Consider the following 72,089-nt stretch of genomic DNA (forward strand, 5'->3'; position numbering starts at 1 on the left):
GAAATACATACTTATGATTTCAGGAATTTCTCTCGGGTGGACCACGGTTATTGGTCATAATTATTTTCATATGAGGAATAGTTTTCGAATGTACTACTTTGATTTAAGCACAATGTCGTCGAAGGATTGGCGAATAACACATGCAATGAGTCACCACATGTACCCTAATACCCTTTGGGACTTTGAAATATACTCGATTGAGCCTTATCTGTTTTGGTTACCAGATCCTAAAAAATCATTACTGAAAGGTATCATTAGTCAACTGATAAGTCCTATCATTTGGGCTTTAGCTCTTTACACACAAGCAATCAAAAGGTTCGTTATTATTTCTTTATATCAGGGTTAAAGATTTATCAAAATCCAACGATGCATATTACGCACAGATAATATTTCTTAATATTAAATTGTTTATTCCGTGGCTAAATATTTCATAAATAGATGCAATATATCATATAGTATTTATTATTCGAAACTCTTTTGCTAGTAATTGCTAGCGGTTTGAAGATGACCTTCCGTTACTTCTACAATCAGTACCCAATTTAATTATTATCAACAGCAAAAATCTCTTCTTTGGTTATCTTTCTCACTCCTTTTTTTATTCCTTCATTTCCTTCTTATTATCCTCCTCCATGAACTTTCTTATTACCTTCAGCTCGTTCCCACATCTAAATTTTGCAATTAGATATCTCCATCAACACACCAATGCTCTCTCCTTCTGCTGTATGATTTTTTGCACCTTTCTTTCCAACTCGGACATACTCCCTCTTTGGTACACCGTCTTTCCTTCTCCTTTTCGTAAACTGGTAATGCCATATAAAGCCTTTAGGTAGTCCGTATGTGATCTTCTCCTATTTATTATCATTATTTATCATCTATCCACGTTCCTATTAAATCTACGTCGTTTTGCCTTTCTATATACTCGCAGAAATCCTTTTCTTTCCTAATAAACCTGATATATCCCAAAACACTATACTTCCCTCTTCTTTCTTCTCCCGTCTTTCTTTGCATTGCTTATTGTTCCGCGAGATCTTTTTAAAAATGTCCTTTCTCGCTTCTTCCTTTCCCCTCTCTTGTCATCTTACTACACTCTCCATCAACTCTTAACTTCTGGTAAACCCTTCATCACCTTCCCATTACATCTTCCGTCTTTGCCATCTGCACCAATTCACCTTGTATTTTTGTTTTTTTTTTCAAGTGGTCGGATTATGGTGTTATAAATGAAATATTGTTACGTTAAATGCGAAAAGTCAAAATTAATAAATACGTATTCGTTTCAGATATTACTCTGTGTTCTTCGAATATAGAAAATTCGAATTTCGAGATGCTGTACCTCTCTTTTTGCCCATATCGATGTCCTTTCTCGCGCCAAGTATTTTTGTGGCTGTGAAACTTTGGTTATTAATTATATTAACAGGCAGTTTTATATTTTTTATGATCGGTTTCAATGCAGCTCATCATCATCCCGATATCTTTCATGATGGCGACATATACAGGTTCGTTTGTATACGTATCGGTAATACGTGCTATATACATTCTTATATTCATATATTCTTATATTCATATATTCTTATATATTTTATATTTTAATCGTACTACATATAAGTTGCGCAAGTTGTATTTGAAATTACTCGTCAAGATTAAATTCTTAGAGATTTTTAAAGAAAGATAGGAGGTATATATCAATTCAATGCAACTTATAGATCTTGAAAATTTATCAACACAATAATTCTATTTATATGTATGTATATGTGTGCATATTTATCGTTAATAGGTTCATTCAAAATTATAGTTTCTAATCGAAAGAAATGTGAACGTATAAAAAAAATATTCTCAATTGAAACAGTTAATAATAGAGACGAATAATATTTTCTAGAAACGATTTCGACTGGGGTTTGCTAGAATTGGATGCCGTAAGAGAGCGAACAGTGATCGATGACTCTGACTTTCTGGTGTTGACTAACTTCGGATTACACGGTCTTCATCATCTTCTGCCAACAGTGGATCACTGTTACTTGCCACTTTGTGAAGAAGCTTTTCAACAAACTTGCAAGGAATTTGGAGTTAGTACTAAGAAGTTTACCCAATGGGAGCTTGTAAAGGGACAATTTAAACAAATCCTACGTAAAGAACGGAAAAAGAATATTAGATAGAATAACGGATAGGCTATGATTAAAGCGACGATTAAAAATAATTTGTTTCTTGAGAGGGTCAGCGTCCACTTAACTTAAGAAATAAGCACTAATCACGTATATTATTAGCAATCAGTGAATTCGTATAACAAATACGTGATTTTGGAAATACATTTTTGATAGAACACAAGCAATGCATAAAGAAGTTGAGTTTGATTCGAGTCGTCTTGCGCTATGTTGTTCTCGTAATTTTAAATAATTTTAACGTTGAAACTGTTTTGTAACTCCTACCTTTTCATCCTCTCAAATATAACATGACGAAGCTTTCTACATTTTAAATCTTACATATACGATTAGTCGCGAAGGTCTACAAACATCTGGCTAACCAAAGAAATTGAAAATGCACTTTGTCACAATATCATTTATACCTACATAGCGATGCAATTGTCATTAATGTTTTCCTAAAAGGAATTAAAAACTCAAAACATCTGACTAACAAAAATCTTGGGATAGAGTTGCATCAGAAATGACAGAACCTTACATTTTTTCGACGTCAAAGAATTATTGATGTTCACGTAGGCGCCCCAGAAAATATTATTATAATTATTAAGCACGTTATTTTTATGATTTCATATAGGTATAACAGGTGCATGCAATTTTTGTAACACATTGTATTTTATACACTTTTACTTCTTTCCTCCTACTAAGGGTGAAAGTGAATAAGTTTTGTTACATTCTGACAACGTGTGTCTTAATGTGCCAAAAGGATTCGTAGAGCTAATGTTTTTACTATGATATTTTATACGCATATAAGGAGTGTATGTGGACTTTTATGACGAATGTAAAGGAAATGAATGAAAAATTACAGTTAGGTACATATGTACCTGAAAGCGAATGAAAATCAACGGTATAAAATAAAAGAAAGTTGTTAGTATTTACTGCAACGGAGACGATATGGCAAGAAACGAATTATGAGGCGATGATTAAAAGATTCTAAAAATTCTAAAAATTATAAACGATTAGAAGGCTAGAGTATATGAAATGATAAATATTGCGATTGGTTCTTAATTTTATTTATTGCTTATTTATTTTAATAAATACATACTTCGGCTCTCTTTATAAATTACAATTAACTTTATAGGATAGGGTTATCATTTCGATGACGTATATAATAATGCGCGCTGACGTTCAAATCCGTGACTAGCGTTATATTTTTATTCATTGTTTATTTTTTTATAACATGTAATCTTGTTCTTTTTTTTATCGTTCCGTTTCTGTAATGTGTATATCGTATCTATTTATCGATTCGTCCGCTTGATACGCGCGTATGCCAGTATTGCACATACTTTTCTTTTCTGCCACGTGTTCATAATACAACGTTTAAAATTTCGAGCTGGCTCTCGTTTTTCATTTCAACCGCTCGCTCGCACCTTTCCTTTCTCTCGTTTTCTCTCTTACTCTACCACTTTCACTCTTTCACTCTCTCTTTCCTCGACCGTCAGCGCGAGTGGTGAAGGTTAATCTCTCCTCCACGTCTATTGTATTGCCGATTTCTTCTGCCAATTAACAATCAAATATACTAGAATTAGAACTAGAATGTCGAAAGAAAAATTTCCAATCTTTTGTAATCTTCCCTTTTCTATTTTTATCTCGAAGCTGGCAAGATGAGACCAAGCACGGACATTCTCGTGTCAACACGAAAGTAGTAAAGATCTGAGGATACTTTCTTTACTTTTTGTATGAAGGTGTATGTGCGTAGGTATGAAGACGATGGGATGAGTTATTTGAGTGAGATGACACGATGAAAGTTCGCCGGTTGCGATCAATTCATACGTTAAGCTGTTACGATCGTGTTTGTAACAAGTATATCGTTGTCGTATAGATTTTTACAGTTCACCATCGGGCTGCAGGTCGAAGCGTGGCGGGAATGCGGAACCATCCAATTGGGGTTTGAACGCAGGTCGGTGTGGCTGAAAAATTCCAAAAAAAAGTATTATTATTTTCATTCGGTACTTCCGTGATCGCTGTTAATCATAGATCAGCGAATTTGTTCGAAAGCATGTTTATATCTGTTCTCGCGAATAACAACAAAATTCTCACGCGATACGTTTCTTGTCGAGATGCTTTCGAACAACACAAGTTGTTTCCGGGAAAGTGTTTTCCGGCTTTTAGCGATGGGATCAAGTTCGAAGTTTTTATTTTTATTTGGCGTATCTTTGGTATAGCAGTAATAAAACCGAATACGTTTTAAACGATATGAAATTTTCCGAATTGCAGACTCACGATTTCTGTCTTTTATTCAAAGGTAGAGAATAATTTGTTTCTTGTTAATTTGATATTATATCGTTTCTAACGCTACGATATCGCAATGCCAGTTTATAAATGTATACCATATGTCTTTAATTACATCCCTAATCCCATCCTTCACCAGGATCTAGTATCGCTGTATGCATTCAAAAAAAGAAAACATTTTTTGGAGATAGATATTTAGACACGTTCTTTGTGTCCTTCTCATTCATTCTGCGTGTTTATCGCACATCATTGGTATTGGCAATTGAAAGACAACAATGGGATATGAATCGAGGGTCGTAATACCTCTCTTAGACAGTTGGAATGATTTTGTCTGCTTAGTTTCGTGAAAAGAATCATAAAGTGGATGATACATCGACTAATTGCAAGAACTAATCTAAGTATCTAACAATAATTATATCGAAAATCGGAATTAACAACGAAAAACGATCGATGGAGTTATGTCTTTACATCGCGTCGCGTCTTTCATCCGTCTAATGTCTAACGAAAAATATACGTAAACAAATCTATTCACATGTAATTAACCAGTCACTAACCAAGCAACGATTCGTCTATATTCTATATTATAACAGAGGGATCGGTACAGTGATCCGTTCGTGAACTATCATGAATTTGTTTGGGATAGGTAATACACAACGTTAATCAATGACTAGGAGCAAGCTTCATACTCGTAAGGTATGCCCCCGTCAAGTGTTATCAGCTTTTCACACAGGTTCAAGAAAATAAGACATTGACGATCGGCGGATTGGGGATTCGGAACAGTTCTGTCTATGTATAATTGCTTTCTTGCGATTATTGTGCTTTTCCATGTGTCGACACACACACGTGCTTATGACACGTGCACAAACTTACATGGACCGGCGCGGTACTCTTTACTCCATTGCGGAGGGCGCCTTACGGGCCTTCTGTTGGGGCTATACAGGGACATACAGATTTACAATTAGAGATAATTGCCGCAATCTCTACTTTTCTTTGTACGCAATAGTTATTCTCTTTTCTTTCTACGACTTTTTCTTCTCGTTTTATAGGAAATTTCGTTCTCGATCGCCAACTTGGAAATCCTGTGCCATTTACTATGCCGTATTGATTTTTATAAAATCGAGATTTTCACATATGCTGCGGAATATACACGTAGCTCGATACATTTTAATAAGAGATTGCTACACGAGCTACGGAAGAGAGATCCTACTGCTATTCTACGAAAATTTCTCTTTTCTTCATCTACGTCGCTGATAACGTAAATCTCCATTTTTCATAGCACACGTATCATGGAATTTCTCGGAAAATTTTTAATCGAATATTTCTTCCAATATTATATAATCAAGTTATATTAAACCTTATATTATTACAAAAGAAATTAATCGTCAAATCAAAAAATGTAAAAAGAAAAAAAAAGGAAGAAAAGTATCATTTTTAAATACGATACGAAAAGAAAATGTAGGAAATTGAACGAAGAGAATAAAAGAAACGGTAGTAATTGAATATTTGCTTACCGCTGGGCTCAGTCCGCGCGCAGCACTTCCTCCGCGTCCTTTAGTACGGAACTTGGTAATTGCCTGTTCAGCCAGGTCCGCCCTTTCCTCTGCCTCCTCGAGCTCTTGTTGCGCTTTGCGGAATTTCGCGAGATTCAAAGCAGCGATTTCTTCAGCTTCCTCGATCTGCCTCTTGTAGGTCTTGATCTTCTGTTGAAGCTTATCGACAAGGTCTTGCATGCGCTCATGGTTCTTGCGGTCCTCATCAGCCTAAACATTTATAGATTTAGAATAAGCTATCGCTGAAAATCTCGATAACGCAATTATTATTATTATACATTATATTTTATACGATATGTATATATCGTACGAACTCGTACCTGGAAGCTGAGTTCCTTGATGCGACGTTCGGACTTGCGAAGATTCTTCTGAGCGTCAGCGTGTCTCCTCTGTTCTCCATCGAGTTCGTTCTCCAATTCACGAACACGTTGTTCGAGTTTTTGAATTGCCTTCTTACCACCTTTCAGGGCATTCGCTTCAGCTTCGTCGAGACGCACCTGGAGTTCCTTGATCTGAGTTTCGAGTGCTTTGCGAAGCTTCTCTTGCGTTTGAGCATGATCTTGTTCGGCTCGAAGTTCATCGGCTAATCTAGCGGCATCAACCATGGCTTTCTTTGCTTTCTCCTCAGAGTTCTTTGCTTCGTTCAACAATTCGTCCAAGTCAGACTGAAAACAAAATAAATACGAGTCTCATTCGGATTTGTCGTCTTTTTCGAATGTTTCGTCGGAGCTTTTATAAAATAAATGTAAATGTGAAAAATTAGAATCGAATAGAAGGATAAGAATGCTCACGTGAAGGGTTTGCAGCTCAGCCTCGAGCTTTCTCTTGGCAGCAGAGATGGAAGCGTTCTGAGCACCTAGTTCGTTGAGTTGCTCGTGGCAGTCGGCCAATTCTTGTTCAGCCTGGCGACGTCCGCGGTCCGCTTGTTCGAGAAGAGTACGGCTTTCTTCGAGTTCGTTCTGAAGCGCGTTCGCCCGGCGTTCCGAAATTCCAAGAAGTTCTCTCGCTTCGTCGCGAGCTCGTTGTTCTTCCTCGAGCGCGGTCTGAACATCCTTCAGCTGCTGTTGGTATCTCTTGATGTTCTTTTGAGCTTCGGCATTCGCTTTGTTCGCATGATCCAGGGCGATCTCCAATTCGTTTATATCTGCTTCCAGTTTTTTCTTCATGCGCAAAGCCTCGGCCTTGCCCTGAAAAGTTTCGTCAAATATGTATCATGTTTGCCTCGAGGAATCTTCACGACATATTATGAGATTTTACTCCTACCGTTTTTATAAATGATCTAATAATCGTTTCAAAGAGATTTATCCGACTTTTTACGAACCTTAGCTTCAGCTTCGAGCGATGCCTGCATAGAATCGAGAGCACGTTGGTGGTTCTTTCTGGTATTTTCGAATTCCTCTTCCTTCTCCTGGATACGTCGGTCGATTTCTTGTCTGACTTGACTCAGTTCAAGTTGACTGCGCAATACTTTGTTCTCTTCTTGTTCCAAAGCGGCCTCTGCTTCTTCCAGAGCAGCTTGAAGTTCATCCTTTTCAGCCTCCAGGCGCTTCCTGGCTTTTTCGATCTCGTGAATATTGCGTCCACCTTCGCCAATTTGATCCAAGAGGTCTTTTACTTCGTCGGCTAGATTCTTGTTCTCGCGACGCACTGCTTCCAACTGTTCCTGACCTTCTTCGTACGCACCTATACGGATATATTGATATTATAGAAAAGATGTGTAAGCAAGTAAGCATGAGTCAAAGGACGACACGAATCGAGAGCGACTTATGTTGTTAAAACATAACGACAAATAAACTCCGGGCAAAACAATGTCGCCACTACATGCAACCGTCAAATTGCATTGAAAATTGAGGTTGAATTTTCCGATTCTCCTCTGACCAGTATAAATAAACAGACGTGATCGCGTGCCAGTCAGTGTCGACGAGTTATCGATGCGAGTTATCGACGCGAGTTATCAACGCGAGTTATCGACGCGAGTTATCGACGCGAGTTATCGACGCGAGTTATCGACGCGAGTTATCGACGCGAGTTATCGACGCGAGTTATCGGCGCGAGTTATCGATGCGAGTTATCAATGCGAGTTATCGACGCGAGTTATCGACGCGTATCTAGCGAGCACCTATCAAATATCAATCAACAATCTTCTTTCGTGATTTATAAACTGTACGAGCGACTTAGCGAATATAGCCTGTTAACTTATTTATCATTTTAAATATATTCGACGGTTTCAACAACGAGCAATCTCGTCCATTAAACCTCACCGACCGACCGCTCTCTACACATAAACCTCTACACAAGAATTCTTAAGCAATTTGAAAATGGAAAAAAGTAGATGAGTACCTCTGAGCCTGAACAATTCCGTGCTGTAATTGCGGCATTCCTTCTGACTGGCATCGAGTTCGGCGGCGAGATCGTCCACTTTGAGTTTCCATTCGCCGATAATCTTATCGAAGGCCTTCTGTTTCTTTTCGGCGGCGTTGGCGATCGCGGTCGCGCGATCCACTTCGATCTGTAAGTCCTCTACCTCCGTCGACAATCTCTGTTTCGTCTTCTCGAGAGCGATAACCTTTTGGTTGAGGGATTCGATGGTTTCCTCCGCTTCGGCCAACCGTGCCTGCAGCTTCCTCTTAGCTTCCTCGAGTTCTTCCGCTCTCGCAACGCCCTCAGATTCGTATTTCGTGCGCCATAATTGTGCCTCCGCGTTTGCCTTGCTAAGTTGCCTCTGAAGATCCGCTTTACCTTCGGCTTCCTCTTCCACTTGTTCACGAATGTTATCCAAATCGTGTTCCAAGTTACGGAATTTGCCAAGGAGAGTAGCGCGTTCTCTCGATTCTTCATCAGCCAATCGTTTCGTGTCTTCGAGCTGCGTTGTCAGCGAAATCTTGATCTTCGAAAGCTGACTAACTTGCGATTCGGCTTCCTCTAATTGTCGTAGCAGATCACTGTTTTCGATCGACAGTTTCTTCTTCGCAGCATCGAAGTCATTCAGAGTACGGTTCACTTCCTCCAGTTTTCCTTGGGTTTCGTTTAATTGGTGTTGCAATTGTTTCACGATCTTTTCTTGGGCAGCCTGTCACCGATTTCGATAGATGTATCAGACAAATTGTTTTATTATTTTCAAGTGAATTCACTTTTGGAACAATTTACGCTAATTCGACTAGCCGATCGATGCGAATATCGCAAGAGTCACAGAGTTATTCGCACGATCGAGAATCTATCGAAAAATTTTTAGTTTTATTTTATATTAGCAAAAAAAAATACGGTCTAACAGTTATCAATTATGTCGTTTTCTGATTCCGTGTCACAAAATTATCCATATACTTTTCATCGAGTCGACCGTTTGGCGTGTGAATAATTTTCTAATACGCGGTACATGTATACATATACAAGAGAACAATGTGTAATATGTAGCGATAAATTAAACAATTGTCCAAAAGTGAAGAAAAGAAGCTTGGAAGAAGGAGGTACACACGAGGAACAAGCTTTGCAAGCTGGACATACTTTCGACCACGACGACGTAAGGTACAGATAAACACGTTCATCATGGTAATCGCAAACGTCGCACGTTCGCCGTTTCCGTTTCTCGAACTGTTTCGAGCTGCCTAACAAAGCTGTTAGTTGCGTTAGTTTGCTGCTGGATCCCAGACATTTCTCGACGAACGATTCTTACCTTCTCGTTGCTTAGTTGATCTACCGACGCGCGCATGTCGTTTAATTCGCTGAAGTATTGAACCTTGTCCTTTTCAACTCTAATTTTCATGAAAACAGACACGCGAAATTGGTAATTAGTATTTAGGACACGACCAGGAAAAATTGGAGTCAGTACGACGAACGGTGTAATCGTAACATTACAAAACGTATACGGTTCGGAAGATACTCCATTAGCGACAACATTCTAAAAATCAAATATAGGGTTAAAGGAGAACGCAACCACCGGAGCAATAAACAAATAGTGAAACATTTTTCTTCAAACTCATTCGGGGACGACTAGACGATAATTTCGATATAGTGTGGTAAGTTTGAACATGGATTAAAAATATCCAATAACGTGACAGTGGTAACGGTGAGAAATGTAATTCTGAAAACAAACGTGGACAAATCATATGGACATTCTCTTCGTTTCTTAAACGTGTACCTTTTCCCTTGAAACCTGATCCGTCGCGGCACGGGAATTGTTCAGCTCGGCATGGATATCATGACGACCCTTTTCAGCTCTATCGAAAACATTTCATTATATCCCCGATTCTCGATATGAATCATTTTACCTTTTCAAATTTCTTTATCTTTGAAAAATTTTCAGAATCGCTAAGATTTCTTTTCGAAACGATTCTATCGATTAAATTGATATTACTATCTTACCTGGCCTTGAGTTTGTTAAGCGTATCAATTTGTTCTCCCATTTCGGCAACGGCATCGTTGTGCTTTTTGCGTAAACTCGCAAGAGTGGCTTCGTGTTGAATGTTGGCTTCCTCGAGGTCTCTGCGCAGCTTGCTAAGTTCGGCTTCTCTCTTCTTGTTGAGTTCAATTTGGGCAGAGGTGGCACCGCCAGCTTCCTCGAGACGTTCACCAAGTTCCTCGAGTTCTCGTGCCAAGTCACTGCGCTGTTTCTCAGCTTTCACGCGAGAACCACGCTCAGCTTCGATCTGTACGGGAGGTGCAGACAAATTTATCGCATCGACAATTTATAAGCAAGTAAAGTAATTTTATCGGCAAGATTGGCAACATATATGTTTTTTTCAGGCTAACCTCTTCTTCCAGTTCTTCGATACGGGCTTGTAATTCCTTAATTTGTTTCTGTAATTTGCCTACTAACGACTGTTCGTCTTCAAGTTTAGCGGTCAAAGACGATAATTCCTTGTCCTTACGTTGAATGGTTTGTTCGAGTTCCTTCTTATTTCTCTCGAGGTCAGCAACAGCTTCCTGTGTAAGTTTCAAGTCGCCTTCCACCTTTCGTTTAGCTTTCTCTACGTCGGCTCTGTAATATTAAACATTTATAAATATTTATATATATATATGTATTTAGATAGCATACGAGGCTGCGTGAGTTGCAAATATTATGATTACTATATACATACATATAGTATGTTATATACACATACATATATGTATACATATAGTATTCATATTGGTACAGTTTAGTACATTGTACTAACCGTGATTTCTTTTCACGTTCGAGGGAATCTTCGAGTTCGTCAAGAGTGTGCTCGAGTTTGACTTTGACTTTGTTCAAGTGATTGACTTTATCTTCGGCAGCTTGAAGCTCTTCGGCAGTTTTCTGATTAACTTCACCTTGATTCTTTTTCTCTTTGTTCAATTTATTGATCAGTTCGTCTTGATGAGCGATCTCGTCGTTCAAATTACGGATCTGGTGGTCCTTCGTCGCCTTATCTTGCTCTGATTTCTGTAGGTTAAGCTCGAGGTCCTCAATGTCTTTCTTTAGACCTGCCACTTCTTGTTCGAGTTTCTTCTTATTTTGGAAGAGATTGTTCCTGGCATCTTCTTCTTCTTTGAATCTGTCATTCAGATCCTGCAATATAAGAATACTTTTATTTTTACCAATGCCATATGCGCTTTATATGCACCTGTATTTCGCTTTATATCGTTCAATTAATTTTTTTTTATTCCAAGCTGCGTATGTGTTTGCTCCTTTCAATTGCTCTTTCTAGAGTAACTCTGTCCGAGTTACGAGATATCTTTTCATAAATCTTTCTAATTATTGTATCGAAGTAGTTGTAAATTAACAATATTTATTTTAAATCAATCTCTGCTCTAAATCTCTGCTTCTTTGTTTACGTAGAGTAAATCAAGATTAACATATTATAAATATAGTTTCATAATACAATATGATTTGATTTAATTTCAATTGCATTTTGCAATTTATATTTAATAGCAGGCTATGAGATTAAAAATTAGGGTGCATATCGCTTAATAGTTAATCGTAATATCGCGTTTAACTAATTGTGCTAACTAATGTGCTTAGGACTAATTATTGTATCGTATTTGTTTCTAATATTAATGTTATAATAAAAAAATATCGGTAAATCAAATTCGAAATAGATAAGAAAGTCATGTGGGAATTCGACAGACTGTTGCAGACTGGCCGATTAAAAATGAACAAGTAGAAAGTAATTCGATGTAATATTTCAATTTCAGAAGTAGGAAATGTGAATGACGACTACGAAGAAATATCACGGTACCACGAAGCCAAACATTTTTTCCAAATAATTTTATTTAATATTTATGAAAACGAATGAAAGTCAACGTTTTATCCAAGTTAATTATTAATTTATCGAGCCTCGATCCTTTTTTCCATTTCTGATATCGTTTCTTTCTTATCTCCGAGTAGTTAATAATTATCGCCATTCGGAGAAATATTTATAATCAGCATGCAATAATCTTTTACGTCTACATTTATACATTTTCATAAATACATAGATAAATGACATTTATCATTGCCATTGGTATTTATGTCGTTTTCGATATTTATTCTCATTTGATAATATTTAAAATACGAGTATCGGTAGTTTCTTGATTAAAACACAAGTGTCAAAGTGTAGGTAGGACTGCTTAAGAGCCTACGATACCAACGACAGAAGAGCGAAGCAAATACAATGAAAGATATACGATATATTTTAAAGAGAAACGGAAATTGAAAAAACATCGCGATGATTTTACAATGTAGAAGTATTTGAAAGTCAGAAAATTTCTGAAACGACGATGGACGGTGAAGTAGTTGCGCGATGACGTGCATAAGCGCACCAACGTATAAATACACTATACACCTGTTACCTCCTTCGTTTTGTCAGTTATTCCAGCACATAACCACGCCTACTTTTAATAACCTGGAATCTGGGATCGACGGCAACTAAATTTGGCCGTGTCGAAGGTAGGGGCAAAGTAGTCAACGTCCCTCTCCACAGCAGATACCCTAAACTGATTTAAACACATTTTCTTTCTCTCACTTTTTTCCTTTCTTCTTTGTTTGCTGTCCATATATGGCATCGCATAATTTCATACACGTTATAATCGCGAATATTTAATAGAATAAATTTGATAGAATAGATAGAATAAATTTGGAAAATTCCCGCTCCGCAATACGAATGGAAAATGATCAATTATCGTCTAAATTAAAAATTCGCATTTTAGCTGATACACGAGATAATTTTAAATTTAATCTAAAAAGAAACAGACGATCTTGTACGACTGGCGTTGACATTAAGTACCAGTTAGCCAGTCGTTTAAAAGGTGCCCGTTAAAAATAGTCCAGTACTCTGAAACGAATCATATCCTCCACGGAATTCTTGGAGTTCTTTTTATATTACGCGATGAGATTCTTCGCTGTCCGATTTCTTTCGCCAAATGTTGCTTTTACAAGGCATTCCGTGAAGAGATCTGCGTTACGGAAAGAGTCGCGTAAAGACTCACCCGAGAAACGGCGAAAGGAACAAAGGCATGATTCCCATAACGTAGGAGTTAACGTAATTCAAATTATTTCACAGCTATAATAGCGTTTGTTTTTCGGTTTTACGTTCAAACATAAGACATTTCTATCAAAGATACGTCTGTTTCAGTTTATCTAGTATCGGAATACGTTATTTATTCGCATATCACGATTATACGGATTATAAGTTTTAGAGTTAAAGTTATGCTCGTCGGTTTCTAAGTTCTGCATTTCGAAAAAAGAAATATCGATATAAAAATCCGAACATGGGATAAGAGCAAATAAAATCGAATAATGGAATGAAATGATAAAAACGATTCGAAGGAAAAAGGTAAATTATAGCGAGGGAATAGAATTAGGAGTTGATATTCGTTATGGAAGATTTGTTAGAAGGTTGGACAATTTTAGAACGAATGTGGAAACGAGGGATGATTCGTCGCGCAAGAAAAATAGCACGGAATGGAAGAGAGATGGAAGAGAACGCACGAAGCGAATACAACGCGGCATGGCGCGGTGGTCGAACGAGTCTGACTAATGACGCGCCTTTGCTACTTAATGCCCGCGCTTACGAAACGACGCGACCACGATGTATCAACTCCTGCCAGGTGCATCATTTTCTGTAATCCGAGCCAGATTCGTTTAAATTATGACGAGCTTGTAAATTTTAAACTCGAGCTTCAGACGTGTCGAAATCTGTTTACTTTCGAAATCTTTTCAAAGTCGTTAGTTCGCGTTACCAGAGTTTTAAATTGCATTCCTTGTTGATATTGTAATTTATACAATATTTTCATTCGACGAAAAGATTACGCGCATTGCAAGAAACGAGTTCAGTCGCTTATAAAGCCTTATTAAGTACGTTTGGACGAAAAATAAAAAGGGTCATCAGGTTATTATCTTACTCGGTTACTCGTGTGAAATTAACAGAATTTTCACCAAATTTTTTACGGACGACACTATACTTTCGTATCACGGGAAGATAATCGTAAACATATTTCTATTTCGTTAATCCTTTAAATATTTAATGTCTGATTACGATATTCCAGGCTGCTGGAATACCTATAACTTACGAACGAAAAGCTTTGACCGTTCGATTCGGTCTAACACGTTCTAACAAATTGCCGAAATTTATTTTAAGGGCGGTATGCGAAAGATAAACAGATCGAAACTAGCAGTTCTGCATTGTAAATAAATTTTCGTATTTTTTCGCCGCGCTACATTCCCATGGATATCTATTTAAAGCTTCACTCTGCCGCTTAACTACGATTATTTTCATTTCCAATACTTTTCCTACGACTGCGGCCGTAATACCTCGAATGTACGACCTCGGATGATTTTAGGAATGTTAAGGAGACATTAATAACCCCATTCCTCTTTATTTCGACATCTAATCGGTCGTCTAGGAGGTATAATTACCGTTTGTCTGATTCATAATTCGATTCGTGGAGGGCGTATATTCATCATCGCGTAATGAGTTTCGTTATCGATGAATCGTGCCAATTGAGCTACTTTCTGATATATAAACTGTGCAAGACGAAACCACCGTTCGGCCTTTCCTACGCGATTACAAAAACGGTAACACAATTTTTTGCAAATTGTAATTTTTGTAAAAATTACTTTGCTTCGATTACTTAAGCGAATAATTGGCATTTCATAGCAGAGCCTGCATCTATATTAGATAATTGACAGCAAATTTTTGATATCTCCATATCAATCGATAATCTATCGATAAATTTATTTAGTTCTCGATACGCTACCTAACAGCCTCTAATTTCATAAAAATTACTTAATCAAATCTAACATCGTTAAATCAAAGAACTCTAGCGTATACATTTTATACATTTATACTCTACCGAATAATCTTATGTAAATTGCATTCTTGTTTTTCCTTCTATCGGGAAACATCCGTCATATATAATATATAATATAATTATCGATGAATGAAAGCTTACCTGAAGTTGTGACTCGATATCGGCTTTCTGAGCGGCCAATTTCAGAGATTTCTCCATATATTCCGAGAGGGAACCTTTTTCACCATCCAGTTGTCGCTGCAAGGCATTCCTTTCGGAGACAAGTTTCGTGTTCTGCTCTTCGAGTTCCTTGCGCAGTTTCTCTTCCTTTTCGAAGGCTTCCTGAGCTTTTCTCGCTTTCTCCTCGAGCGCCTGCAATTGCGATTCCGCATCACCGTTGGATTTCTTTCCGTTTACTACGGGATTCGAATCCTCGACCAACGTATCACCCATTCTCTCTTTCTCTTTCTTGTTCGAATTCACAGATCTCGGTCCGTCGATAAGCGCACTAATCGATCGCAACTAAACGGCCGCCCCGCGGTTATAACGTGAAAATTAATAAACGATCGATCGATCGATCGAAGAATCTAAAAAGAGATGCCTCGCTATCGGAGGAGATTCCACGATCTTGTTCGAAACTATATTGTTAATACCGAATGAGAAAACACGGCTCGAGCGTGGGACGGCTAATCTTCGTGTTCGATGTCGATATCGATAATAAAAATGAAAAGAAGAAATCTTTCGATCGTGTTCGTGATAGTATATTCGTCGTAAAAAAAAGGCGAGGAAGGGGCCCAGGTCGAAATAGAAAATTTTTCGAAGATGCCGGCGCGAGATCGAGTATCTGACTGGTCTTCGGTTTACCAGGGGCTCAACTTTTCTACCCAAAATCCCCCTTCGTAGTCCTCGCGGAGAATCATCGTCGCCGTCCCCACTCCAGCGATACTCATCGTAGAAAAATATTTATAACCGATCTCGATGACGAAGGAGGGACTTATACGTGTGCAACCAGAAGGAGCTACCATGACAAACCGAGCAAGTGGAGGGGGATCGACCAAATTAGAATCTCGTTCCAGTAAGCTTCGATCGACCAAACTCCAGTCTCCTTTTACGCTCCAGGGAGTGTAATACCGATACCGACCTCGTTATTCTCGCGGGATCAACCTATGCCGTTGTCTTTCTCCCGTAATTAGGAACGACCCAACAGCGATCCGTGAACGGTGCTAAGATCGTTTTACCCGCGTCGCGTGGTTAGATTTATGCCGTGGTAATATCATTTATAGCGGGTGATACTATTTCCGATTGAATGCAATTTCGACTAATTTATTTTCGTTGACTCGGTGGAAAACTCGAATAATCGCTAGATTACCGTCGAGTACCGACCTTACTCAGACAGACCAGACTGGTCTAGTTACAAAAGATCGTTTCTATTTCTGTACCTTCGGTTTGGAATCGATCGGTAAATCAATGTCCATTGTGAAATATGTACGAGTTATCGTCAATTATCGAATAGTTTCCTACGCTAAGTAGTCGATATTAATATATGTATTATACCGTGACTTAATGTCACGATCGGAATCTCCAATTCGAGGATCGAATAATAATTAGAATTTCATAATTCCACGCTTTTTTTTTTAACTATTATTCTATAAATAGTTTATACGATCCTAACTATCGATATCGGTATTTCGAGTAATTAACTTTTTATTTCCTCAAATGTTGCATCGTGTATTCAAGTATCGGACGCACTCTTTTATCTTTAGTATCTTGTTTCCAAAGATAGCTTTCCAAAATAAAATTGTACTAAATATACCGAAAGGCGATTTCATCTCTAAGATGAAATTAGATAGCATGAATAATCGGTGACACGACGTCCGTGATGAAATCGGGAGTTTGGAATTTTTTAGGCCCTAAGTTTGCGAGGGAAATAATATTCCTGTTCTATTTACATTATCACGGGTAAATAAGTACGCGCACGTTAAAAAATACGAGAAAGAGAGGGGAAAAGTGAAATATTTGAATCGTGGTGGAAAAGCACGTGCCAAATCATGTTGGAAACCTATTTATAGTATACTAAAAAAAGATGGAACGAGCTAACTTTGATTCTTTTATAACGAAGTTTTCATAGTCCACGTATTGCAAGAATGTTTGATCCTTTATGCAAATTACATCAGACTCTGCGTTTAAATTTGATAAAAATATTTCAATGTTAGGTATTCCGATTAACGGTGGAGTTTCCGACCTTTGACATCCAGCTAAATATATTACATATATCATTTACTTATTTATTGGAACAATGATATAACTCAAAAATCATGATTTTAGGGAAAACGAGTTTGAATGTTTTGCGCTGTTATAGCTTCATGGAGAATTTTTGAAATTCACTTATAGAACTCTATCAGTAGGAAGTACAAGGGACAACTTTTTTCTTCCTCTATCAGTAACTCAAAGACTACAAATTTTGAGTTATATCACCGTTTCAGCAAATAAGCGATGTGTATGTAAGTGATTCTCATAAAAGAGACTGTACTATGTATATTTGAAATTCTAGAAGAAAAATGTTTGATTTTATTAACAATTTTAAGAGAGAGAGAGAACAGGTTCGTAGGAAACTGTATGGAAATTCTTCCGAAAGATGTTCGATTAAAAGTGAAAAAAAATAAGAGCAGAGTGAAATATTTAGTTGAAACACTTACGGCAAGCTCGTCCTCGATACGAGTAACGTTGAGAAGGGGCTTAACTTTCTGCCACAATTTCCACCATGGCCAAGTACGAATTTGCAAGTATTTCCTCAAGTTCCTTTGTACGACGACCAAAGCCAAACGTTGATCTTGCAGTTTCTTGTAGTCTTTTCTGGACAAGTAACCTCTGATGTAGGCTTGCATCCAAGATACGATTTTGCTAAGTCGCTCGTCACGAAGTTCTTCCATCTGACCCAGGACTCCGGCACGGAAGAACACCTGTTGTTTTTTTTGTAAGTAGTCGAATAAAGAAATATTCCAATTAATAATAATTCCTTGGACATTCTTCCGTAATTATTATACTTTGGTCACTTTCATTACTTTCAGTGTCAAACTTTTTCTATAAAATTGACAAAGCGAAAATGTTCGCATGGTGTAATTTCCTCACAATCGCGATACGATAGAGACGTTTCGCTGTATAGAATTTGAAATTTACAAAGCACCGAAATACGTATATCTTTTATTCATAATCTTTCAGTCGTGTTTCTCGTATACAGGCATATTACGTTTGTGCCATGCAAGTTATAAACCGTGGAGAAATCAAGACAACGACGATGAAATTAATAGCAATAAAGACGAGCGAGTCTTTGATCTACATAACGTAAGTAGACGCGAATAGTACTTTCAATGAAGATTCTTATTCTAAATATAACTCTGATACTAGTAACGTTATGATACGACTACTGATCTAAAACTAAGCGAAAAAAATTGTCGACCGTTAAAGGTTCAATGATTCGATGTTCAGCGTTACAGAGAAATAGATACCAAAATCCTGGATAAAATCATCATCGTTAAATAATTCCGTCGTTGAACGTTTATTATACGTTCACATATTCCGAATCGAAGTAATCAAAGTAACCAAAGGTAAAAGTTATCGGTTAGTTAAATGCAGAATTTAAAGAAGCGGAACACTTATCTGACGATAAACACAGGCATATTGCGGATTAAGCAAAGAGTTACTTAATCGATCTGGAATATTAATAGGCGAAAGAAAAGTTACCTCGCAGCTGTCAAAAGAAAGAAGGTGTAATCGCATCTTTGGTGCAATAATATCGTATCTCAGTTATAACGAGCATTAAGAAGTATCGTTTACCGATGCTGTATGATTGAACTTTGCATCCTTACACTTTTCTTGCACTTCGTAAATTCATTTGCGATACTACTATCTCACGATATCGTTGGTCGATAGACCGCGTTTACACGTTTGTGCGAAACTATGTTATAATTAATTATACAGGGTAGTCCGGTAACCGTAGCAGAATCGGGAAGGAGGCGATTCTACGTGTAAAATAAGAAAAAAATTTATTGCAACATTTTCATCGAGGCTTTGTTTTCGAGAAAATTGACTCTGAAAATTCGACAAGTATACTTCAATTTTGCTACTTCCGGACTGAACAAGAGTATAAATAGTCGATAGAGATATAAATTACATTTGTAGAATAAAATTGTTTCACGTGTATAATAACCTCTTGTGAGCTGTTTACTTATACGGTGTATGATACGTGTCGGTATTTCACCAAGTTAAAGTATCCTTGACAAATTTTTGATCTCGACCTTCTCAAAAACGTCCTAATATATTTTAATATATTTTTGACTTATATTTTCACGTAGGATCACTCCTTGCTCGTTTGTAGTATGATTATCGTCCCATCCTGTATAACGTTCGAAGGATGAAACAAATCGCTATATAGGTTCAATTTCTCTAGTCATGTTCGTAAAAAGCGCATGAATTTACATAAATATGCTATATATATATGCGTGTGTTCCCAAGAATGTCGAAAAGCATAAGAATTAAAAGTTGGCTGTCGTGAAGGAAAAGCGTTCCATGTTGCAGATATGATAATCGAAGTAACAGACCAAAGGCGTCTAATACCTTGGTGAGACCCATGCGATATAGCTCGGGCTCCAGATTGATCGCGTCCAAAATCAGCTGAGTCGCCTTTTGAGGGTCGCATGGTTCTTTGATGGCATTGGCGCACAGAATTTTGTATCTGCGGTGGTTCGTTTTATGGTTGCGGTATGGTTGGGGTACGGCACAACAAATAAAAATGATCACACATGGTTAAACGTTTGTAGATAATCTAATTGTTAGAGTACTAATAACGGGATTGTCTAGGATAACGTGAGATCTGTCTTGCAGTTGATCTCATATAAGGTATTATACGTATCTCCAAATATTTCTAAACTGGAACTCGGAAGATGTACGGGATATGTCCTGTAATCTGTACTCTAATTACAGTATAATCGATCGTATATGTACATGGTTCTACGGATTTGCCACGTACGCTTTTAAAATAGAAGTTGAAAGAATCACACGTTCGTTCCGTTTCTCTCTGTTTCATCGAATATCTGTGATTCACCATCGAAATCCAACCAAAACCAATACAAATTTTCCAACTTCTGTTTTAAAAATCCGTAACGTTGCAAAGGAATTACGATTTTTTAGGCAACCTTCGCATATATTTTAAAGTCCTCTTCGGTTAAACACGTTTGCATTTGCGTTTACGCTAGGCAACATCGATTATTATTAATGCTAGAGCTGTAATTCCTGCGAAATAATTCTTTCGTTCGATCGATCGATACAGATAGCGCGGTGAAGCGTTAAGTTGAAAAGTATCGCTTCACCGTCCTCTATATACGTACACAGAATAACTCTACAAATTTCAAAAATTTGAATTTCTGCGTTGATGTTTTCAACGACGAAAAAGACCCGGTCGAGTTCGAGGAATTACACGTTAAAAAGAAGAAGAGGAAGAAGACAAAAAAGCTCGTTATGCGTAATGAATATAATTGACATTAGCGTGCTTAACGAGCAGACCGTGACCGCGAAAGGAAACATGCCTTGGTGTGTCCAAGACGATATTGATCGGGGTCGAGGCCGGATGCCTCCAAAATCGCCTCTGCAGCCTTCTTCGGGTCAGCACCCAACTTCGTGACTGCTTGTGGTGCCAGAATCTTGTACCTAATGGTAATGGGGTCGCAAGCCAAGAAAAAAAAGGTGATGGGTCGTTATTAGTATACAGGATCTCTAAAACGTTCACGATTAAACGATCTGTGTCCGTACGTATTGCGTCGGATCATATTCGAATCGGTAAACGTAACGGAGATTTGCTCCGCGTTTGTTCCACTTCTTTCCACGTTTTACATTTTCTAGGGGTCACGTAAGACCTACTAAGGGTAAGACCGTATTTGTAACCAGCCAATGATATTTAAGTTTTTAACTACTTAGGGGGTAGGGCAGTTTACATAATGGGCATGGTCGCTAATAGACGTATAGGGTACCTTCAACTATATGTGGTTCGTGCAGAGATTTAATACCAAGGGGACGGGGCTCTCTAAGATACACGTGTTTAATACGGACCACGCATTTTTATCACGACACCAGGGTTCATTTAACGAAGAGTCGGATACTTCTGAAAACGCTCGGTCAACTTCGATTATCCATACAAACGTAAATAAAAGTTGAACGAATAAAAAGAATAAATGCCAAGCAATTGACCAACCACCTAACCCCAGATAAAAAATAAAATAAGTTCGAATTAAAGTGAACCGATTGAAAATAATAACGTACACAGCTACGGGAAAATTACGCAAAGAAACGCGAAGAATCGCGAAATGCTACGATATGCGTATAACTTAACGTTTATCGCATCGAACAATCCAATCGAAAATGTTAAATATTGTCGTTATGGAGAAAAATCCGAGAGGTTTCGAGACAGTATCCTTCTCTCACTACGGGGACAAGTTTTAAAATTTTAAAATTTTGTTCGGACAATACGACGATATTCTACGATGGATAACAAAAGGGAATCAAACCCAAGAAAAAGATCAATTTGTTCGGGGATTTGCAACTAGCCTTAGTATGACCAATCCTGTAGTTTTCCGGATCAAGGCCAATTTCATCGAAACATTTCTGAGCGGCTTTCTTTGGATCCGACTCAGAGGCCATCGCGGCCGGCGCTAAGATCATGTAACTGTACGATCACAACATAAAAAAATCATTTTATAATGATATCATTCATATTCGAACGTTTCTAATTCTCGATTTACATTGGTTTCGGTCAATGTCATTCGTCTTATCTTTGTCAAAAAGATTACTCGATAAATTTCATAATAAATTCCAGCTCCAACTCAAAATACGTAATATAAAACAAAAGCTTCAAGGTGTAATCAATGTTTAGCGACGTTATCACGACCGATGCTTTTACGCATTGGTATAACTCGCGTTACTATCTCTACCTGATTGTATTTACATATTTCGAAAGTAGGAACACTCTTTTGCAAAAAAATATATTTCCTCCTTCCGATTCGAGATGTTTCGACGTATTTGTTATCCCGTATGTAATAAAAGAAGCGACGTTTTTATGACTATCGTCGATCTTGAAGTGAGAGAATATTAAGAGAAAAAATTGTTCGTGTGTAATAAAAGAATGCACATTCTTACCGTAGCTTGAAGTCAGGATAGACCATTCTGTTGGGGAATCCTTTACGACAAATACGGATGCCTTCAAGTACACCGTTACAAGTCAACTGATGCATGACGAGATGAGAATCTATGACACCCGGCTGCTTCATTTCGTTGGGGATGATACAACGGACGAAGTGTGGTTGGGTAGCTCTCAGAGTAGTCATCAGGTTGTTCAATTGTTCCCTATAGGACGATGATACCGTCGAGAAGCCACCGCCCTTCTTACCACGTCCACCTTTCGCACCGCCGCCGCCACCGGCATCACCAGACTGTCCAGGATGGTCAGCGAAGATCTCGACCAGCAGTTTATTACTGGATTTCTTGAACTGATCCACAACAGTGTCGTTCAACGGGTCCTTGTTCTTTTCCAGCCAACCCGTGATGTTGTATGGTACCTGTTGTTCAAATGCTTCTATAGCGTTCGATCCTATTACTTAATAACTAAATACATATTCCTGGTAGTTTAATCGTAAAACGTTTTAACAACAATTTTCTAGATGAGAAAGAGAGAGAGAGAGTGAGAGAGAGAAGAACAGAGAGATTTTCAATGTGCGTTAGTTTGAAAAGAAAAGAAAAATAAATAAGGCTTTTCGATACAAATGGAGAAGTAACGTACATTTCCGGCATAATGGCCGATAGCAAAGTGAGCTGCTTGCTGGCCTGGTTTCGGCGGTTTAGGCTTCAAGAAGTTAGGACTCTTGCCAAGGTGATTGTTGTTCAATTTCTCCTCGAAGGTCTTGTCAGTGGCTTTCGGGAACATAGATTCTTCTTCAAGAATGGAGAGGATACCCATAGGCTATATTCAAATGCGATCATTGGAGTTAGTTTGTACACTACCTCACGAGAATTTTCGAGAGTAACGCTTTCATCTTCGTTCAAACGAGCCGAAACTTTAAAATTGCTCTCATCGATGAGACAATTAACAAATTACAAATGACAATTAACAGTAATATTTTATATAGTTACGTGTTTTTAATTCTATTACTTTAATCCTTAACTTTACTACGCACAGGTACACGTAGAAACTTCCGATCTGATATTTTTGACGATAATTAAAAATTAACTTTGTTCCGTTGTAAAAACTATAGTTTCACTACAAACCAATCAATTGCTTTATTTAGCGATAAGTAAACGTTACTCCCGATTATTATTTCAGTAATAAAATTATTCGACAGTGGGCGATGTTCGCAAGTACATCGTTTTTCTTTCCTCTTTAAATCTAAAATCGCCCTTACAGATACTTGGCAAACAAGTTTCTGTAACGAGTAACGTAGATTAAAGTTCGAATAGAATAATACGATGGAAATTAACGGACATGCAGGAATTTTCCCATCGAATCATTCGTCGTCGATGAGTTGATTTCACATCGTTGCTGCACAACGATCTTCTTTTTACTCATCGATAAAAGTACACAAACGCAAATAAACGCATGCTCATGCTGGTACCACAAAAAACAAGAAACAAGGAAAGCGTAGAAGCATCAAACAAGACGGTTATCGTTTGGCTGTTTGTCCTAGTTCTCCTACCTTTATATTCGGTTGATTCTCGCAAGACCGTACTAAACTCAAAATAAAATTTCATTCGAATTTCTTAAGTTGTTCTTATACAAGAGACAGCGTGTAATAGCTATTAAAGTATTCTACGGAATCTTTACAAGAAGAATTTAATATTTTGTACGTCCTTTGCGATATTTTTACGATAAGCATGCAAACGAAACGATGAAACGAGGAAACTAGGAGAAATTTTCAAACCGAAATGAGTTTGCCTTGATTTCGTTGTCGTCGTGAATCCGAGCCGCTTGACTATCAACACCTGACGCACATGTATGCAAAAGATATATGACATCACGAATCTATGAAAAAAGTTAGTGTAATGGGAAAATGCAGAATATAATAGCGTATGATCGCACTCGCATGCTGATGATATTTCTGTTTTGTTGTAAGCTATTCTCTTCGCAATTATCTTTTCTTTTGCAGCGACTCGCTATCGAATGTTTGAAGCTGTCGCCTCTCGTTCCCGCCCGTTCCATGCGACGATGCAACAATACCTTCTCGATCAGATCGATCGTTTGTTGTAGATCCATGCCAAAGTCAATGAAAGTCCACTCAATTCCTTCGCGTTTGTATTCTTCTTGTTCCAGAATGAACATATGGTGATTGAAGAATTGTTGAAGCTTTTCGTTGGTGAAGTTGATACAGAGTTGCTCAAAGCTGTTGTACTGCTCGAGACCAAGGAGGGGAAAAGCAACGGAACAGAAAACAGAGGTAAAAGACAGCTGTCATTAATGCTGCTTACGCAATAAATACTTTGCGACTTGTCAATGGAGAGAGATTCCTTATCGAATCTTTCTTTATCTTTTTATAGGAACAGGACGCATAACGGGGATATCGCTTAAGCACGACATAAGTTACACGTTATGTTTTTTCATAAGGAAAAAATTCTCCCGTTTCCCGTTGGTCTACTTCGAAACAATTAATATTTGGTTTTATCTTGATTTTATCCGTTATTGCTTGTTCTTCGCTCTTTTAATCGGATGAATGAAACGAGTCGTTAGATTCGAAGCAGACCTACGAAGAGTCAGGGAGGTGCTAAATGTTCGAAAATATGACGTAACATTAATTCACGTATATGAATGACACAAGGACATAAAAGTTTATCAATCGTATATCGATAAACCGTAGTTCTAAAGGTTAAAGGCTATGTTTAAATCGATCGATTAAAATATGATAAAACATCGAACGCGATAATTATAACGGTCGATGACAAGGTTTTCATTCGAGAGAGGCGTATGACGTATTATTGTAATTACGTATATCGGAGCCCGGTTCGAATTTCACTTTTTAAATAATAAATATACCATGTACGAGATTCTTCGCCAATAAACAAAGATTGTCTACATTTTTTTAACTATTTTCTCTTTCTTCTTTCCTTTTCTTTATTTTCTCATTGGCATCTATGTCAAACTTATTTCGCAAATTGCATTTGCCGAAACTGTATATGCGCTGTAATTTGGAAAAATAACGATCATGAACCGTACTCTGTTAATTTTGTTGTTCACAGCAGATGGTTTTAATGGGTATCGAGAGGAACGAATTGAAAACGGACAGTGTTGCAACTGCCGTTGCCATTGCAGGGATGAACAAACACAGATAAAAGAGACAAGGGAAAGCAAGGTATAGAGAAACGAAGAAGAACAAGGTAGATGTATCGAATACCTTTGTTTTCGGTGTCAGCGAAAAAAAAATGGCAACAAAAGAAATACCCAATACTGTGATAAGAATAGATAAGCGTGAACAAAATGCGAGCTGATCTACCATCAGAATATCGATGACCAATCAAACAGGTTCTAATCATATTTTTGGTCAAAAGCTCTCGACAAACATCGATGATCGTTTCTATCGATCAGGCCGTTGGCCGTTTCTTCAATTTCTCGTGTTCTCCGTCTGTTTGTCAGTTTGTTTTGCTTTGCTTTGCTGCTGTACTTTTATCTTTCTGAGAAAAATGCGGGAATACCTTCTCTATCAGTTCGATACAAGCGGCCAAATCCATGCCGAAGTCAATAAACACCCATTCGATGCCTTCTTTCTTGTACTCCTCTTGTTCAAGTACGAACATATGATGATTGAAGAATTGTTGCAGTTTCTCGTTGGTGAAGTTGATGCAGAGCTGCTCAAAGCCGTTGAACTGTCGTGTCGTTGTTATAACGCAACGAGCGTAGTGCGTGACACAGCGTGGCGAATCAGGAAGGATCAAAGGTGATATAAGGAAGGGGAGAGAAAAAGGCAGAAAGAGACCGAGAGAGAGAGAGAGAGAGAGAGAGCAGAAAACAAAGAGGAACAAAAGAACACAGTCAGTAGAGTAAGACCAATCGTTTACGATTAATTTCGGGTGATTTATTTTTGATCTTTGCAGCTTCTGGTTATTTCCATACTGTAAAAATTCTTCTATGTTTTATGAATGTACAATAAAGAAAGATGATGATTCGAAAATTACGCTTTCGACCGTTGAAATTACGAAAAGGTCACGGTAATCAAGAGGAAGTAAGTATCGTAAAATAGTTGCAAACCAAATTGTCAGTCTTTTGAACCTTCGATGAATTTCCTCTTATTCGTATTCCTATGCATTATTGTATCAATATTAAATCAAGAAGCTGCAAAGACCGACAATAATGTATTTGTCGACGTATATTTAGCATACGTGTATTTCAAGCAGGAGCTACAATAAAAGGTAAGAAATCAATTCGCTTGATATTTTAGAAAACCATTGCTAAAATTACACATGTTCTAAAGTTCTAAACTGTGGTGTTCACACAAATAAATAGACAAATTTGAAACTCCTTGCATGAAAAGAGTATTCTTATTCGTACTAAGACGTGTGCGCTTAATTACACGATTGCTTTACTTTGTGAAAGTATAAAAATGTATAGAATAAAGATATGAAGTAATGAAATATCGAAGTAAAGTGCTTGGGAGAATATCTGAACTGACAATAAGTAGAGGGTGATGAAAATGTGAGCAACTAAGACATCTGGGAACCATGTGAAATGTGTATAATATATATATTATAAAATATATAAAGCTGTATCACAATGTGTCGGAAATAATTGTAATATCCTATAGAAATGGAAAATATGGAATCTTGTAAATCCATGTATGATAATGAAAATGATCTAAATGTCATATGCAATAGGCTCGAATATGGTAGATTTCAAAAGAGACTGTTGAGAAATTTCGAAACGGATATAAAAATGAAATGAAACGATCGTGGTAATAATTATTCTTCGATGCCTTGTAAATATACGTATAATATATAGTGTAATAAAAGTATACGATGGAGACTATTCTAGCTTAAAAAGAGGTCAAATTTGATTAATGATTCGTGACAAAGTTATAGGAGTCGGGTAAATGATAATAAACAGTGGTATAAGATGCCTAAGCGAGACGAAAAATTGCTTGCATTTCACTGGAACGCGAAACCACACGATTCAAAAAAGGACAATACAAAATGGAAAAAAGATCATAAATAACATTTGCGATCAACTCATGAAAACAGTGGACGATCACTATTGCAGTTTGCCGGTAATAAGCGTTAAGTTGTGCGTTTATTAAAGATCCAACTGGTCTTTATGCGTGGATCCTTAGGCTGCATTCTTTTTTTCTGTTTATATTTTATTGTTCTCTATGGCTGGATCCGTCGTTTGGTCCGTTGCCATTCGATCGATTCATTTGTCTTTTTGTACCTTCTCGATCAATTCAATACACGCGAGGAGATCCATGCCAAAGTCTATGAATTCCCACTGAATGCCCTCCTTCGTATATTCTTCTTGTTCGAGGACGAACATGTGGTGATTGAAGAACTGTTGAAGCTTCTCATTGGTGAAGTTGATGCAGAGCTGCTCGAAGCTGTTGAACTGTTCGAGCAACAATCAGGCATGCTTTTTCGTCAATATGTACTACACCTGTATCACTTGTTCTTTGTTTTTCTTTCTTTTCGAGTATATTTCATACACTAGAGGACATACACGTACATACTTTATCCTCATTTTTGGTAAATCTTGTCAATGACACGAGGACCGGTTATCAATCAACGTTTTTATAAGTCAATCGACAAATTTTTCAACGTTGCTTGCAAAAATTTCCGATATCGTTATACTTTTAATCTTGACCATTGTCTTTTCGTGTTGTTACATATGCATTAAATATCATAGTTTATTCCGTGAAATTCTCCCCGATGATCGACAAGATACTTGTCGCAATATACCGTGAAAAATGTTAATTGTCGATTGCCTCATATGCGACCTATTATCGTATATCGATATAACAGGTATCGTAAACACTTTCTCTGAAGGATAAATTCTCCAGTTTATAGAAAATTATTCACAAATCGTGAATGTTGTTATTTACAAGAAAGATAGAAGTTTGTCTGATAAATTCAAATATGTGTATCTGTATTCGAAAAAGCTCGTTGTTCAATCCATGATTAAATAAAAAACTCGTTAAATCTAATAGCTTTAACGATAGAAAACCGATTCGCTTAGACGATGAAATAGATTCGACAAAAGAAACTTGGTCACGTTTCGTGGAATTTGTTATGTTGCAAATATTTGAATTTATACAGAGAGGCTTTGTAAAAAACTACTATACATGTATATTAGAGAAAAGCGTAATACTTGTTGTACTATCGTCTGGTACGTAGATATGTGTTTCAATACACATTCTTTGTAAACGTCTCCATCTACTCTTACACTTTCACCGAACTAATCGTCCAACATATTAGTCTACTTCCTATATGCAACAACTGACAACAAACCACCACTTTCAGTCGCTTTTTTCAGACCAATGCACCGTCCTGTTCCTCGATGGACAGTTGAACACGTATCGTATGTATTTTCAATAATAAGGTTAATACTAACTACAGTAACGTTAACGTTAATCGTCAATTACATTCTACGTAGTCCACTGTTGTGAAGTCCACTGTTTTTACCGTTTCAGAAGAAAAGAAAATGATGCCAATTATAAGATGACCCATGTATCGACGATGATGTAGCACGTATGTATATAAGTAAATAGGAACCAAAGGGACAACCACGTTCTATGCATAAACACTCGTTTCAACGAAAAGTTTAGAAACTTTCTTTGAACGTGTGCTTCTTTGAAAAACGATAAGAGGAGATAAAAGTAAAGATTTCAATTATTCGATAAACGTAATAGAAGAAGAGATTTCAATGCAATACCAGAAAACCGTCTTTTCAAGATGCCATACATATAGAAGAACGGGAATACATATACGAAAATAAGGTCTACTCAAAATAAGAAAGACAAAAGGGATCGGGTATAAATTCACAAATTCATTCGAGGGAACATTATCAAATACTTCACAGGTATAAAACAGGTTCCATGTCAAGGGCTATCAAAAAATAAGTTGGAGGAAACAAGTATTGAAATACGATCATAAACAAAATATCTTTGTAAACATTCAACGATTCATCTAGACAAAAATATGCATACTCGATGCAAACTCCAATCGGGGATATAATATTCGAATTTCGTAAACTGGACGACAAGTCCGAGTTAGGAATCTCTAACTAAGGTGAAGGGCAAATCTCCTAATGAGACAAACCATCGCATTGTGGAATATTTTGTCTAAACTAAATCAGGTGGAACGGCATAACACAAAGGAAATAATCTACAAAAGACGTCGTAACAAAAATGGAAATTTATGAGTTTCACGCTCGGAGGCTACCTTCTCGATCAGCTCGATACAAGCAGCCAAGTCCATTCCGAAGTCAATGAATTGCCAGACGATACCCTCTTTCTTATACTCCTCTTGCTCAAGGACAAACATGTGATGATTGAAGAATTGTTGCAGTTTCTCATTGGTGAAGTTGATACACAGTTGCTCGAAACCATTATACTAAGAAATGAAATCAAACGTACGATTTTTGGGAATCAACAGAGACTCGAAAGCTAACGCGAACTAATATTCGAATGATCCTGAAAAAGCATCTTGAGTTCGCCTTCCCTTTAAAAAGTAATATCTTTTGTTTGGTAAGTGTGTAGAAATTCGTGTAGTACGATACTTTATCATTAAATATTTGTAGTTATACTACCTATCGTAACTCTGATTTTTCAAATAATAATCGTGTTTTTCTAGCACGTTGTACAACGGGCAACCTGACCGATTAAATTTGTAAGTTACTCGTTGTCAACGTGTATTCACGATACGTTGCTAAAAATATAATATATAGAAATAATCGGTTTGTGTTTCATGTTTCTAGCATTATTTGTAAGTTACATTGGCGATTTTTAAATGTAAGTAGAAAATTGCCTTTCTCTACGATACAATCGTATCTATAGGTAAGAACAGCTTTTCGATATTTTTGGTACGAGTATATGTCTATACATAAGTGTATTATTATACATACGTATACGTACGTACATGTATTTCTATTTCAATTTGGAGTTCTTCAACCGTCTTATTATAAATGGAATATCGTAGCTGAGAAACAAGATCTAGCAACCATGGAATGATCTTGTTTGATAAAAAATCGCCAACGTGAAATATTTCTTCTCGATAGTGTATACATGTATTATGCGTGTGGTATTTAAGAAAACTTACGTCGAAGATTTCAAAACCGGCGATATCCAGTACACCGATGAAATGTTGCCTCTTTTGTTGCGTGTCCAGGGTTTCGTTACATTTTTTGACCAACCATTTAAACAGCCTGTCGAACATGGCCTTCGACATGGCACCCACCGAATATGCTACTTGATCCTTGTTACGACCTTGTGTTACGAACTCGTTACCGACCTTGATCCTTGGTTTCAACAAGTTCTTGTAAAGATCGGCACAGTCGCAACCAAGCAATTTGGCGACACGTTCACCTTCCTGTCGGATGAAACAACATTTAGTTTGTGATTACGAGCAAGAAAAAAAACAGTACAGAATATAATAGTACGTTATTAATCGCGTTAAACTTATCGAAATTACGTCTGCATGGTATCGTGCAGTCTACTATATTTAACATTCGTGATTAGCGTTATTGACTTTTTCTTTACGGCGAACTTTGATATTTCTATTTCTATTTCTGATCCTATAAATGTAAATGAAATTGATGCAAAGTTCGATGTTTTCGTTTGTAATCCTAAAAATGGAAAGATCGACGAAAAATTCCATAGGCGAAACCTCGGTGAGGAGGTGCTACTACATCAAAGAGACAATTATCTAGACATTATAAGTAGCCGATGCACTTTTGTGTCGAAATTGGTAGTAGGATAAATTAATTAGGATATTAAGAAGGATAAATACCTCGGTTCCGTCGGCTTCGGCTTGTTCTTCGCGACCTCTTTGCTTGAACTTCATACCACCCATGTGCATGACAGCAGCGGTGATCTTGTAAATGTCGTTCTTTTCTTCTTGAGTGAAGCCCAATACATCGAAAGCTTGCTATTATTGGAAAATAATAATTAAATACCATCGCATACAATATCGTACCAGAAGTTACGAAATACGACAGAAGCTTTTATGATACTTTTCATTATGCATGTGTTTTGTATATGCAAATTTCCCGCAAAGATAGTACATGTATAATTAATAAAGCTAATAATTAATAAAAGCTCTTTACGGGTAACAAATATATCTAACAAGATACTTCTGATACGATGACAAAATATTCACATTGGAAAAAATACAAGGTTATCGTTAATGGGACCACACAAGGATAATGGCAGATATAATAGCAGATATTTCTTTCAAAGAGACTACCGAAATCAAATTCTGTGACAGAAATTCTTGAAAAATCCTTCGATAGTCCCTTAGTACAATAATATTTTCGTGCCTTAAGCCAGATTTTTGCTGCAAAGCCGATGAAAATTTAGCCATAAAAACTAAGCTGATTTACGTCGAAAAAATGAAAAAGCAAAAGCAGAGCTTGTATTATATAGTCATTTTTTTTATCGAAGCTTGCTCTTTCGTTAAAAAAGCCCGAATAGAAAAAAATATATATATATCGAAGAAAAATCATATCGAATAAAAATTCGAGAAAATCGATGTAAAAAGAGAAAATCTAAATGACAGACGAGAGAGAAAACGATGGAAGAAATTGGCGAAGGAAAATCGATGCGTATTCCTTTCAGTTTCCATCGCTTAGTTTACAAAGTCGCGAATCGACTCTCTCGTCGAAAGAAAAAGGATGAATCGACGCTCGATTCTCTGGTAAACATTTTTTGGAGAAAATTTCTGAAGAGATTCGATTCATTCGGATTCGCTATATTCGTTACCCATTCCGACTTCGGGTTTATTCCGTGACTGAAACTGCAAACGAACGCTGCTCTGAGGCACTCCGTGTCACCGACATTTCTCCAACCGTCGAGAATTTCCATCTCGAGGCCATCTCAGTTGTTAGGAAAAACCAAGAACAAGGCAAATGGTGGATTTGTTAAATCTATCAGGGTTACAACCGAATAAACTACTAAAGAAATTCTCTTTTATCGACGTAACGATATTTGGAAGAACAGTTTAAATACAACTGATACGCAGTAGGTATTCGCGTTTCCGCAAAACCTAGACGATATTTTGTCGAAATAGTTTAAAATATCGTCTCGAAAGGGTTAAGGGTGGGGGGGGGGGGGGCAGACGATCGATTTCGATAGTAACATTTCGCACGTATGTACAATATACATACATACGTAGGTACGTCCGGGTTCAAAATTAGATTCGTAAACTCTTAGAGAATAGGTAGAAGGCAATTGGATAGTCCGGGATCAATTCTTATATACATGGAATCTCAGTTGCGAATAGTAACGAAAAGTGCTAGCTTATCTTTCCTTTTTTCTCCGTGTTTTAAAATTATAACTTAAAAATTGAAATTTTGCCGATTTTTCGCTCGAAATATCGAAATGTTGAACATGTATGAAACATCTATGAAAAGATAAAAAGCGCGTTAACGCGAATATTATATTTGACAAGATTCGAAATTTCGTAGATTTCCTTCGAATCAAATGAATCATTTATTCGTTACTATTTATCCATTTTATAGATATGACAAAGAGAAAGATTTAAAGAGAAGGTATATACTACACGTGGAAATGTAAAAGACTGTACACGGAAGTACACAGAGAGAAGGTAGAGAAAAGTATGGATTCACGAATCCATTTCTTCGGGACTTACGTCCGTCAAAGTACATTCTTCACCGTCGTCGACGTTGGGGATTGTGATTTTTCCTTGAGACACGTTGACATAGTCGTATATGTTGTCGGATAAAAGACACATGTCTGCGAAGCAGTTTGAAAACAAATAAATCATGATATAATCGGTCTTTGGTTTGAAATTATTCGACGTTCGTAAATCCTAAATGATTCGAAAAATCTTTCAATTTGATCTTTTTTAACGATTAGAAAGATCAGAGTTTTGCATTGGGCGCTATTCTCGTTCGATGATTGAATAATTTCTTAGATAATTTCTTCTCGATAGATTAAGGAAGAATTGGCTGATCAACGAAGACCACGGTTGCTATCTCTGGTAGTTGTTTCGGGTTTTGTTGCGGATGTGCGAAAAATGTGTTGGCGCAATAAGAAAGAAAGATGCTGATCGGGGAGCGGGTGGACCCTGGGGGCTGGTTTTCGCTTTACCTCGAGTGGAAATGTTTCGAATGAAAGTATTCCTCCCCCAATCTCCCCGCACCCCGATTGCGGCGGCAGGAAGCTTTCGCAGGCGGGGCGCGAGGGGGTGATAAAAACCTCGGCCCAACTTTTCCATCACCTTGCCTCGTTTATTACTACGACTTTCAATTCGAAAAAAGCATTCCTCTTTCGCGATTGGAAAAATTCAAACAATAACATTTTGGCAAAGCGATTCGAAAAGTTCGCCAAGATCTTTTAGACACCGTGGGGTTGGACTTACGTCCGTCTCTTCCATGTCCGCGGCGTCGTTGACTCCCGGAATTCTGGTCTTACCCTGGCTAATGTACCAATAGTCCCCGATCCGGTTGCTCAGCAGGGTTAATTCTGCATTATTTTGTACAATATTCAAGCTGCCTGCTTTACGAGCGTTGTATCGTTGACACTACTGCTTGCAATCGCTCTCGATTGTGCAATTTCTCTTTTTAATCTTTCAAAGTTACACATTTTTTTCTACCTTTTAATCGTTACTGTACGATTTGACTGACAAAATATCATGAGCAATTGCAAGATGCGCATGAGAGAGAGAGAGAAAGAGGATAGAAAATGAATGAAAACATGTGCCAAATGATTTGCAATAGGCTGAAAGAAGAAGAGCAATAGAGAGAAGAAAGAAGAAACAAAAATATAGGAACAACGATAAAGAGAGAGAGAGAGAGAGAGAAAGAGAAAGACAGAACAGAACATAGAAATAAGAGAAATTAAAAGCAAAAACAAATGTTCTTCTGTTGTTGCCGTTCTTGCCGGTAATATTATTATGTGTGCTGTTAAAAAGAATATGAATTAGTTACATTTTAATAAGAAATGATGTGCTGAAAGAAACAGACAGAGAAAGAGATAGAGACAGAAAGAGAGGAAGAATATACGACAAACAGTGATAAATCTCATCACATATACTAAATTATTACGGAAACCAAAGACGACAACACGAAGCTTGATGAGTTGTTTCGCTTCCGTAGAAAGAATAGATTGCTAGTAAGGTAGTATATAAAGTAGTACATATAGGGAGGAATTTAGTGGCAATTTTCAAGATGAAACTATTCACGTTTTAGCTATATAATACCTACTAATGAAATTTTTTAAGCATCAGTTCTCTTCTTTAGATTATTCTTTGAATTTAGAAAAAGAGAGAGAGAAAAAAAAGGACACAAAATATCATAAAACCTGTACCTGTATGCTTTGGATAATTATCAAAGCAAAAGCCTATTTTGTCCCTTAAAAAAATTAAAAGTTAATTTTAAGATCAATCGATAGTTGCAAATGTCCAATGTGTATGTCTGTTTCATAGCTTTATGTAACGTGAACTTTTCGATCTCGAAAATCGCGGAGAAGAGTGCTTGACCGGTCAAAGGGAAGCACTTACATCGGTGATTAATAGTTCCTCGCCATCATCGAGGCCAGGAATAGTCGTCTTCCCTTGTGAGACAAAGTAGTAGTCATGGATGTTGTTGGACAGCAGCAACATTTCTATAGGTGACCAAAAAAGAACAGAAACAAACATGCAGGTATTAACTACAAGTGAGGGTGCCATGTTTCCTGGTGGCTTTCCTTCGAAATGCATCTACAAGGGCTGGTTTATACATAAACTTGTATCGAAAGAGAACGATTTTGTCAAAAAAATAATCGCCCAGTAAGTCGTCTGGAATTGTTAACTCGAACAACTTGCCCTATAGCAGTTGTTTCGGGGAGCTTATTTCCTAAATTGTCTCTCCGTATTTATATACATATATCTTATTTATATACATACATGTACAGTATATTTCACGCGTAACAAGTACTTATGAGGATAAATCTACTAAAACCGAACGATTTTCAATGATACATAGCTTTCGTTCTATTTCCGTATTCATTCTATTTACGGTCAATTAGGACAATTTAGGAGATCTCGATTCTAATATTAATTTTCATTAATAAGTAATCACAAGAGTAAGAGTAGCGTGCGGCATATTTCTTTGAAATACCGCATAATGTTTTCGTTTAGCACGACTCCTTTTCAACATTTCTCCGTTGACATTGCAACTACAGATTTCGGCGAGTCCTGTACTTTAAAAGGACGTTATCGAAAATAACTCAAGGATTACTAACTGAGAGAAATACAAAGGTTGCGATCGACGATAATTTCATACGTGATCGAATGGACGAGTACAATTGAAAAATTGGAGTGAAATGAGTACAAATCGAATAAGAGAGATATACGCCACCTTAGTATTTCTCTTTTCCAGAAGATATATAGGAGACGTTACAATAAGTCGCATTATCCATCCTAGTACTACAAACAGCGAACAGTCAAAGAAACTCAAGAGAAAGGGCTGTTTGGGAAAAGAAAATCGAAACAGAAATAACAACAACAGAAGCCTTAAAGAGTATTGGCATCTAGTGTAGCAAATAGGTAGGACAAAAGGTAGCAAGGGAGACAGAAAGTGAAAGATGCCTATAGCCCTGGCATAATTGTCAGGTTCTTACGTCGGTCAAAGTACACTCCTCGCCGTCGTCGACATTTGGAATCGTAGTCTTGCCTTGAGAGACGAAGTAGTACTCGTGGATGTCATTCGAGAGGCAGCACATTTCTATATAGAACGAGGATCAAAGAAGTAAGAAAATCTGACAGAATGAAAAAAGTAGATCCAGGATAGTTGGTATACCGTTGGTTCAACCGACTATGTATCAAATACTTTCGATTCCGAGACAGTTCTGCTACAACCTGACGCTTTCTCTAGCTTCGAGTTTCTAGTTTAAAAACTAGAGTTTTTCTTTCTATTGGGAAATAAGGGCAGGAGAGAATAGGACAGTTTCTGAAACGATTTTTATCTGTGAACGATATTAAAGATATATCGCTAACATAAAATTCCGTAAATCGTTTCGCTTGGTCTTCGTTGGAAGTTTTCAAATTTTCCTATCTCGTATTTGTCCAATTTTATATATCGGACTATCACCCTAATATGCATATGCTCACAGGCACAAAATACATAATCTGAATAAAAGTTTCCGAAATAGGATCGACGATGACCGTCTTTCGTCCTAAAAACGATCTTCGATGCACCAAGTGAGTTGCTGTATTAAAAAGTCTCATCTGTTACTAAATATAGCAATAGAATAACGTACAATAATATGTTTCTGCATATTTATAATCTCTCAATTATGGACTGAATAATCTTACCCTTCAAACCGGGGACCGAGCCTGACATCATTTGGTAGAAGATGTGATAAGAACGTTCAAGAGCCTGTTGAGAGATGACACGAGCTTTCTCCAATAGATCTGTACACAGAAAAATAGATTTATTTTTAATCATAGAAGATAAAGAATTGCTTTTACAGAAATTTAAACGCGTTGATAATTGCGTTTGTAATTGCGTTTGTAATTGCGTTTGTCATTCGGAAATATCGTTCGTGGTGCAATCGTCTCTATATGGTATGCATGATGCAAATTGCGATAAGATAAAACCAAACGTACGTGCAACGATTATATTACTTAAAAAAAAGCGATAATGGATCGAAGCCAACTACGTTTCTATCGAAATTAAACTATTTATACATACTTATATGTATAGATTTATTACAAAAAAGATCGATCCAACTCTCTATCCTATTTATCGTGAGAAGAACCCCGATAGCAATTGACGTATGTACATATATGGAAAATTTCAAGTAAAAACTTACAGGTCTCGATATCGGCACCAGCCAATTTTCCAGTGGGGCCAAAGTGAATACGGATGAATTTACCCTATTCGATAATAGGAAAGCCTTTTTTAAATTTGTCTTTAATCGAAGATAATAGATATAACGTTATTCGACTTATTAGTCGAGCCTTATGCATCGTTATATTTCTTTTTTATACGATTAATTGCGATTAAACGCAAACGTAAAAATTGAAAATTTATATATAGCTTCTAATAATTTGTTAATAATTTGTATATTATTGTTGTGTCTGATATCGAAAGGAAAAATAAAGGGAGACTTACGAAACGCGAGGAGTTGTCATTACGGACGGTTTTAGCATTACCGAACGCTTCCAAGACAGGATTGGTTTGCACCACCTGATCTTCCAGGGAACCTTTCTTCTGGGAAGTGTCGTCGGCTTTCTTAGTCGAGGCACCGACAGTGGCGAAATACGCGATTACTTTCTTCGTGTTCTCAGTTTTTCCGGCACCAGATTCGCCGGTAATCAACATGGATTGATTTTCACTGTCTGTGAAAGGAAACGAATTACAGTTACACGGATGAAATTTGCTAACACCATTTTTTAGCGCTTATTTCGGCATACTTCGAGACCCCACCAGTAGTGATAGCGCAACAGTTCGAGTAATACTTACTGGTAAGCATATTGACATAGGCTCCATCAGAAATGGCAAAAATGTGCGGTGGCACTTCGTTACGTCTTTTGCCTCGATAAAGTTTGGCGCATCTATGAGTATATACGGGAAATCTTTTGTAGGGATTGATAGCTACACAGAAGAGGCCAGAGTACGTCTGAAAATAACAATCGAACATTGTACGAAAATAGGTTTCATCCGTTCGAATTTGATAAATCGTCAAAAAAACAACGTTTTTCATATAATAAAATATAATAAAGAAATCGACCATGTTTATCGACCATTTCCTTTAGTCAAAATTTCTTTCACAATTTTAAATCACACAGGGCTTTGTAAGAAACAGCATTTAAGTTGAATAAACTCGGTCTATTCGTAAACCGAGCAAAAGTCGTATTTTACATAATTTAGAAATCGGTGTTTGATTCTTTACGCATACATACACATATGCGTCCATCGATATATGTATTCGTATATGCAAGTAAAACTATACTACATTTTTTAATAAATATCGCGCTTTAACCAATTTTATACTTTAATTTTGTCAGTTTCAAAATTCACAACTACATTCAGAACAACTTTATATGTACATTTAAAAAAATATTTAACAACACTGATTTTAACACTATCATCGATATAATTGTTAATAAAAGAGTTTTGTTTTAGAATAAAAACTCGAATGAGATTTTTATTCCATCTATAAGTAACTCGTGTTTAGAGACGAGAACTGTGTCGTATATATATATATATAGGTACACGTTTGTTTTATTATCTCTGGATATAAAGGAAACAATTTGCATAAAGAACGATCATAAAGAAGAATCGATAAATTCGATTGGCCTCTTTTTAGCAATTTTTTTGAAAACAAAGAAGGAAGCAGCAATGCGTCGCTACACGTATAAGTGTTTTATCAGACGACGTTTGTCAAACGATGCTGCGTATGACGAAGGTGATCATGCATTTGGAAGAAAGTACAATACTCGGAAATTCGAAGGTTCGTGCGTATTGCCAGCATGATGGATAACCAAACGAATTGGAAAACTTCAATGTATTTTTAGCGTGACATTTTAGTCCATCGAAATACCTGTAACCGATGTCTTCAGCTTCTAACATGCAGTTTCATCCGAATCATAGTTCGGGGTAAAGTTCTTCAAGAAGAAGATAAAGAAGAGGAAGAACTCGGAGGAAAAACGTGGTGGCACGTCCAGGTGCTTTATCCAACGTTTTCGAAGTTCGAGCAACAAATGTTTCCATTTACGGAAAGCGAAGGAAGGCAAAAATGAAGAAACCAAAAAAAAAAAAAAAAGGAAATGTAGATACGATGCCACGAAAAACAGCAAAGGGGAATCTCTCCGAGGATGAAATAATCTTACGTAGATGAGTTTGGCGTAATAACGTTGTTTCAAATTGTGGAGGACCGAAGCATCGTTGAGGTAAGTTAAATTCGACATATCCTCGGCTTTTTCATATTTCGGTGGATTTACTTGCTGCAGCTGGTCCTTTTTGAAGTCCTTGCTCTAATTTAATGAGAAAAAAGATATTTCGATTAGCGAAAGTAGAAGAAATTGAACTTACGTAAATTAAGTTGCTGTAGTAACGTTGTTTCAAATTGTGTAACACGGACGCCTCGTTCAGAAATGTCAAATCAGCCATATCCTCGGATTTCTCGTATTTCGGCGGATTCACTTGTGCCAATTGGTCCTTGCGGAATTGTTTCGTCTGTACGGGCATTCCTTTTTTGTGTAAATATTTCATTCTAATCTGCTTTATCGTACGATTCGACCGTTTCAAACTTATCACGGATATTCGACGATATCGTCACGTTATTTGGAAAATGTTTCAATTAATTAATCGCACAAAACGGTAATGCTTGTCATTTCATTATTTTAATTACGAAACTCTATTCTAATGAATCATTATAACTATGTAATTAAACGATAAACCCATATTTCTTCGCTAAAATTGTTTTTAAATTTTAGTACCTTGTATCCTTTCTACAAGAAAATAAAAGAAGAGCAGTATTTTTATCACGAATAACTATCATTAAGAATTAAGAGAATATTATTACGAAATAACTGGTATTTTGCTCGCATTAATGATCGATATGCCGAATACTTTTGTAAAAGCAAACAGTTGGTAGTTTCCATGAAATTCTTCTCGGATCAACTCGTGTTTAATCGAATAAATCATTTTAAACGAACGTTAGATTAAAATATTTCACGTCGGTTTCAAGATATATAAATGTATTTTTAATTACTGTTTTAATATATCGAGAATCCAATTTGAGTAAAGGTTTCATATATCCCCTGATTCTATCTCTTCCGATAAATATATTAATACCTCTTTCTCTTTCTCTCTCTCTCTCTCTCTTTCGTTTTCGATGCTCTAAAAATATGTCGACCCGCGTTTCGTGAAGTGACGTTTCAATTTATTATTACCAATGGTAGCGAGGATGCTAACAATAGCATTTCAGCATTGGTTGACGAAGAGAAGGTAGGGTTTGCTGAACCATTATGTAATCCAACATGTAGAAGCGAGGCATTTTGTACATCACTGTGTCCCGAGCCGAACAAAAATAACCGCTACCGCCGAAATCACGGAGAACACAACTAAAAAATCTAAGAGAGAGAGAGAGAGAGAGACCATATGTATATATACATATATAGGTACATACATGATATGAATATTGCACACTTCTCCCTATTTATATCGAGCTTGAAAACTTCCGGTAGTAATCTCGATTCGTGATAAATTGTTAAAATTTTACACGTACACGTACTATGTACACGTTTTCCGATACGTCTGCCTTGATTTATAAAGGTTTTGATTTTAATAAATTTGGATGTCGGAACGTTAAATGATAGTAAACGCTTAACAGCTACCGAGCGGTTTTTACCTCTGCCAAAAATAGCGTTTCGACGGAGTCTGATACGATGAACCTCTACTATTTTGGTTTCTTTTTACACGTAGGAAGCATTGGCTTCTACCCTGCCATACATACTACAATTCTATCCAATTTAGGCGATAGAGGAAAAGACACGAAACAAGAAAATATTTACTTTGTTCTTCCTTTCCTACTTGGTAATCCGCGAATCGTTGTTTCACAAAATTAAAAATGTTTCAACAAGTTCGTAATAAAAAATGTATCGACTACTGTATCGAACTTGCAGAGGAATTGGATATTTTCTGTCGGATCAATTTAAAGCGAGGAAAGGTGAGAAATACGAGAGATGTAAAACTAAAAGGTGAAAGGTAAATTACCTCGCCGCCAGGTAACGTGACGGAAACGATATCACCCTTGGTTGCTTTGATTTCACCAAGAACATAGCCTTCCTTCTCATCCGGCACCCAGCACGCCTTTTTCGCATCGTATGGTTTCGTCTGGTCGATTCTCTTCTGCTCGAGGGAGACAAAGAGGTACGGGGTTGGATCAGGATCCTCTCCTTCTTGTGGCTTCGGCTTCGGCATCTTCGATTATTTCCTTTCTATTTGAATAATTTACTTCTCTACTTCTATCCTCCTCTCGCTCCCAGGAAGGTCTACGTGCCTTTTACGTCGTTGTTTTCCCACGTATCGCACAGTGGGAAGAAACTTCCTTGTTACTTCGTTTCTTCGCTCTTATTCTCGATCCTCGGAGAATTCGGCGGCGGACGGACTACTTCTGGCGGCACGATCTGGGCGGCCCTATTTTACAAACAATCAGTCCCGTCAGTTATTATTAATTTACTTCCACGAGGACTTCTTCGTCTTCCTTGTGAATTGTTATCTACAGAAGCAAAATATGATATACGATACACGATACACGGTACACAGTACACAATACACAATACACGATACACGATATACGATATACGATATACGATACACCATACATCATACACGACACATCGATATTATCAGTAATTGCTCTATTACAGTAAATGTTAATAGCTTTTTATTCTTTATTCTCTCTGTTTTCTATTCTTTTCAGTTTAATTTTTCACGCGAAACTATGTTTGCAATAAAAACAAACTACCAAGTGGAAATTTTCCGAAAATTTTTATATAGAGATATAGAAATATAGAAGATTTAGTTATCAGAATGTAGATAACAATTTCGAAATATGTAAATATTTTTTCTCGTCTGGCAGTCATATGAAAATTTCATTTTGCTAGTATTATTCTTTCGAATGATAGATAAATCGATTCTTTACACTTTATACGATATTATCTGCAGGTCTGAAAGTTCTTTCTTTTTTTGAAATTATTACAATAAGACTGAAATATAATATAATAACGAAGAAATGTAAAGATACTGCCAGTTAACATAAATAACCCGTGCAATTCGATACAGAGAACATTTGACAATATGGTTAGTCGATGCTCGTATGAATTATATTCGAAGCCACACACATACACACATTCCCCTCTTATATATGATCAATTAGTATTATTAGTATTATTAGATTAATTGAGATATATATATGATTAATAAAACGTAAATTACTGTACGTTTTGTTTAAATCAAAAGTAGGTGCTATCATTGTATTATTATTATTATTGTTATTGTCGTTGTTGTTGTTATTGTCATTATTATTTATTAATATTGCTAATTATTATTCGTATGAAAAACTTTTAACGGCTAGAAGACGTTGCAATTATAAGCGGGTTGCGTAACGATACTGTTCTTCGGTGGTCGAAGGAAAGTCACGCAATAACGTAACGTTAAAAGGAAAGAAAAAGGGAGACTCCTGTACATACACATATATATTTCAATTTTCCACTTTTCCACTTTTTCATAATCATCTTGCTGCATAAGTTTTTACTTGAAAAGTAGGTAAGCGAAATAAAGAGGTAGATGAAGAAAACCCAGAAATTTGGATATGACCGATCGTACGAAATATATCTGCATGTAGAAAAGAAGGACGGCAGAATCACGAAAATCAAATTAAAAGAGAAATAATTACATAACAAAATGCATTGTTTCTAGTTTCGAAATCAAAGAAATTTTGAGAAAGTCATAATTTGCATTATGTAGAAAATATTGAAATCGAATAAACGGATGAAAGAATGTTGTTGGTTAAAAATTGAGAATCAGTCGAGCCGTTGAAACAAGACACCGGGTTTCGAACCCGTCCAAAAAAAGTAACATGCTTCTAGAGCTGCATAACGGAAATAAGATGGCAGGCGCGCTACATCTTGTTCTCGGTTACGGATCATGTGTTTTCAATTTCGCGCACGTTCGATAACTATGGATTTCTCTCTCTGATTCGATACGGCGTCAAAAAACTAAATATCGTGAGAAAAGAATTTTACCCTGAAGTACAGTAAAGAAAGCATAAAATGCGATATCAGAGATAGAGAATGAGAAATTTGTCAAAATGCGGAAGAAGAAGGAAACCAAGTCTTGAGATGCAAACTTATTCCTTGAAATTTCTTGTAACTTGAAATTTGTACACATTGCGTCGCACTATTCAGCCTATAAAAGGCGCGCTGGCTGGTCAAAGAAGAGGAAAATCAAAGAACGCTTCGTACTGTATGGGATGGTACGTATCTCTGGATGAGAAAATTGCATCGCATTGCCTTCAGGATCCTTTCGTTAGAATACACCGTAATGTCGCACTGTTCTCCGGATATTCATCACCAATGACGTCACCGATGACCGTTCAAACTCGCGAAACTCGAAAAGTACCACTGTGTTCTGCGCTCACGGATACGTATATTATAAACGAGGAAAAATCGCGAAGAGAAAGCGAAAAATTTGAAGAAGACGGAAAAAAATCACTGTCCTTTTGTGTTTCATTTGTCACCAAAAGAAGGACCACGCACAAAATTGTCCCTCTCTCGAAACGATATCAGTTCCTCGGTAATAAAATAAGGACTACACCTCAAGATTAACGTCAATCACACGTTCGAGACTTAAGCTCGAATATCACTAGCGAGATCTAAACTGTATCCACAGTTATTTCCCCCTTTCCACTACTAAGAGAAAAAGTAATTACTAAACGATGAATCACACTTTCCTTTTTTACCTAAAAAATCCTTCGTGAAAAAGGGTGGTTTGCAAGACTGTGGACTATAAGATCACTAGACACTGCGGGTCAGACTAGGTTGCATATTAACGAGTCCTGGCGAAATCCCCTAGGCTTCTCTCACAATCACGAGTTCGTTATACTTTTTGTTTCCTTCTTTTCTTTCCTTTTCTTTTCTTTTCTTTTCTTTTCTTTTCTTTTTCTTCAGATCGGAATTGATCTCGTTTCTTTAAAGCTCTTCTATTCGTCTTTACGATTTCTATACGTCTCCCTTTTCGCTTTTCTTTTCCATTTGCCGTTCCAAGTATCGAGCGTTAATGTTGTGTGTCGTGTAATCAAAAAGAGAAAAAAATCTAACAATCGGACGAACACCGACGTTTTGCACTTACGTTAGAGAGCCGTTCTGTCGGGGAAACGAGCGGGGGCTCCCAATATAAGCGCGTGCAACGTGATCCTAGAATATAACGAGCTCGACGATTGGTCGGTCTTCTTGACCAATAAGAAACCGCGTTAGTTCCGGGGCCAATCTACCTTTTTAGGCGGAGATGATACCAAAAGTGTGACAAGGGGTGGCCACGGAAAGCTACAACCGCCTCGATCGGCCGAGTGAGATGAAAATAGATGTCGAAACGAGACAGGGAATTACCTTCAGCGGGCTGATTTTCTGGCATGTCCATTTTTTTCCTCTCTCCTGTGCTTCAACCCTATCTTACTCTGTTTCCTCTCGACCCTGATTTTCTATCCTATACTTTGCTCAAACATCCGCCCGATATCGAATCGTTCCAACATCGAGCATCCTTCATCTTCCAATCGAGTAATCCGTAGCAGTAGATACCCAGTTTTTCATATACCGCATCAAGATCACTGGTACACGTGGAAGACGCACGTGCTCGATAATAGCTGCAGCAAACACATATAAATTACGCCGACTTCTTCGTAGTGTCCTTTTGCGCCATTATGGCTGGTTCTTTTAACAAATTTTCCTTTCTCTCACGGACCATTTCTTCCACGATTTTTTATATTTTACTATGACATACTTGCAGCGCTTTACACTTTTACTTATTATGTAAGAATTGATATACAAAACACTAGAAATTTGTTCTTTAGAACGATCAGATACTTTGGAACGTTAAATTGTTCGTTTGTACGTCAAAACATTGTTGCATGTACATTTTCCATCTCGTTTTTCTTGATAAGCGTTTCCTCATTTTTCAACAAAACTGTATTTCCATTTATCAAATATTTACCAATGGAAAGTACCTAATAATCTTTAGAAAAGCAATGCTATTTTTTATTAAGAAATTATCGTTTTACAAAAGTATAAAGTTACAAAATCTATGCTAGTAATTCGATCATTTTTTACTACAGGTATAAAAATATAATCCCTTGAAGATGAAAAGGAAACCGTTCGATCGTTTTATATATACATTTGCTATATTACGCAAATTTAATGCATAGAATATACACGTACATTCAGGAATTTAAGTTGATTAATCATCGTTCTAACCACTCCATGCATATAACATAGTTTCCATCGTAATATTAGTTATTAATGCGAATTTCTGTTTTTAATAATATCACTTCCTATTTAAAAAGTTTTACAATACCTAATTAACACAATTAAATAGTATCTCGTTTATTATAGGTATAATACAACGTTAGTTCAACGTTGAGAAATATCTCAACGATCTTATCAGACGCACAAAGAAAGCTTTGTATCTATGTACATAGGATCTGCAAATGGAAGCTGCAATGGAATCGTCCGTTGTTTTATTCGTTCATTATTTTTCTGCGAAATAACATTGCGATTCATTCGATCGAAAGGCCGAATATCTGTTATCGAACATTGGCCAGAATATTTAGTGGCTTTCTACCAGAAATATTTGGCAATCTTCAGTAATTGACCTCATTAGCGTTTACTTTTGCATTAGAGCTCTACAAATTATGTGCCTATCTTTATTTCTCGAGAGGACAGCTTTTTTCCTAATTCCTGTTGTGCCAGGCAAAAATTACAATTTTCATTCGTTTCTTTATTTTTATTTTAGAAATGAAAGATTTCTCCTTCTCTTTCTTTTCACGGTTATATCTATTTTATTTACATGCTGTTGTTATTTTTATTATTAGTTAACAGATATTAAATAGTTAGGCGTGATGTTAACCATATATACGTATGAAAGTGATTGAAATTTTTATAGAACATCGTAATATCATAATTCCTTATCTTTTTTACGTGAATTAATTCTATAAAAAAAGCTTAATGTCCTATTAGACATTTTTGTATGCACAATGTATCAGTTTGAAATAGCATGTGATATTCCGATGATATTATGGATAACTTGACTAAATTTTTAATAGCAAGCTGACATTAATATTTACACTCGTAAATTAGTAAAATATGGAACTGCAACTATGCCTAAAGCTTCGCAAGTCATAAACGCCATGAACAATATGTTAATGTTAACGTGGAATGTTGAAGGTAGAAACGTTTACAGATTAAACGATACAGAACAAAAGTTTGCTATATTTAACGATCCAGAACATCATTTTCACTATTATTTTCATGACGCATTTGATTCGCCAATTGAACCTAATTACATACAGTTTCGTTGAAAGGTATAAGCATATTTGCTCGATTACAATAAGTATGTATTTAGGACAAGTTATGAGATACTATAACGAATTTCACATAAATTTTATGTATTTTTTTATACAATGTTGAAGTACAATGTTAAACTAATTTGTCAAATTCATTTTACTTAAAACATGAAATAATAATTATAGTCTTTGTGATACAGGTGAGAAAAGGACAATCGATATCGTTTGGTAAAAGGTTTTAAATTTTCATATATAGGAAATCTTTTTTAATATGAATGTTCTATTTCAATTAAATTTTATAGCTTATAAATAGAGAAATAAATATTATTCTTAATACATTTCCCAAAAATTCTTTGAAATTATAATCGCATCTATAACAGATGACTGCTTGACGTAAGTACACATTGTGTGTGCACGCAGTAGTTGAGAACATTCTATAGTCAGACACAAGAAACATTATGAAACAGGTAAGTCCTTTACGCTTCGTCATACATGCTTCACTCAGAATGAATTATGGTACGATAAACATTTTTATTCGGGAACGTCGGAAAAAGAAAATATTTTAGCTAGACCTCTGTTTGTATCAATTTCTATTCTACTTTGAAAATAACAAATTGTAACAAACAATCGCTTAACAAAGACGTTTGAAAGCATCAAACTCGAATACACGTAATCGGATGTATGATATTGTACGTGCTTGTTTATTGCAGTAGTACGTAAACAACAGTGTTCTCCGTTACATGTTTCAACTATTCTACAAAAAAGCAGTGATACTACGTTAATTTGTATTTGTCGCGTGTAACTAATATTGCTTTATACCACGTAGGAAATACTATGAAGACGTAGACAGTAACGGAATTCGGAATGTATGGAAATAGACTGGTTGCGCAACATGCTTGGTAAATTAAGATTCTGACGCGCATAAATGCCATACCGATGTTTATTGCGAGACTTTTAAAACAACGCCTGCTCATAATGTAAAACTAATATACATATAAGCATAAATATAAAAGACTTTGAAATTTTGTGGTTTACATCGCCGATCACATTGCCGATGGCTTCGCGTGAGAAAGACGTATATTCTATGAAAGGGTAGAGTGATTGAAAGTTTAATTATGATTCGAAAATAAAAATGACGCAGTGTATCGATCGTTATAAATAAATCGATTTTCAGACCCAAGATGGAACTTTCTATCGCAGTAACTTTGCTAAGAAAAAAACGAGAAAAGAAGGAAAAAAATTAAAAAATAAATAATGTAAAAATAAAAAAAATGATCAGTTGAAATTTCTCGTTGTTAGATCAAAAGGGCGGACACCGGTTAGCTTTTGCTGTATCCTCGGTAACATCTTGCTATATCTAATTTAAGGTTGGAGCTCGATATTATTTTCTGCGTGTATCGCATCAAAATTATTTTTTATGCCAAAAGAATAGTAAAATATTTATTATTTCAGATTTTATTCATTTCCTTCAATGTAGAGAGAAACTTTTACCACAAAATCTTTTTATACTAGCAGCATATAGTGTATAGATGTATATTAGGGATTTTTGTTTAAAGACAATATCGAGTCTGTATATCATCGGTTTTGCTAGAAGAACGATACATCTGAAAAATGTATCCATTACTACAATTCTTTCGTTTACTTAATCACCTTCGTGAGTTTACCAGTTGTTTGAACTCGAAGGTCATTCGAAGATCAGCATATTACACATGACTCAACTTATCGTTTTTATTAATCACCTAATATGCTGACAAAATTATATCGTACGATTGAAAATGTAACGATGATCGACCGAAAGTGTTGAAAGATACGACCTTGAAAAAGAAGGAAAGTATTTTTTTTCTAGTTTCCTTTCCTTGTTTCATTTCTCTTTCTGGAGAGAACGCCATCTTACCTTTACATCTCTTTATATCGTCTAATAAAACAACAGAGTGGAAAAATGAATTGGAAGTTGTTAATTGTATATGAAAAGAAAATTTGTATAATTCATTCCAGTATCGAAATTCCAGGATGTGTTTGCTATTACGTTAAAGTCGGTCGCACGAATGCGGACAAACAACGTCGAAAAGGACGAGATAGAGGCAGCGCGGTCTTAGTTAGAAGACAGATAGCGAAGTAAGAGCAGAAGAGGCCGAATCTAAGATTATTTCGGGATTGGCCGGAGATAAACCGGGCCAACGTCGACCGAACCAAGTGAAACGAAGTGAACGGAGCCTTGAGGTTTGAGTCATCTTTCTGAACTCGAATTTGGCTCGTTCGCAAAATTACGCACAACACCGTAATAATCAAGCATTTCTATATTTCCGTGCATTATTTCTTTTTCCTTTTGGATTTCATTTTCTTTTCCTATCTACTCCGCCTCCTCCTCACCCAATCCCATCCTATCCTATCCTATTCTATTCTATTGTATGTTATTCTATTCTATTCTCTTCTCTTCTCTTCTATTCTATTCTACTCTATTCTATTCTATTCTATTCTGTTCTATTTTATTCTACTCTGTTCTATTCTATTCTATTCGGCAATCCTTCCTGATCCTATTATTATAACTCATGCACTTCCTTTATCAACGTTTTCTTTCTTACTATATTCGGAAATTATTATACTATGTGATAAATAGAGGATCGGTTAAACGTTTCATAAATCTTCCATAAAAATTCCTTCTATTATACATACGTTCATTGATATTTTAATTTTTCACAGTTGCCTTGAAAAAATTTAATTTTATGTAATAGACACTTTCATACATGTCCCCTCGAGTCAGATTAATTACTATCATAAAATGGAAACAATTAAAACCGCACAATTTGCTAGTATAAAATCAATCCTAACATAATACAAACGTAATACAACCACGAATGCGAATAAATAATATATAATAATCGTATCAATAAATATTTGATGAAAATAAAAACGATACATGAATCGTAGAAAGATTGAAATATACGTAAATCGAAGTAAGAATATTGAGTTTTATACCTTTGATGTTTTTATATATTAACTTATAAATACTCATATACTATTTTACATTTTTTATTATTGGCAGAGCTTTTTTTATGAAAATACATTTAAACGCGTAATAATTCGATTATTTGATACAACGTATCCGTTGGCCGAGATATTAACCGAGAAATTGCCTTTGAATTTATCTCTTACAATATGTCTTTATACAAGATTATGGTTGACATGTGATATAATGGAAAGAAATATGGAAACAAATGGAAAGAAATGGAAACAAATAAGGGAAATGTTAGTTTCATACAAGGTCATGGAGGAACGAAGAAGCAAAAGAATGCACGTTTATAATCGTACAGTCGAATTTCTGTGAGCGCTAAACGAAAAACAATTTGGCTGTGAGACAAGAGGAACACTGGTGTTGCATTACGTCTGGTCGAAAAGGATGAGCGCCAATCAGTACCGACCCACTTGTTTCAATATCTTGCAGCCAATGCTCCGTGAACTACTATTTCGAAATATTTTTTTATAGATAAAAGAACATCCACCCCGCTTCCTTCGAGGGAAATAATGATACAGATCGTTTAACTTCCTTAAATAAAGGTATTCTAGTTTTTACGGGTATAATTTATGACAAAGTTATTTTTATATAGATAATTCACGATAAATTTTGTTTCGAAAAACATTTGCTTAACGGAACTCGTTCGTAAACTATACCGCATCACTTCCGAATCACTTAAACATTTATGTTTATCAAGGCATATTTCTAAAAATATCCATGCAAATGCGCTATAATTCAACAGTTCGTTTTATATCAACCAGAAAAGAAATCGATGGTTAGCCAATAAATTTTAAATACAAGAATCAATCTTATAAAGCAGACTCTTTAGAATCGAGGATGTATCTTATGTTTGTGTATAAAAATTATTTGAGAATGTAAGGATTAGTTCTATAATCTTGTTATTATAAGGGTTATATCTACACTAAGATAGAATCCATAGCATACTGCAATTGGGAAAATACATTTTTCAACCACCTTCTTCATATGATAATTGACGTAGGATAATGAAGAGAAAAAATTAGCCATTACAAAATAATACTTTAACAACAAAAATTAAATTCTATAAAGAAAATTATATTTTTTCTTCTATTATATAAAAGATGCAGTGTAAATGTACTAGCCGTTTAAAAAAAGGTCATACATATTATTATTAAATACATATTAGCGAAACTTGATTAGCGAACCTTTATTTCCCCTATGCATACACGTATGCACATAATAGTATAATAAAATTTAGTAGATACGTAAATGCAAGTAGAAACTTAGATTGTAGATGTCTGTCTGATCGATACTTACACTAATAAGTTGTTTAAAATTCTGTAATTTATGAATTACTTATATAGAAGCAAGATAAAAACGAACAAAGATTAAAAAATTGTTGAAAAATGTCTGTTTAAACGCGGCAATTTACTGATAGAAATTTACGTTCATCGGAAAAGTAATTATATCGATATTCGCCTTAATTCATATTAACGATCAAGATAATGTCATACATTTGGCGCCAAATATGTGGATAGAGTCCCACGTCAGGCGCCAAATGTGACAATACCTAACACTTGGCGCCAAATATGTGACAATATCTAACGTCGTCCGCCAAATATGAAGCGATGTACGTGAAGAAAGCAAAGAGCAATGAATTCACTCCGAATCGAATAAATATTCCACATACCGAAAGTTCTAACCGCATAGTTACAATTCTTATAAGCCTATGAAATCTGCTAAATCTTTTCGTTTGATTTATCAAATTTTGCTAAGTAATTTTATTAACTTAATATTTCTTTTTATCCAGATCATTCATAGAACTCGATAAGGTTTTTTTTAAAAACGTCTATTAACTTTGACGAAGCAAGCCTTTTATACATACATAGGTATATAAAATAAATATTACTACGTAAATGTATAGACATACCAACTTGAATTTACCAATGAATAAAATAATTAAAAAATTTCAAATAAAAAGGTTTCATATTAAATCATTTTCTTACGTGTTTCTAGTATAGAAAACAATGAGTGTTTTGAAACACATCTAAAGAGAATTACATAATATCTATTGCAAGTGCCCAATTTCATTCCAGGTTCCGGCAGAGCACCCACCTTCATTCGTTTCATTTCGGCTTTTCTTGTCCCACCTTCATCGCCTTATACTTTAATTCTTGTTTAGCCACCTCCTTCCCTGGGCCTTGCGTTCTGGGGCTAACACTATTTTCGTTTCTTAGCGATAATATGTATAGCAGCTACTGCTTAACTATAGTCTTTTCAAAACTTCCTTCCTTTCTATTACTGTCACTTTATTCTGTTTTATTAATCTCTTTATTTCATTTTCCTTTTTTGTTTATATTCCAATGGTATACCAGATTTATTTCTATGCGTGTGACATCAAACCCGTTGCAAATAACATATATAGAATGCTGATAATAATGAGAAAAATAAGCAAATATGTAAAAGGGAGTAAACCGAATAATTTAGAAAGATCATAATCAAAAACAAATTCAAGGAGAATTCAAATATAAACATACAAAAAGAAGAAACAAAAATATGTATAGCAGAAAGTCACATGTATACACACATACAGAACGTTCGGCTATAGATATCAGTAAATTTAAGAAATGATTCTTGAAACCGAAATAAGACAAAAATGAAGAATAAAAAAATTACGTTTTCGGCTTCACTTTTTAGTTGTGAAAGAAACACCCAACAGATCTCACAAAGGACATAAACTAACAAACAAACACTCACCACACTAAAGAAATAAATCAAATTCGAAGATGGTGTCCCACTGGGAGTAGCCATCCACATGTTATATTATTATACCACTAAGCTATAATATTTTACCAAATGTCCTACTGGACAAATTGTAAAATGTAGATAAATAAATAAAAAAAAACTTTTTAGTTGTTGACAATTAAAAATCGGCCAAAATACCTCTGCTACGCAAGCACACCTTTTCGAACGAAAAGAGGTTAGCCTAAGCAGAATAAGCCTAAGGGCGCACAATGACCCTCAATCCGAACGACATGGGTGGCGACCTGCCTCGTACAAGTCATAGAGAAGAAGATTATGGTATTCAGAGACGTAAACTGCGCTTGTCCCGTCCGCGAGTGTCGACAGCAAAATCACACAAACATCACGATTGTCCCGGCCGCGAATGTTCACAAAACAAATTACAACAAATACAAACAAAATACAAACAAAACAAACAAACAAAATACAAACAAATTACAACAGATATTCGATATGTCCTCTGTTTTCTTGTAAACAGAGCCTGACTCTTCTTTTAAAATTTTGACGTATTGTATCTTCGTGTATTCCCAGTAGCAACAGTCGAGAGGATTTAAATCTGGAGACCGAGCAGGTCAAAGCACAGGTCTTCTTCGACCAATCCATCTGTTTCCAAAACAGCTGGGCAACTACTCTTGCACTGCCTTGGTAGAATACGATAATGCACCATCCTGCACTATTTTCTCCTTCCGACACATAGGCGATATGGTGCTGTTGCTGGCACCTTCTTCAGTGGCGATAATCCTCGTACTTAACCTGAGATTTTTTGAATATAGTGCAGTATTCTATCTCCCAGATCCGGATCGTCGTACTGAATTCGTCCGCAAGATTTCGCAGGTTTTAACCGTATTTTTCGCCGTATAAACGTTGCGCTTCTGCGTTATTGCTGTCCGCCACACCGTAACAAGACTGCATATCAGAAATTTCTCTAAATGTATACGAAATTTTGTATTAAATATGGCAATATAAATGATAAACAACGTATAGTACTGTTACACTGCATACAATACTCACTGCGCGCACACAACACCACTACGCGCACTGCACACACAATAGACGCAAGTAGTACTCTAATTTAATATTTTCAGTTCCCTGAAAGTTTCTCAGCAACTGTCAGAATAATTCTGTCCTTCCAAAACTGTTCTAGCCTTCTGCCTCAAAATGGCGAAAACACGGAAATGCAGTGAGGGACAGTTCATCCAGAAAGAAATAGTTACGATATTTTTTTACGATACGTATTGGAATATTGTCATTGGAAAAGTGAAATTTCTGTTTACTAGATGGATTTCGGAAATATCTCTATCTTTTTTGTACATTCCTTCAAGCCTTAAATAATATCCAACAAAACAATAAAAACTGAAGACAATATCCTTATTAACAATATCAATATTCCAAATGGCTACAAGTTTAGCTGTTGTAGTACATAGTAGCAATAGTAAAGGAACCGTCATCGCCCAACCAGTCATCCGAAACATTGTTGCGCATATCAGCGATTCGCGCGCAAACTTATTTTTGCCTGAACTTACACATGGTAAAGATCAGGAAGGAACTTTGACCTATTTAATAGTAAATCAATTATTAATTTGTAATATTTAAACTATTACTTTATAACATTTAAGCCATTAATTTATAACAATTGAACTAATAATTTATAATAATTACCCTATCCATTTATAACAATTTATTATTAATCTAAACAATTCCTCTCAAATCTGAAACAATTACTCCATTAACTTTTAACAATTATACTATTAATTTGTAACAGTATGTTTCTAGTAATTAAAAATAATTTTACTCTTAATTTATAATAATTATACCATTAATCGGAAGGAATTCTATTATTCATGTAAATCAGTACCATCAATTAGTAGTAATTAAATTAATAATCTATTTTGTTTTATTTAATATTAACAAAATCTCTGGAGTCTTTGAAATCATATCTTATTTTTATTTAGTTTTATTTTTTAATTTTAAATACAGTATTTAGTTTTTCGTTTAACTATTTCATATAAAATCAGTGCCAATGTAAAGTGTAACTATTGAGCGTCTATGGATGGAATGTAATCCTTCATCTCTGCTCAAAACCAGGAAATCCAAGCGTATTCATAGAATTGGGCAAGCAAGTGCAATGTCATCAAAGGTAGCGAGATCTCATTATCCATCCATGCGTATTACAATTGGTAAGTCACATGATCAAGTTTCTTCGATGATAAGTTCAATGTTCAAATACGATTATATGGAGCATCCACATACTATATCTATTCTAATTACTAAATTTCAATACACACTACTTCTTTGCCATAAAATAATTTTACATTTTCTGCTTCCGGTGCTTAAAAACTCTACATAAATGGGAGCCGGGCGTAGTTACCTCCCCGTGGTAGATCCCAGTGATTGATATAGTTTTCCAATTAATGAAGTACTATTCTGAATATTAGAAAATTAATGTAATATTAATTTTAATATTTTTATTTGATTGATATTGGAAAATATATTAATATTTCCGAGTATCACTATTTGGAAAACGATATTAAGATAAAAATTACTTTAATATAGTCTAGTCTAGTCTAGTGTAGATCATCCAAAATTGTTTTGCTATTTCCTACAACGACTCGTATGCCCCTTTTGCACGACACGAAATTATATACAGGGTGGTTGGTAGCTGGTGGTACAAGCGGAAAGGGGGTGATTCTACGCGAAAAAAGAAGTCGAAAATATAGAATAAACATTTTTCGTTTGAGGCTTTGTTTTCGAGAAAATCAACTTTGAATTTTCGCTCGGTACGCGCGCGGTACGTTATAACGGATCTCACTGTAGATCGTTGTCTCGATGGAAAAATTAAAAAAAAAGAAAAAAAAATTTTTTTTTTATTTTTATTCTATATTTTCGACTTCTTTTTTCGTGGAGTCACCCCCTTTCCGCTTGTACCACCAGTTACCAACCACCCTGTATACAGTGTCAGTAGCTTCATTTTCTTTCTTTCGTTGTAAGTTAGACAAATGTGGCTTTGATACCGAATGATGCTAGTAGCGCTACAAAGTATTGTACGATGTTTATAAAGGTCGATGTAATCATTGTGTGAGATATAGATATTGCGTGATGTATGCTTTGTTTGAAATTTGGAAAGATTCGTGTAAGCGTAGCGTCAGAGATGAATGTTTTTGCAGATATATACGTTTTTTTCTATAACTTTCCGTACCTGCTTGTACCATCGGTCCGTACGACTCGCCACCACTTTGGAAGTTGGGCAACGAAACTAAAGTGCGAGGAGTCATGTAGTTGTCTCATTTCGTGCCGATAGCGTGGATCGCGTTGCATCAGGTTTGTAACGTATTCTAACCTATTGGTGGAGTGCTTTCAACGGCGTCGTTTCATTATTTTTTACTATCGCTTATATTTCGTTACTATTATTCTTTAATTAATACACTTTTATTTAACGATTCATTGAACATTAAGATAATGAAATTAAGTGGTTTTCTGAAATTTTTTGTTTTAATTTTTCTTCAGTCGTCTATTTACTAAATGATACTGTTACCGGCAGCTTCTATCGTAAGCTTTTGTAATAAAATTAGAGTTTAATTGTGTTTTCATTTAATTATTTTATATATCTATTTTAACCTCCAGTTATTTTATGTGCAGGTTATTGATCGGTAGCATTAATAATATAGAAGTAACCGAAATCTTAATATAATAGGACGATTAATGATCGATCTGATAAATTTTCATGGAAGTTTGGTGATATTTATTTTATTTTAACTGAAGCAGCTGTATATGAACAATTCTGTTATCTTTTTATTCGGGCATGGGTAACATTTGATATACAATTTGTATTTATTTTAAAATATATTCAATGCATATTTCATACTTCACTCCGAAAAGCTACATAAAAATACCATATCACACCATATATGATACCAAACACCCCTCAGGAAAAGCACACGGAAGGACCGCAGTGATAATAAGAAACGATATCAAACATCACTTAGACAGCCAAGTAAGAAAGGAATATACCGAAGCAACCATCGTTACAGTACAAACTAGCAGCAACCACTTCCAGTTGTCAGCAGTATATGTACCACCGCGACACAAAATGACAACACAAATGTGGGAAAAGTACTTTCAACACTTAGGTGACAAGTATATCGCAGCGGAAGACTACAATGCAAAGCACATGCTATGGGGATCAAGAATTACCACACCTCGAGGTAGAACCCTGGAAAAATACATTAGAAACAACAACCTCAATATATTATCCACAGGAAGACCGACATACTGGCCGACAGACCTGAGCACAATTCCTGACCTACTCGACTTTGCAGTTACAAAGGGACTAAACGCAAATAAACTAAAAATAGCACCCAGCCTCGAGCTTAGCTCCGATCATACACCCATAATAACTACATACAGAAACAAACCAATATTTTATAGCAATCCAGAGACATTATGCAACAAAACCAATAAATAGCAAACTTTTAAAGAAATAATCGAGAACAAAACCAACTGCAACATCCCAATGAAAACACCCGAATACATCGAACAGGTAGTAACAGCACTGACAGAAACTACCCAAGAAGCAGCATGGACAACCACTATACCTGAACCAACCAACAGACAAACAAAGATAATTCCACCAGACATACTTGAAAAAATTAGAGAAAAAAGAAAAGCGAAAGCAAAATGGCAAAAACATAGAACACGAGAAAACAAAAAATACCTAAACAAACTTGCAAAGGAAATAAAAAACAAAATAAAAGAGCACAATAGTAACGAATTCACAAAATTCATAGAGTCACTCTCTGCACACGAGAACTCCAACTACTCCCTATGGAAAGCCACGGAAAAAATAAAGAAACCAGTAAAACTAGTCCCAGCAATCAGAAAAACAGACAACACATGGGCAAGAAGCAACGAAGAGCAAGCTGAAGTATTTTCCAACCACCTTTACAAAACATTTACACCACATAATATCAACAACAGCAATCCCACATGCCATACGGACGAGGACGCGCAAACCACTAGTACCTCAACTGACAAACACTACACCATACCTAAAACAACAGCACAAAAAATTAGAAACATAATCGAGAAAACAAAAAATAATAAAGCACCAGGAATCATCTTGAAAAACCTTCCGCCAAAAGCGATAAGACTAACTACAATAACATTCAATGCAATACTAAGAATTCAATACTTTCCTAAACTATGGAAACTGGCACCTCATAATCATAATGCTACCTAAACCAGGCAAAGACCCACACCAAATTACATCTTACAGACCAATGTCACTACTTCCTATGTTTTCCAAAATACTGGAGAAAATAATATACGACCGCATAAAACCAATAATAGAGAAGGAAAAATTAATACCAGATCACCAATTTGGATTCAGAAACAGACACTCCACTATAGAGCAAATGCACAGGCTCATTTATGGACATAGAGAAAGCATTTGACAAAATAAACCACGAAAGCCTACTACAAACAATCAGGAAACAATTCCCGGAGCAAATATATCAATTAATAAAATCTTACTTAAGCAGCAGAACCTTCGTAATAAAAATCAAGGACACATACTTCGAAGTCAAAGACATCAAGGCAGGGGTTCCACAAGGAAGCGTCTTAGGACCAGTACTGTACACACTATACACAGCCAACATACCAACAACTACCAATAGCAAAATACTGACATTCGCGGACGGCACAGCTGTACTAGTCAGGCACACTAACCCAGAAAGTCACATTACTAAGAACATATCACAAAAATAGAAAAGGGGCTTCAAGTTAAACAAATTAAAGCAAACCCCGATAAATGCAACCACATTACATTCACACTGCGAAAACAGATACCACCAAACATTATACTGAACGGCACGCACATACCGCAAACAAGGCAAGTCAAATACCTAGGACTCCACTTAGATACACAATTCACATGGAAACAGCATATTAAATCAATAATAGACAAAATACAGATAGCAAGGAGACAAATGCATTGGTTAACAAATCGAAAATCCAAACTAAGCATAGAAAACAAACTAAAAATATACAAAACCAATCTGGTTTGGATCATAAAACCAATCTGGACGTACGGAATACCACTTTAGGGAACAGCAGCAATGAGCCATATAAGCAAAATAGAAATCCAAGCTAAAATTCTTAGAACAATAGTAAACGCCCCATGGTACGTTAGAAACGAGGACATACGCAGGAAAATACAAAGAAAGAATAGGAACACACCCAAACCGGCTAGCTGTGGAAACGATCAACACCTCAAACATGGATAGAAGACTGAAAAGGAAACACCCAGCAGACCTCACAAAGGACACGACCTAACAAACACGAAGATGGTATCCCGCTGGGGGTAGCCACCCACATGATAAGCAAACAGCTAGAAAATTCTACCTAATGTCCAAACTGAACAAATTGTGAATGTAAACAACTAAATAAAAAAAAAAATTTCATAATAGATAATTTCTTAATTATTTCTTAATTATTTCTTAATTATTGGAATACTAAGATGAAAGTGAAGGCGATTAAATAAATCATTGTTCTATTTCGAATATCATTCTCTTGTTTCAAACGAATTTTTACCGAATTATCTTGTTGTTTTAATGTAATCGGCAATATAGAAGTCTTGATAATTGAATGATAGCTTCGTGTAGACAGAGTTTGAAACATAGAAATCTTAATAACAATAGCTTTAATTTATTTCAATAGGTATTGCAACATTCACTTATCGAATTCAAATTGTTTTGCTACATTATGTGAATTCCTACAGTTAACGTCATATGCTAGCAACTTTGTAACTTATATTTTTTTCATAGAGGTGGTGCCCAGTTAGACTCAAATATTTCAAAGCTAGGTCTCTCTCTCTCATATAGCATTGTTTAAGTATATTTAATTCTGAACTTTTGAATTCTTGCAAATATTCTCGAATATTTATAACATGCGACTATAGTGTATTAGTGAAGTGTATATTTCATATTTTAATAACGCACATTCACAGTATAATTCTTGCAAATGATTGCATTGCATTCGCGCTATTCATAAGCATTTATTCAATATCGAGAAATATCTTATAATTTTCAACTAATATCTTTCATATTTATTCCAATCCCTTAATAATAATTAGGTGTAAGAAAAGATAGCAGTATCTTCTAAATAAACGTTCGATAGAGAAAAGAAGAAAAATATGGAAACAATATTTCGCTTCTTTTCCACTCTCCTTCCGCCATTAAACAATTTTATTTTCAGATAATATTTGTAATCGCGCACAATGCGGCTTGTAGAATCAGTGTTTGCTTCGCAACCGGTTTTTTCAATATTTTCAAGTCGCGATAGTTCTGGTTAAATTCAATCAAATAATCACACGCGAAAGTAATAAAATTTCATCAAGCAAATTTGTACGCGATATAAGAGTTCTTGTTCGCCAATTATAATTCAAGCGGTCGCGGTAATGTAGCCTTTTTTCTTCCTTTTTTTATATATACATATTTTTTAACATTCGCTTTCGGTATAGAGTCAGTGCATCTCTCAAGAGGATAAAGTTTCTTCAGAAGCTCAAGAATATAAGTAGCTTTATATATTGTATTTCAATTTGTTCAATTTTTTGTATTTTGTTTGAATTCTTGTTAATTATAAAATAAAGATGAATGATAATTTAAAAAGCTATAAATGTTTTTTAATTAAAATAAAGTGTTAAAGTGTTAACATTCAATTATTATAAAACTCTCTGACACGCATCAAAAATCACTGAATTCTCAATTTTTTTGATTTCGAACTTTTATATTAGTTTCAATTTACATTTATTAGAATGTATTAGAATTTCAGCTTTATTATTATTAAAGTTCCAAGTTTGTTATTATGTATTAACGATATTAACGATATTTTATGTTTTGTTATAGACATATCGCAGTTTCAACTTCTTCGTCTTCTTCGAGAATGATCTAACGATGACTTGAAAGCCAAGAACATAAGTAACTTTACATATCGTACTTCAATTATGCCCATTGTGTATACTTTGCTTTGAATATTATCGATTAAGAAGCACAACTCGATTGAAAATTTAGAAAGTGGAGGTCCTCTAAGGATATTCTTCTATTAAAATAACAAAAGTGTTAAAGTCTTAATATTGAAATATAAAACGAATATTCTAACATATTTCAGAAATCGTTAAATTCTTAATTCCTAGATTTTTTAATTATTATATTAGAGTTTTAGTTTTTATACTTATTAAAATTTATTAGAATTTCAACCTTTATTATTACTAAAGTTACAAATTTAATAAATTTCCATTTTTCATTATCTGCAATTTTTCAAATAATCAACAATCACTCATCGTGTTTTGTTTCGTAACAGATTTTTCATAACCTCTATTTTCACCATTGGATTTTCAACGGTTCCTGTTTGATGTTAGCCTTCCTGATGATATTCGACTGAGATAGTACAGCATTGATGGTAACGTTCTCTGTTTCCATTAGGTTCCATGTGACCATTAGGTCAGTCGCGTGCATTTCTGTTCCTTCGGTCATTCAATCATGTCGTAGGATGAAAGGTCCGAATCGGTACGGGTGACTGGTTATATTATGTACAACTTTTTACGAGCATAATAACCACGAGTACTTTTTATGTCTGTGAGTAGTAACATTTCTTTTTCAAATCTTTATTTATCAGTTCAGGATAGGCCTTCTTGCGCATTGCGATTATAATTATTAGTTTTTTAATTGTTAGTTTAAACATATATATTTGAGAATATATTCACGGTACTTATAAATATGTATATTAGTATTCAGTATAAATATTTGTAAAGGCAAATAGTTCCGTCCCGTGGTTTGCTACACAAAGCGGACTCTATCCATCGAGCAAGATGGTTGCCAGATGTCTAAACATCTTCATTGCATACCTTCTACAAGCTTAAGAACCCTTCATAAATCTTAGCATTTCTCTAGTTAAGGTCCTCCAAACCGAACGAATATCTTTTAGTTGTAAAATTCCTTAAATTTATTATCCAGCAACTTTCTCTTGGAGGCGGCTAGCATCCTTCCTCACCCACTAACCTGGTAGATCAACCAATTAACAGCGGCGTCCATTCCCCTCACTTTCCTAACGAAAACTTGCCCTTAACGAACCGGTTATCTCGTGCCCTTAGACCTACCCATCACCAGTTTTTCTCCGCACCATCATCGTCACAGAAATTTCAGTTGCTCTACGTTTTTTGACTAATCACCATCTTAACTTATATTGCGTACTCTGCTCATCCGCTATCTTAACTTATTGTCTATCAGTCGATATCCTAATTATTATCTATAAACTTATATTCTACGAGAAGAGATTGTTGGAATATGTTATTACATAGGTTTGGGTTTTGATATTTAATTTAGTCGCACAGATTTGTTTTGTATGCTCTGCATTTCACCACCTTGTACAGCCATTTACAACACACCGGATACTCAGATAAAAAAAAACGTGGCGGACGGGGAAAAACAGAAGAGAATCGCAAGCAGTTACACCAACTCTGGATGTAGAAACTAGTGATCATACCAACATAACATTTATCTCAACAGAATAAAGTGTATATTGTAACCTGTTAATGCAGTGGTATAATCTATTTAACCACCTCTATTATCCTAAACGAAATAGGGGATCGATCACTTCGTGGCGCCGATTATATAATCGTAACGGGAATTTATGACTTTCGTTGGCGCGCTTACTCGAGATCGCGTCTCTCCGTGAGCGGTCGAAGGTTTTGGTCCTTCGAACCGGATTACGTGTCAAATGAAAAGTGTATACACCAGTGATATCATACAGTGCCACGTGAATCCATCATAACCAACAACTTTACTACTACAGCAAAGTCCATCAGGGACCGTCACTTTCGAAGAGGTATAACCCGTTGGTAGAGGAACGCAACCACGCAGCTTCCCGCCGCAGCTGGATAACTATCAGCGTAGCAAGTTCTGGCAACGACAAAATCTCGCAACAACAAGGTAAACTCTTTAAGTGTTTCGTCAATTCCTATTCTTTCCACAAGACCAACCACCGTCAACTGAATGCCGACTGCGTCAAAAATCAACTCTCTGCGACGAAATCGCGATAAACATCTCGAAAACATCCAGATCATAAAAGAAGACATCGACGATTATCAACAGTCCAATAATCATGACGTTGGTCTTTTGAAATCATATCAAGCTCGATTTGAGGAAGGGTAGAAACTGTCCCTACTCGTCCAATAAGAATTAGATGACCTCGTCGAAGAGAGCAACACTCAGGAACGCGAAGCGTTAGTAAATTACATTTCCCTGGAAGGTCGACTAAGGAATCTCATGGAGATCTCACCCCGCCTCCGCGCCGCCGCCGCATCCCACCCCACGAAGATCCCGGGCCGACGGTCATAACGTCGGGTTCCTCCGACCCTCTCCGAGACCCCCCGGTTCGCGTGTCCCCTTCGCCGTGAGCGTTTCTGGGAGCTTGGCGGCCCACCCCCGGACGGCCACGGTTGCTCGATGGCGACGCAGCGGGGCCCGCTTTACAACCCGCGGCTGCGCTGGTACTGGAGTATCGCTCCCCTACGTATCGCACCGTAAACGATTTTTTGGTTCGTTTTTCTATCCATAATACTTCGTAAGGAATCGCCTAGGTCGTCAACAAGGGTTTCCATCCTGGTGCCACTCACTCTTTCGCACCCTACCCCGGTCCAAGTCTGGTGCAGCCCACGGGGAACCCCACAAGAAGATGAGGTGAGTGGTCTTAGCAGATACGGGCCCACCAACTTCTCCGAGGTTCTCCGCACCGGATCGGCAAACTGGCGGAGGCCAGAGGCGTCGACCAGCCACTACCCGGCTATAGGAGAATATCAGATTCATCGGGGTTTCCCAGGGCGTGGTCCTACGGCCTGAGAACCCGTCGCCGCCTCGTGCTCCCCATCCAAAAAAAAAAAATAACTAAAAAATCTCCAACTGCCTTGAGGCACTTAATAAATACGGTCAAACAAAATCTCCATTCATTGAATAATTTAAGAGAGTCCTATACCAATACAAACGCCATGTTTATCAGCCTTATCCTTTCGAAATTACCACCAAATATCATTAAACAGTGGGATCTCACATTACCTAACAAGGAAGTGCCTCAGTACACTCAACTACTGAATTTCCTTGAGAGACTGGCACTCAGCTCCATATCGGCCTCCATGGTCACGGCGACAAGAGGACAGGCTCTGTCAACATGTCCGACCTGCCGAGAACCATACACCATTTGGAAATGTGACAGTTTCAAGGCCAAACCTTTTGTCGAGCGCCTTAAGGACGTTGAAAGGACATCCCTATGCATCAATTGCCTGAGGAAAGAGCACTCAGTGCGAGATTGTCACGCCAGATCATGTCGTACGTGCTGAGAATGGCATCACACGATGCTGCATAAGACCAAACACCACTAGAAGTCTCATTCTGTCACATCTCCTCTCCGTCAAGCAGTCGATCCGCGACACCCTCTTCGCAACCCTACTCATCACCTACTCGTCATCGCAAATCTACAACAAACCACGGATCGGGGACACCACGAACGAATTCGTCTCCAAGCCCATCCTCTAGCCATCGACAAACACACAGTGACGCCGACAATCGACGATTCCAATGACGATCGAATATATTAATCCATTAGCATCCGTCTCATTACACAACGATTTGGTAGTCACGGCTCAGATCAGCATTTTGTACGATAAACAACAACCAATCCGTTGTCGAGGGCTGCTCAACATCAGATCTAGCATGAACTTCATAACCAAAAAACTGGCAAAATCACTCGGGATAAGGTAAAGGAAATTTCGGTCCCAATTGGAGCCCCGACACCTTAACGACGATTTCTAAGCGCTACATTGACAGTACTTACGAACGCACATTGACGTTCTCCATTATCCCGACCATATCGACCTCAATCCCAACTCAACTCATCGATCGCTCGACACATGACATATCCAGGAATCTTCGATTAGCCGATCCACGATTCCGCTTACCAGCCCCGATCGATGTCTTATTGAGCTCGGGATCAACACTTGCGTCGAGGTGTGCCAGACAAATCAATTTAACGCAGCCAGACAAGCCCGAACTGCGTCTGCAAAAAGCGCGATTCGGATGACTCATCGGAAGGAGCCCAATTTTCCAAACCGCGACAAACACATTTCACGCATCCACGACGGCTTTACAAGCGGACCTCGCGCGATTTGGGGAAATCGACGAAGGACCGCCGATTAAACATATTTCAGACCAGAGAAGGATGATACACCATCGCTCTCCCATTCAACGACCAGCTTCAGTCGCTTGTTTCTCCAAAACGCTTGCGATGAAACGACACGCCTCTCTCAACCACCGATTTCAACGCGACAAGCACTTCGAATCAGAATATCGAGCGGTATTACAAGAATACCTAGAGTTGGGACATATGACGAGGGTCATCACCAACCACTCCAACGATAACAGATACTATCTACCACATTACGGCGTGATGAAGGCATCGAGATAAACCACCAAACTCTGTCGTGTCCGACAGGTCGGCAACAAGCACCACCGGAGTTTCTCTAAATGATACGCTTTATACAGGGCTCAAGTTACTGGAAGACTTGTTTTACATACTCCTTAGATTCCGCTCTCATCAACACTTCACATTGAAAAGATGTATCGGCAATTCCTTGTGCGACCAGAAGACCGAAAATATTAAAAAATCTTATGGTGCAGCACGGGTGGGGAAACCGAAACGTACCAACTCAACACCGTAACGTTCGGTTTATCCGTAGCCCCGTGTCTAGCCATTCGGTGCCTCGAGCAACTGGCAGGGGACAAGGGACATCGGTTACCGCGCGCAGCGCAGGTCCTGCAGCGGTCCTGCATTTCTACGTCGACGATGCCCCCACCGGAGCTGAGACGAAGAACGAAGCCCTTACACTGAGAACAGAACGGCGAGAGTTAATTCGCCGAGTTACTTAAACTAGCTGGTTTAAACATACGGAAATGGGCATCAAACGACAAGGAACTGTTACAAAGTTTCTCCGAAGAGGAGACAAACGACCAACATCTGGTCGATTCGCAAACTTTAAAAACGCTTGATGTATTTTGGAATTCCTCTGTCGATTCCATCCTTTACTCAGTCGAGATCAGACCCACCAATTCTAGGACCCGCTCGGATTACTCGCGCCGGTGATCGTTCGGGCCAAAATACTGCTCCAACGAGTTTGGTCATTGAAGGTCGATTGGGATGAGTCACTTCCGGTAGATTTACATTCAGAGTGGGAGCTCCGCCCCCGGCGGCTTAAACCCAAAAATTGTAATATACACGAAAAATGTAAAGCGCCGACACATAATACAGCATGGTTACATCGTACCGCCGCGTATCGGTACCTTTGCCTAACATATCATTACAAAAATTCACCGTTTATTGTGAATATGTATCTAAAACTGTATCTTGGGCTAAATAAACAAATAAGGAAAAAAAAGATTCAGAGTGGGGCAGGTACTATGCCCAGTTACTACTACTAAACAACATCAAGACCCAACGCAAAGTAATAATTGAGTCCGCAACGGAGATCGAAATACACGGCTTCTGTGACGCCAGCGAAAAGGCTTACGGAGCCTGCGTTTATCTCCGAACCATTAACCCTGACGGGCTCGTCTGGACACAGTTTCTAACAGCGAAATCAAAGGTAGCTCCGCTCAAATCCCAGACCATTCCTCGGCTCGAGCTGAGCGGAACACTGCTTCTCACGTCCCTGATCTTGGGAATACAGCAAGCCCTATTGAACAATCTTACTCGAACCGTTTATTGGGCGGATTCTACCATCGTGCTCCATTGGATAAACACCTCGCCTCACACGCTCAAAACATTTGTCGCCAACCGAGTATCCGAGATTAAAACGAAGACCAGTATCCGCGATTGGCACCATGTTCCCACTAACGACAACCCCGCGAATCGAATATCACGAGGTCAAACGCCCGTAGAGTTACTGCGCCCGACCATTTGGCAGCACGGTCCTGAATGGCTTTAACAGTCGAAAGACATGGACACTAACACCGCAAATTGAAATACCGGAACAGAAAAGGGCGATCTGTCTGTCCGTGACTCCCGCCGACCATAGTTTGTTGCAAAGATACTCATCTTGGCCTAAACCAATACCGTTCGCTGCCTTCGATGGAAACAGAAACAAAACCGAGCGTCACCCTTAACTATGGACGAATTAAAGATAGCACACAACAAAATTATAAAATTATTACAAAACAGTCATTTCTCCGAAGAAATTGGCACCCTCCGTAAGGATCGAGACGCGGCGGTAAAAGGAAAACTCACGCGACTCAATTCATTTATAATCATTCATAATCATTCATTTATAAGGAAGGGATATTGCGAGTTAGGGACCGACTCAGTCACTTGCCGATGCCCTTCGCCCAGAGACATCCAATCATATTGTCTAAGTCAGCCGTAACGGCTCTAATAATCGAACACGAACATAAAATCAACCTACATTCCGGAACACAGGCTGCGTTGTACGCAGTAAGACAATGGTGCTGGCCCATTGACGGCCGAAGTTAAGACTGGCATACTGGGAGTCTTGGTCCTTTTTCAATTAATGCTACTTTTTTTGTAATATTAAACTTTCAATGATTTATGAAATTAATAAAGTAGAACTAGAAATAATCTGAAATAATGTAATACAATATAAAATCAAAGAATGTTAAATACAAATTAGAAAAACTAATCATCTTCTTAGATCAGGATTTTCGGATTTAACCCTTTCTGTGCCCATTGTCAGGATCTCATTCATGTGCTCAGATGCTACTTGAATGGCAGAAAGATATTGAGCACGATGACCATAATTAATTCAAAAATTTCTCAGCGACTGACAATAGTGCACGACGTATTTTCCACATTGTGTGTGTGTCTGCGTGTGGTTAGACAGTGGTATTGCGCCGTTTTTTTCATTAGCTACAACTCAAAATATTAAAAATGTTCAGACATATATTAATTTAATTTATATATCAATATAATCACAATTTGTGACAATATCACAGTTAAGCGTAACCACGCTGTTAATATTGCTATCAATTAAAGTTATAATTCCAAGTTTACTTGCATTTATTTTAACAATATAATTTCTTTAGACGTCTTTCATCACGTTTTACGCAATGGTCAACTAGCCTTCGTCAGTCGATTTCAGGAAAATGGTACGTAATTTAGAGTGTGCATATTGTATGTTAAGCTCGGATGTTGGAGGCGTCCTGGGACATCCTTTCTGGTGCTTTGTGCCCGAGTATTTGTGTGAGAATCGTGGAGTAGGTGCATTGGTGTACTTGTTTTGCCTACTTAGTAGAGTATAAATAAGAACGGAATATTCTAGAACTATATAACTCCATTCAAACCATTGTAGCTGTCAATATCAATTGAGAATTAAGATCTTAAACCTAAGGAAGATTCTTCAGTGATCTGAAAAACTTCTAAAAACGATTTTGATGAGCAGATTGAGGTGTTCATTACAAGAGAACGAATGTGCGAGATTGCGAGCCCGTAGGACACGCGAAATTAGTAAAGATCGTCAGAGGGTGAAACGTGGCCCTGTGACCTAATTTAAGAAGTACACCGCACCAACTTCAAATTAAAGAAGCTTCCTGCTTTCCGAAAAAGAAAACTAGTTACCAATATTATCAATGATGACATCTTGTTATATTCATACTTTGCTATTTGTTACTTTATCACATTGCACATACATTTCAATTATTCTATTTTGTTATCAACATAATTCTTTTTGTAAATAGTGTTGCGTGGCCTTTCTAATATATTGGGGAATTCGGCACATGAAGTGCTGAAGCGCTTTGTTTGCATAACAACTTCAAAGAATTCGAAAAAACTAATTCGATGTTTAAATGAAGAAATACACAACAAATTAACTTGAACAACAATTTATATTTAAAACTAATAGATTGAATACTTTATTAAAGATTTGCACCATTATGAAATTTACTTAAACTCTCAGCTCAGCGTGACGGTTCTAACGATTCTACATTTTGGGCCGCAGAGTAACCATCGCTGCCTTGGCAATGTTCCTTCCCATGGTAACGAAAGTAAATACGAAATTTGAAAGTGATCACAGTTATTACTGATAAATTATTTTGACATTTAGTCAATAAATTTGTTAAATAACTTTAGTTCGTTTGCCTTGACTACGCTACTGTACAGTTAAATTTGCAGCGCTAGAATGTATCCTATTATCATACAAGATATTCACGCTAGAGGGAGCCACATGCCTACGCCAGTTCGCAAGTTAGAGACGAGAATTTAAAGTGTTAAAACGTGTCAAGCACATAAAGTTTGATCAAAATCTGTTGTGAAGTTCGGTTTAGTGTTAAAGTGTGAAACAAGTAATTTAAGTTTCTCGTTATAATAAATAAAGTATTTATTGTGTTATAAGAGTTATTGAATCATTAGAATTAACTGTCGAGAGCCCCATAAATGAGCCACATAAATGACAAACCAGGGATACCTATTCAGCTTTCATGAAAGTACAGAAAAAAATGCATAATTAAAACGATGTAATTATAGACATTTAAAAAATGATATCAAGTTTCGTTAAACAATCTTTTGTACAAATTTGTTTATTTTACATACTTATTTTGAAAATTGTAATAAGTTGTGATAAATTAGATGCTCGTGTTTCATTAAAAGTGCAAGGAACGGGATTTCATAGGTTAGACCATGGTATCACAATAAAGCAAAAAAAAGTCTATTATCCAATCTAAACGGGTGAAATTTGATTGTACGTTGATAATTTTATTCAAAAAGCAAATTATGTATCATTATGTACTATTCATAAGATAAAAACATAGATAATTTCTGTAAGTTTTTTTACATAATAGAAACCATTATTTTTTATCACGTACAAATGTAGAAATTAAGAATTTCAATCCTAATTGTTCTACTATAGCTTGCTCCATATATACTGTTATTTTATTTAATAATAATTATATGTATGATATATGTATGTTTATATAATATGAATCAAATGTCCCATTTATTAAATATATATATATATATCTATCTTGGTAAAATGCTTGGATAACACAGACTGAAATAATAAAGATTTATCAAAATCATTAAAACATTTTGTTTTATTTTTCACGAAAAATTCTATTTACAGAGATTTAATATATCAAGTACATATCGATCAATTTATAGAAGAATGTTACGTAGCCATTTATTTACAACTTCCATCTGCTTTATATGCTAATGTTAATGAATTGACTAATTTAAGAAGACTTGGAATTGTAAGTTGATAGAAATACAATTAAAGTATATAATATATATATATATGAAATTATCTTAATTCACATATATACAAATCAGATTTCACAATTTCAGAGTACAGCATGTGTTAATGGAGAGGTTGACATCGAGTTATTTGCTGAGGAAGCACAGACACAAGCTGTAACCATTTGCTCGAATTTGAGTCGTGCAGAATGTGCTTTAAAAGTTCCAATACATCAACGTTATCAACATGCCAACGATAGTAATAAATACATGAACATTACTTTACCAAACCCAACGCTATTATTAGGTTGTAAAAAAAGAATTAAGGATTATAGAGTTTCTAAACTTGATTTGTGTTCTCCATGTGTAGAGATTGTACCTAAATGGAGAGAGATTCCATATATCATGGTAAAAAATAAACTTTGTTACTTAAGTAATACAATTATTTTATCTTTATCTTTATAAATAGAAATGTTTTACTTTTTGCATCCATTTTGCAGGATAAGGAAAACGTATGGACAATACCAGTTGGTGAAACAACTATGTTACTTGTAGTAACTTCTATCACATTTTCATTAACTATTTTATGTACACTATGTCTTATACAAACAATTTGGAAATCTATGTCAGAACATATTAAAACTCAGTAACATGTTTTAAATAAACTTGTTTGCTTAATATAATCATTAATCATCATTATATATATATATATATATATATAGTATTATTATATATATTATATATATATATTATTATATATATATTATATTATATATATATATATATTTTGTAATAAATATTAAATATAATACACATAAATATTCATGTACATACAGCACTCACATTTTAAAATATTTTTCGCATACACTTGCAAATAAAATAATAATACACTCTGCAATCACAATATTTACAATACATTTTATGAATAATGTTATATTCTTTAGTATCAGAGCAATATTACGACTCTTTTCCTAGATCCATCTTTTCAGTATCTTTTTCTCTTTGTGCATATCCCTTTTCCATCGATGATTCAGTTGCAGAACTCATAGAGATATCCTTTTTCTCCTTTACAGGGTCATTCCATTCTTGAATTTTAGATGTACCAAACACAATAAAAGTCAAATTTCCAAGAAAATATATTATGGATGTTAAAAAGAACATATTTCTCCATTCCTCAACACTATTCTGAAGATTGAAAAATAATAAAAGATTTAGATTATTTACTTTTTCACATATTATCTTAAATAATTAGAGTACATTAATGAATTATTAATATAAAAACGTTTGTGAGTATGCGACATAAAATATTAATAATTAAGGAACCTGTGACAAGTTTACATTCTTCCCATTTTGCAACCTCAGTTCAGTCTCTCAAATCATTATGATATAGTTAAGCAATAGCAAAGAAGATTACAAGAGAAATATTCCAATTAGTTGACTTTGGTGTTAACGAGCTTTCGCAAGTTATTAGTATAAATGAGAATCGGGACCTAAAACCAATACATTGATAATATTCACGTATGCATATATATGCACGTATATGCAGCTATGCGCAGGGTCTTTAGATTCGTCCGACTTTCGTTTATAAACAGAAGATAGCGATCAGCGGCCGGTAACCAAACTTATGCATACGATACCATAGACCGATAGCTTTTCGCGAACATCTCGGAAAATAAGTGACTATACCCTTTATATATATGGAAAAAAGTTGTTCAAAATATCAATTTCTATAACTATATTGAAAAATTATCCGAATTTGAGGATAGGCAGCTATTCTACAGTTTCGGAAAATATTGTCTGAAAGTAATTTTGTTAATGACATTTCAAGATCGTCGTCATCTTTTTTAGTGGTACTTATCGACATATTACTCACCTTACCGATTTCGATAATTTTTAGATACATTGTAGAGATCAACATTTTGAACAACTGTTCTCCCTATATATAACCGTGGCTCGGCTCTTAGTTTGCCAAATATTCACAAGAAACTATTGATATCGCTACAGTGAATTTTGCCTATAATCATGCGTCCGTGACAGGGCACCCGTTACTATTGATTGTTTACCGCTTCATGACGGCCAGATAAAATGACACCTCAAGCAAACTTAATTCTTATTTTTGTTTATAGTTTATATAGGTTTGGATTAGGCGTCATTTTATCCGGCAGTCGTGAGGTGGCAACCAGCCACCAATACCGACGCATACCCTTTCATGATCGTTCAATAGTAGGCAGAATCCACTATGGTGATACCGATAATTTTTTGCAAATATTTCAGTAACTGAATGGTGGTTATATGTATAGAAAAAAGTTGTTCAAAATGTTGATTCCTAAAATATATCTAAAAATTATTGAAATCAGTAAGATAATTGAGATGTCGATAATTACCAACGTTATCTACCATTATACTTGCCTTTCCAAGTTGTCCTCTCTTTTGTCCTGTGGAGTTTTTTCTATATGATCATTAAGTAACAGAGATATTTAGGTATTCCAATTTGTATGCCCCACTCTGTATGTAGAAGGTA

At 36.3% G+C, this 72,089-nt stretch overlaps 4 protein-coding genes across 40 annotated transcripts in view; 2 read left to right on the forward strand and 2 right to left on the reverse strand.

Moving 5' to 3' along the window:
- Positions 1 to 4: 4 nt before the first annotated feature.
- On the forward strand, positions 5 to 3,521 carry LOC117237017 (cytochrome b5-related protein-like; the record flags this gene model as incomplete). The annotated part of the gene is made up of 3 exons (XM_033500570.1): positions 5 to 315; positions 1,278 to 1,493; positions 1,874 to 3,521. Coding segments are annotated over 3 exons (804 nt in total), but the record flags the coding sequence as incomplete, so codon positions are not given.
- On the reverse strand, positions 3,341 to 44,308 carry LOC117237014 (myosin heavy chain, muscle). Of its 36 annotated transcripts, none has more exons than XM_033500568.1 (27): positions 43,903 to 44,059; positions 41,154 to 41,576; positions 39,266 to 39,409; positions 37,896 to 38,052; positions 37,545 to 37,771; positions 37,243 to 37,306; positions 36,743 to 36,841; positions 36,049 to 36,152; positions 31,217 to 31,354; positions 30,527 to 30,796; positions 27,648 to 27,818; positions 23,025 to 23,204; positions 22,385 to 22,803; positions 19,814 to 19,931; positions 17,896 to 18,159; positions 15,362 to 15,571; positions 11,125 to 11,498; positions 10,718 to 10,946; positions 10,331 to 10,614; positions 9,642 to 9,720; positions 8,312 to 9,041; positions 7,293 to 7,654; positions 6,763 to 7,158; positions 6,292 to 6,636; positions 5,933 to 6,181; positions 5,292 to 5,353; positions 3,341 to 4,099 (listed from the first exon to the last, which is right to left on the reverse strand). In XM_033500568.1, the coding sequence occupies exons 2-26, from the start codon at positions 41,358 to 41,360 to the stop codon at positions 5,312 to 5,314; spliced, it is 5,862 nt and encodes a 1,953-aa protein (XP_033356459.1). In that variant the 5' UTR covers positions 41,361 to 41,576; positions 43,903 to 44,059; the 3' UTR covers positions 3,341 to 4,099; positions 5,292 to 5,311. The 36 variants fall into 36 exon arrangements, with proteins under 36 accessions (XP_033356459.1, XP_033356458.1, XP_033356422.1 ...); XM_033500567.1 differs by lacking the exon at positions 19,814 to 19,931 and adding an exon at positions 20,782 to 20,902 and having other exon boundaries at positions 43,903 to 44,058; XM_033500531.1 differs by lacking the exons at positions 5,292 to 5,353; positions 19,814 to 19,931; positions 43,903 to 44,059 and adding exons at positions 20,782 to 20,902; positions 44,292 to 44,308.
- A 23,849-nt stretch (positions 44,309 to 68,157) lies between these two features.
- Positions 68,158 to 70,245, forward strand: LOC117237012 (phosphatidylinositol-glycan biosynthesis class X protein-like). Of its 2 annotated transcripts, none has more exons than XM_033500528.1 (4): positions 68,158 to 69,008; positions 69,459 to 69,585; positions 69,665 to 69,976; positions 70,069 to 70,245. In XM_033500528.1, the coding sequence occupies exons 1-4, from the start codon at positions 68,875 to 68,877 to the stop codon at positions 70,216 to 70,218; spliced, it is 723 nt and encodes a 240-aa protein (XP_033356419.1). In that variant the 5' UTR covers positions 68,158 to 68,874; the 3' UTR covers positions 70,219 to 70,245. The 2 variants fall into 2 exon arrangements, with proteins under 2 accessions (XP_033356419.1, XP_033356420.1); XM_033500529.1 differs by having other exon boundaries at positions 68,162 to 69,008; positions 69,680 to 69,976; positions 70,069 to 70,242.
- Positions 70,246 to 70,389: 144 nt separating this feature from the next.
- Positions 70,390 to 72,089, reverse strand: part of LOC117237011 (putative inorganic phosphate cotransporter) — a 9,477-nt gene continuing 7,777 nt past the window's right edge. Inside the window, exon 7 of the mRNA XM_033500527.1 lies at positions 70,390 to 70,753. Coding sequence (XP_033356418.1) covers positions 70,526 to 70,753 — 228 coding nt within the window. The 3' untranslated portion in view covers positions 70,390 to 70,525. The remainder of the gene's footprint in view (positions 70,754 to 72,089) is intronic.

This window comes from Bombus vosnesenskii, unplaced genomic scaffold (assembly GCF_011952255.1).
Source record: "Bombus vosnesenskii isolate JDL3184/JDL3185 unplaced genomic scaffold, Bvos_JDL3184-5_v1.1 scf7180000013353, whole genome shotgun sequence".
In the NCBI taxonomy this organism is placed as follows: domain Eukaryota; kingdom Metazoa; phylum Arthropoda; class Insecta; order Hymenoptera; family Apidae; genus Bombus; species Bombus vosnesenskii.

Bases quoted from the DNA above. Each gene is read 5' to 3' on its own strand.
- LOC117237014 (XM_033500531.1), bottom strand. From the start codon at position 41,360: ATGCCGAAGCCGAAGCCACAAGAAGGAGAGGATCCTGATCCAACCCCG. The intron at 10,615-10,717 runs GTTAGCCTGAAA...CCTCCCGTACAG, and splicing joins TCGAAGAACTGGAAGAAGAG to ATCGAAGCTGAGCGTGGTTC. The intron at 7,655-8,311 runs GTACTCATCTAC...ATATCCGTATAG, and splicing joins GGAATTGTTCAGGCTCAGAG to GTGCGTACGAAGAAGGTCAG.
- LOC117237012 (XM_033500528.1), top strand. From the start codon at position 68,875: ATGATATCAAGTTTCGTTAAACAATCTTTTGTACAAATTTGTTTATTT. The intron at 69,009-69,458 runs GTTAGACCATGG...TTCTATTTACAG, and splicing joins CAAGGAACGGGATTTCATAG to AGATTTAATATATCAAGTAC. The intron at 69,586-69,664 runs GTAAGTTGATAG...TATACAAATCAG, and splicing joins ATTTAAGAAGACTTGGAATT to ATTTCACAATTTCAGAGTAC.